The 52,512-nt window shown below is 36.7% G+C and overlaps 6 protein-coding genes and 1 non-coding gene across 11 annotated transcripts; 5 read left to right on the top strand and 2 right to left on the bottom strand.

The window, feature by feature from the left end:
- Window positions 1-1,454: 1,454 nt before the first annotated feature.
- Window positions 1,455-2,739, top strand: LOC137749413 (CASP-like protein 1C1). The gene is made up of 3 exons (XM_068489508.2): window positions 1,455-1,679; window positions 1,923-2,025; window positions 2,192-2,739. Exons 1-3 carry the CDS (start codon window positions 1,495-1,497, stop codon window positions 2,423-2,425), a joined length of 522 nt encoding a protein of 173 aa, XP_068345609.2. The 5' UTR covers window positions 1,455-1,494; the 3' UTR covers window positions 2,426-2,739.
- Window positions 2,740-4,037: 1,298 nt separating this feature from the next.
- On the top strand, window positions 4,038-7,195 carry LOC137707432 (uncharacterized). Of its 2 annotated transcripts, none has more exons than XM_068446299.2 (3): window positions 4,038-4,358; window positions 5,018-5,305; window positions 5,841-7,195. In XM_068446299.2, exons 1-3 carry the CDS (start codon window positions 4,206-4,208, stop codon window positions 6,963-6,965), a joined length of 1,566 nt encoding a protein of 521 aa, XP_068302400.2. In that variant the 5' UTR covers window positions 4,038-4,205; the 3' UTR covers window positions 6,966-7,195. The 2 variants fall into 2 exon arrangements, with proteins under 2 accessions (XP_068302400.2, XP_068302399.2); XM_068446298.2 differs by having other exon boundaries at window positions 4,067-4,358; window positions 5,015-5,305.
- A 5,309-nt stretch (window positions 7,196-12,504) lies between these two features.
- On the top strand, window positions 12,505-19,458 carry LOC137749521 (callose synthase 12). The gene is made up of 2 exons (XM_068489631.2): window positions 12,505-18,048; window positions 19,075-19,458. The coding sequence occupies exons 1-2, from the start codon at window positions 12,745-12,747 to the stop codon at window positions 19,078-19,080; spliced, it is 5,310 nt and encodes a 1,769-aa protein (XP_068345732.2). The 5' UTR covers window positions 12,505-12,744; the 3' UTR covers window positions 19,081-19,458.
- LOC137709611 (small nucleolar RNA J33) lies at window positions 15,692-15,771 on the top strand. The gene has a single exon (XR_011064899.1). It is a non-coding gene; the product is annotated as a small nucleolar RNA J33 (small nucleolar RNA).
- A 4,353-nt stretch (window positions 19,459-23,811) lies between the features above and the next one.
- Window positions 23,812-40,729, top strand: LOC137749403 (two pore calcium channel protein 1). Of its 3 annotated transcripts, XM_068489496.2 has the most exons (24): window positions 23,812-24,227; window positions 24,321-24,464; window positions 24,565-24,678; window positions 25,751-25,843; window positions 27,032-27,162; window positions 29,346-29,406; window positions 30,468-30,631; window positions 31,182-31,287; window positions 31,476-31,553; window positions 32,219-32,280; window positions 33,153-33,225; window positions 33,517-33,582; window positions 33,694-33,837; window positions 34,982-35,039; window positions 35,428-35,535; window positions 35,965-36,028; window positions 36,133-36,301; window positions 37,215-37,279; window positions 37,470-37,560; window positions 38,220-38,306; window positions 39,094-39,171; window positions 39,692-39,729; window positions 39,830-39,941; window positions 40,313-40,729. In XM_068489496.2, the coding sequence occupies exons 1-23, from the start codon at window positions 24,093-24,095 to the stop codon at window positions 39,918-39,920; spliced, it is 2,220 nt and encodes a 739-aa protein (XP_068345597.2). In that variant the 5' UTR covers window positions 23,812-24,092; the 3' UTR covers window positions 39,921-39,941; window positions 40,313-40,729. The 3 variants fall into 3 exon arrangements, with proteins under 3 accessions (XP_068345597.2, XP_088545999.1, XP_088546000.1); XM_088689873.1 differs by lacking the exon at window positions 38,220-38,306; XM_088689874.1 differs by lacking the exon at window positions 33,694-33,837 and having other exon boundaries at window positions 23,973-24,227.
- A 2,155-nt stretch (window positions 40,730-42,884) lies between these two features.
- On the bottom strand, window positions 42,885-44,211 carry LOC137707804 (NAC domain-containing protein 18-like). Its single transcript, XM_088688518.1, has 2 exons — window positions 43,753-44,211; window positions 42,885-43,022 (listed from the first exon to the last, which is right to left on the bottom strand). Exons 1-2 carry the CDS (start codon window positions 44,209-44,211, stop codon window positions 42,885-42,887), a joined length of 597 nt encoding a protein of 198 aa, XP_088544644.1.
- Window positions 44,212-44,729: 518 nt separating this feature from the next.
- On the bottom strand, window positions 44,730-48,759 carry LOC137707637 (putative ubiquitin-conjugating enzyme E2 38). Of its 2 annotated transcripts, none has more exons than XM_068446552.2 (6): window positions 48,338-48,759; window positions 46,795-47,343; window positions 46,518-46,578; window positions 46,161-46,300; window positions 45,770-46,081; window positions 44,730-45,288 (listed from the first exon to the last, which is right to left on the bottom strand). In XM_068446552.2, exons 1-6 carry the CDS (start codon window positions 48,401-48,403, stop codon window positions 45,055-45,057), a joined length of 1,362 nt encoding a protein of 453 aa, XP_068302653.1. In that variant the 5' UTR covers window positions 48,404-48,759; the 3' UTR covers window positions 44,730-45,054. The 2 variants fall into 2 exon arrangements, with proteins under 2 accessions (XP_068302653.1, XP_088545638.1); XM_088689512.1 differs by having other exon boundaries at window positions 46,795-48,066; window positions 48,338-48,602.
- Window positions 48,760-52,512: the final 3,753 nt, after the last annotated feature.

Below are 52,512 nucleotides of genomic sequence, written 5' to 3'. Positions count from 1 at the left end.
AGTGAAAATGAATACCACTAGACCATAATCCTAAGTGACAATTTATCTTGGACTTTTAAAAAACAAGAAACACGTAACATTTTTTATTAGGCAAAATTAGAAAGTGAGGATAAGAAGTACTCACTACTATGAGAAATATTATTAGACCATAATATTAAGTGGCAGCATTTGATCCTTTAATAAAGTATTAAAACTCCCAAACTTGTCATAAGTTGTTGTATTGGTTTCCAAGAATTCAACTCACGCCTGCTGCTTCCCTCACAAAAATGTAAAAAGTCATGCACGGTTGATAACCGAAAAAGCCTAAACGAAGCAAAGCAAGAGATTAATAGTTGAGACAGTTGAGTGAATCGTTTGTCGTAAATGAGAAAGTAAGCATGGAGTTGTTGCCTTGTTGGATTAATGTTTAAATGGATACACCTGTAAAGTTGATATTTTACTTTTAGCGTCATAATAAGTGTGGGAACATAAAATATTTTGATCAATGGGAACACGATACGTGTACAATTTATCAAATATGATTACTCTGTTCTTGATGAAATACACAGAATGTTAGTCAAACTCATGGGCTAACGGGACACATTCTCTACTAAGGCCCTAGAAGCCCGCAAACAACAAGCCCCTATGCCCAATTCATCGCAAACGGTCTGAATCAATCGCTATGCGACTTACGCAGATTACCGTAATATGTAATGGGCTTGCCTATCAGTCTCCCAGTATGCCAAGATCCTCCGAAGCATATTTCAAAAATCTAAGAGGAATATTCCTCCCTCGATTTGCAAACTAGGTAACACTTTGCTAACAGGTTCAACGAATCTGGATGTTTGGGTTAACTCCTCAGTTCTCTATAAATAGTCAAGGTCAGTCACTTTATTCTGATAATCAAGAACTCTCACAACACTCGTATTACTTCCTACAATCTTTTTGACTTAGGCATATCGGAGACCCTTTAGGCTAACACCACACCAGTGTTAGTCTAACTCTATTTGTCTCTTTTTTGTGTGTGTAGGTTTTCGTCAATCCAATCCGAGGTGGAAATTTGCTCTCAAAATAAGCATTTCGTTTTTTTTATTTAAATTTTCAAATTTTGTTACTAAAAATAGAGAGAATGTAGATGAAATGAAGAATGAACTAAGGAGAAATGCAAAATGAAAACAAACATTAGAAAAGGAAACCACGTTTAAAATTATTTTTAGTTTTCAGTTTGAATTTTTTCCACATTACCCACACAAACGAAAAAAATATTAGTCCAATACAACAAACACAAATGGGTCAAGTCTATTGAAGCACAAGGTAGATGAGCTTCTACTCGACTATGCTGGTGGTGACCGTTGAGCTCTTCAACTAACAAAAGACAAACAAGTATGAATACGTTTTACAAGTGCACCCAAACTACCCTCCTTTTACTTCCTGACACTCTAACCCTACGTAGCATTATTACCACACAAAGAAACCTGCATGCATCGGTCTCTTTGCATATTATAGGGCAAGCTTATGCACCCAAACTTCAGTGCAGAATCCATGGCAAAGATCACTAAGAGACTCTGCACCCTGGTTCTACGGCTGATGGCCGTCGGTGCTACCCTTTTGGCTGCAATTGTCATGGTTACAAGCCATCAGAGAACCAGCATCTTTGGAATATCTTTTGAAGTCAAGTATAACCACACTCCAGCCTTCCAGTAAGTTTTTCGTTTTCGTTTTTTTACGCCTTTTCTACGTACGCATGCTATATACGCCATATTCTGTAGAGATCGATAGTTTTTCTTGCTAGACAAAAAGCATCATGATCAATAGTTTGGATTGATAGTCTGGCAAGATGTACAACCATAGGTAGTAGCATACTTTCTATACATTTTCTTCACGTATGTATGTATATATGTACCTGTACTTGTTGCTATAAACGTACTCTTTTATCTTTGTAGGTACTTTGCGATTGCAAATGCAATTGCAACTGTATACGGGTTTCTGGTTATTTTTCTTCCTTCTAAGAGTCAGCTATGGAGATTAGTCGTGGCTTTGGATGTGGTACTCATATGAATTTATAACTTAAATCTCTCTAGCTACATTTTTTTTTTCTTATTTGAAGGGTTGCCCATGTTTCTAAGTTTTTTTTTTTTTTTTTTTTTTTCGTAATTCCAACCAATTTAATTTAACAATAAAAGCTGCAATTAATTGTTTGGATTACGAACAGGTAATCACTATACTACTGAGCTCAAGCATTTCAGCAGCTTTGGCTATTGGTACTCTGGGGAAGAATGGAAATTCATATGCGGGTTGGCTACCCATATGTGGGCAAGTCCCAAAATACTGTGACCAAGTAAAGGGGGCCCTAATCTCAAGCTTTGTTGGCCTCATCATATATGTCCTGCTGCTTCTGTATGCCATCCACAGTGTCCTCGATCCTCTCCTCTTGCAAAAAACTTAACTTCTCAATGAGTAAAAATGGTCTTGCTGGATAACATTACTTTGTTCTTTGGGTTATTTAATTACAGTATGCATCTTTAAGTTTGGGTGCAATAGAAACACCGTACCTTATTTAAAATATTCAATATCATACACAAATCATGTTTTATTTGCAATGTCATATTTCCGTTAAATAATATGTTAAATTGGCTGTTGAGCGATGACGTAATAATTGCGGACATTCCACATATTTGCTGACGTAACTTTAAATTTGTGTGGTTGTCCGCCAATATGTAATTAGTTAGTACCCTTTCTTTGTAAATCACATGCTTATAAATAGACACTCTAATAACAAAATTGGTTATGAAATAAAATATTTTGAGAGTGAGAAAGAGAGAGGGGCGGTTAGAGAGAGAGAGAAGAGGCTCAGTTATTTGTGAGATGGTGTTTTCTTCTTGGCCTTATACCTTTATTTATACTAATCATAGGTAGGGTTTTACTTGACCTTCAAATAATACAAGTCATAATAAAATAAAATCTCCTAAATCTTATTAGATTCTATACAATTACACTCATAAAGTAACTTTATTTGCACTCCTCAAGTGTGTACAACTTAAGAAGTAGTTGTATGAAGTCTTCATGCTAATATAAAAGCAATTGGGGAAGCTAACTCAAAATTATGTTTCCTACTTTTCGGCTAGGTCGTGCTGAGAGAAGGACTTTTTATCCTTCTTTATGGATTACATAGGCGTGCTACCACCAAATCACATATGGTCTTGATGGAATTTGTAAGTGATGTTGTGCTCCGTAAATCTAACTTCTAATCAAGCGATTGAATGACCAAGCAAGGAACCTATTCTAGCCTAAGTCCTTTCACTTCTTTAAGGTCAAGGATGGTTAGACCGGACTTGTATAGATTGTGATTTTAGGTTCATAGATGCAAAGAAATGTAAAAGTGCTAGCAATTAAAGTACAACCTAAAGAACGAAAGATCATTTTGTGTGTTGATAGTGCGAGCAATTAAAGGCAGTCGGCTGGTAATAAAAACCTATACTAAGAAATGTAAAGGATAGCAAAAATCTGAAGTTTTGTGTGTTGATCAAAAGATCATTTTCTTTTCCAATTCCGCCTATGTAAGTTTATCTTATGTTGTTGGTCACAAGCTCAGATAAAAGAAGAAAGGAAAGATGTCACGTAGTCGATACTTGGCACTACGTTTTCACATCAAATCCCTATAATATCGAATCCTAAACAAAACTGCACTAAAGTTATCTTATTACCCACAAATAACGCGTTGTGTGGTCCGACCATAATGAAGTGAGCAAAGATCGATGGATCACTATCAGCTTCCGAATGCCAGAGTAAGAGTACGGTAGAAACTTCATTTTCAACCACTCTGTCTTAAGCCCATACTGAAAAGTGGACTTTATATAAGCCCATATCTTACGCAACAGTTTGAGATTTGGATTTTCAAAAATTTAGGGGACCATATTGAAAAGTAGACTTTACATAAGCCCATATCTGCAAAATCAAAAAGCATGGTCGGTGCAGCTCATCCTTATCTTACCGCAAACTCCAACACTATCTTCCTCGTGTTTCTTATTTTTAATTAAATAAAACTAAATATCGATAAAATTAAATTATATTAAATTAAATTAGTGGAACCAAAACCAAAACCATACACCCAAGTCTCTGTTTCTTTTATTATTCTCTCAATCTCCCTATCTTCTTCTCCATCTCGAATTTTCTCTCTCTACAAAAACCCTAAGTTTCTCTCTCTACGCTTCCTGATCATTTCCAATATGGCGTCTGGATCATCGACTCGGGGCAACCCGGGCTCACAGGGATTCGATTTCGCGTCGGACGACATTCTCTGCTCCTACGAGGACTACGGCAACCAGGACTCCTCCAATGGCAACCACAGTGAACCTGTCATGGGGAATAATTCCGGGAAGGTACTTTTACTGCTCCCACCTTTGGATTCTTTCGTGACGCTTTGCTGATGAAGGCTGCTGGATCTAGGGATTAGCTGATGGAGCTGTAATTTCATGGGATTTTGAATTTTTGTTAATTTAGGGTTCCGGATCATAGGCGTAATTGGGGACAATTTTGGATTTTGGTTTATCTATTTTGCATGTTTTTATTTTAACTTTTAGTTTTTTTAACTTTACGAAATGGATGTGGGTTAGATTGGTAAGGCTGTGAATTAGAAGGAAAGGAGTTTAATTTATATTTTTAATTATATGATTTCCCTAGAACGAAAATGATTTGGGAATTTGTTAAATGATACAAGTTTGAATTTGCACCTCATGGAGAATTCTGGTTCTGGTTTTGCACAGAGAAGACGATTATGCTCTTCAGCTTAGAAAATAAATTTTGCACGTTGGGAAACCATTTGTCATTAACAAACTTACTGTTCAATTACACGATAAATTAAATTCGAAGTTCAGAAACCTTTCAAGTTATTTTTCTTTTGTTCCATTTTGATCTTTTGCACACCTTAAATCTTTAGCTATTACTTTGAACCCTAATACACGTTGGTTATCAAGTCTTAAAATGGGTTGGAACCTATTGAATTTGCTAACTAGTGGCTGTTGCATTCTATCTATAGCAGGATTTTCACAGAAGTAGACTGTCAAGACAACCGATGTTCTCTTCTCCTGCCTTTAGCCAGCCGGAAGAATCTCTTCACCAAGATGTAACTGCTACTGTTGAAAAGAGCATGAAAAAATATGCTGACAATCTCATGAGATTTCTTGAAGGAATTAGTTCACGGCTTTCGCAGCTGGAATTGTATTGCTACAATGTTGACAGGTCAATTGGTGAGATGCGATCTGATTTAGGTCGTGATCATGAAGAAGCAGAGTCAAAGCTCAAGTCTCTTGAGAAACATCTTCAAGAAGTGAGTTGCAACACTAAATTAAGCATTTCAGATTGTGCATATGTTCAATTTGTTTGGATTGGAATGTGATTTTATTGATCTTTCTGTTTGCCAATATTTAAAGGTTTTCAACTTTTCATTAACCCACTTTTTTTATGGATACGATGCTTTGGTGTTCTGCTACAGTGGTTCTACTATACGTTTCTTGGGCATCAAAAGGAGTTATAGTAAAGTATTTTGTTAGGTACACGAGGGTGATCCTGTGCCCCTGTGATTTGGGTGGAACCATCCTTTTCTTAGCTTTCGTAGGATTAAGAGTTTGGCAGTGTGAAATTTTGAATGTGAGATCTTCGAAGTCAATTTAGGAGGGCTAGTCATTTCTGTACCTAACGATTTTTGGATCTTTTACTTGCACACTGTTAAATTGTTGAGTAATTGGGCCCGGGCCGTTCTCATCTTCTTAAAATGTAGTTTATCTTTCCACCCAATGTTTGTTAGTTTGACTTTGTAGAGATGATTTTAGCAGTCATTGAACTTTTTCCGATGCCCACTTCAGGTCCATAGGTCTGTCCAGATCATAAGGGACAAGCAAGAACTTGCGGAGGCTCAGAAAGAACTAGCTAAGCTTCAGCTTGCACAGAAAGGATCTGCATCTTCAACCCATTCCCAATCCAATGAGGACAGAGCTTCACCGCCTACCTCTGATGCTCAGAAAGCTGACCACCCATCTGAAACACATAACCAGCAATTGGCTTTAGCCCTGCCACATCAAGTGGCGCCACAGCAGCAGCCTGTGGCACCTCCCACACAGCCCCCTCCGCAGAATGTGACTCCACAACAATCCTATTATTTACCAACCCAGTTACAAAACCCACAACCTCAGGCACAACATCCGCAGAATCAATATTTGCCTCCTGATTCTCAGTATCGAAACCCCCAAGTGCAAGAAATGCCAAGGGTGACACCACGGCCAACACAATCACAAGTGAATCAGACACAAGTCCAGTCGTTCCCTCCGTATTCGCAACAATTACCGCAGAGTCAGGTGCAATTTCCACAACAGTCCTCTATGCAACCCCAGATGAGGCCACCATCAACAAATGTCTACCCTTATCCACCTAGTCAACAAACAAACCCATCTCCTCCAGAGTCTGTACCAAACAGCATGCCGATGCCAGTGCCATATTCCAACATTCCTCAACCAGGACCGGGCCGTTCTGATCCCATGCCTTTTGGATATGGTGGAGCTGGTCGAACAATGCAGCAGCAGCCTCCGCCTCAGCAAATCAAGGGGGCTTTTGGTGCTCAACCAGGTGAGGGATATGGGACTGCTGGTCCTCACACTGCACTTCCTCCAGGGAGTACTTATATGGTCTACGACAGTGAAGGGGGTAGAACTCAATATTCTGCTCATTATGGATATCCTCCTACAAGCATCTCTCATCATACACCACAGCCAACAACAGCTCCAAATCTTATGGCTCGGAATCAACAATTCCCACCTAACCACCCTTACAATGAGTTGATTGAGAAATTGGTACCCATGGGGTTCAGGAGCGATCACGTTGCGAGCGTGATTCAGAGGATGGAGGAAAGTGGCCAACCCATTGATTTTAATGCAGTGATTGACAGGTTGAATGCACATCCATCTGGGGTCCCTCAGAGAGGATGGTCAGGGTAAAAGAATTACGTACCTATCTATCTTCCATTTCCAATTGGGTGACGGTCATGCGTGTGTTTTATTATTACGCATTGAATAAAGGCGTATATGATGCGTATGGTGTCCTCAGCCCTCATATATATGGTTTGAGAGATGCTATGATTTTTGTATATTTGTAAACCTCATTCCTAGACGAATGGCGCTTTTATGCCGTACTTGGATGTCAAGCAATAGAAAACACTTGTCGTAGATCTCTCCCTCTCCGTTTACCGTCGATACTTTAATGTTTCTCTTCTTTCAAATTCTCGTCTTTGTCTAGCAAGTTATGTTGGTGTTGGATGTGTGTGTTTGATTGGATTGCAATTGTAGCGATGAAGGCCCCGGTGCGGTGCATTTTGTTGATGTTTTCATGAGGCTCAACTTTGAGATTACGTTGTTATGATTTGTGACACTCGGTTCAAATCTAATGCACTGCTTTGTGGCCGGCAGCTTTCTGTTTCTGCGCTGAAATATGAGAGAGTATCTAATGGCTTTTTGACTTTTGATTGCTTGTGATCGAGTATGTTATGCCTTTATTGGCATGCTTGTTCTTTACTTTGTTGATTGCGAGCTTTGCTCCGACAATCGCTCCATGCAGTCTTCTCTGACTCCGACGGATCTCCTACCTTCCCGCCGCCATTTCTCCCTCTCTTGGTGCAACCAATGGTGTCGCTGGCCTGACGGGCCCCCGAGCTGGACTGGTGCGGTTGTCCGCCTTATTACCCGGATAAGATCGTGAGGAAGAGAGAGAAGTTGTAATCAAAGTGCGAGCCCAAGCAGACTTGTATCCAAATGAATAAAGGGAAGTTTAACGAAAAACTTCTAGTACTGTTCACTTTAACAAAAAATCATAATTTTACACTAAAAAGTCAACCTTGGTACTATTTATTTTACCCTTTATTTTGTCTTCATCGTTAAAACTCAAAGTTTTCAAGCTCTTTTCATTAGTTTTCCTAATAAAGGGCATTGGTGATAACATGAAATGCGTTATTTTTGTTTGGTTCATTGGAATGGATGAACGTGTTGTTTTGGGCTTGGTTTATTTTTGGTTGTCATTTTAATGAATTTGTGTTTGTTATGTTTTTCGGTTACATAGGGGTCTAAAGCCCAAGAAGAACGTCAGCTTGAGTGGCTTACACAAACAGCCGGAGTCCAACCCTGGAAATTTCTAAACCGGAGTCTGACCCCGGAAATATCATCTAGAAGTAAACCAACAATTGAAGGAGGATCATCCAACATAATGCAGTCTAGGTCCAAAGAAAAACTCAGCTTGCCAAATCATCAACCACCATATTCCTTTTCGTATGCATGTATGACTCAAAACACATTGATCAAATTGAGAAATCAAGTGATGACAACCATATAACAAGGAAGTCAAGGGATAAATCATGCACAATACATATGAAGAGTGACAAGTCAGATTCCACAAGTATCCCCCTAGCATCCTTATCCAACGTCATTTTCAAACCTACTCCCATATTAGTTGAAAATCCTCCAATCCAAGAGCCCTAATGATCTCTAAGTACTCCTTCATAACCGATAGCATAAAGCAGACCTCCGAAAATGTTTGGGCTTGTTATAGGCCCACATATACTTTTTTGGCAGTGTGTTTGTACAACGACGCGATCTTTGGGTGCCAGAAACATTCAATACTTGAAAAAGCTAAACCTCGTGTGCATGCCATCGTCGTGATTATATAGTGCGTCTCTAATCGTCTTTTATTGAATATGAGTCTCATATCGAGAAATTGAGAAAATAAAATACAATATATAAGTATATGATGCTACTTCTAATAACACCGAAGTTTGTTGTAATAAAATTCAAAACCTAACACTAGATGATTATATTGGAACAATATTGATGTGGTTAGAAATTTGTTGCCTTAACCATGCGTATCTGCAAGAGCTAAGTTGTAGCAAAACGACAATTAACATGGAAGATATCGTTGCTCTTTTTTTTTCTTTTTTCTTTTTTTTTTCTTTTTGTTTTTTTTATGGAAAACTCTTTTTCTTCTCTTTTGTTGTTTCTTTTTGTCCTTGGAAAGCTACGGGTAAGAAGTGCATGCAGAATTCTGAAAACGCCAAATTTTGAATTTCTCTCAATGTATGAGGTCACTCCAGAAGATTCTACAGGAAATATTCATTTTACTACTTTAGATATTGTCCACCTCTTTTCTTAATAAATTGGGATTAGTGGCCAAATAGATATTTATCATAAATATTAATAAGTGAAAGTGAGGTGTTGTTATAGATCTGTGATCCAGTGAACTAAGTTTTACAGTTTGTATTAGAGAAGTTTGTAGCAATGGTCTCTTAGATAAAAATTTATGATCATTAGTCTGTTAACTCATCAAAACATGCAGCTATAATCCTTTTTCTCAAGTCCTTCAGAGTTCCATCAAAATAAGACATGTTGGAAGGACCAGCAACAATTGAGTTAAAGTTGAGAAATCATTGCTCCAATTGAATTAAAGTTAAGGGAATATTTTTCCAATTAAGTTAAAGTTGAGGGACAGTGCTACAATTTTTCTCATTTGCTTTTTGATATTTGCCCTTAAATTTAGCTCACATGTTACAGACTTGACTCATTTTGAAGAAATTTATAACGAAGTTGATAAAAATGACCATAGCTCACATTTTGATGAGTTAAGAGACCAATGGTCAAACATTTTTAGTTAAGAAACCATTGTTCTAATTGTGTCAAAATTAAAAGACCGTTGCTACTTTCCTCTTTGTATTAAATTATTGAAAATTAAGATAATGGACCAAGGTTAGATTTCTTATGTCACATTAATTTGACAAAGTCTTGATTGGGTTGGTATTGCATGTGTCCATCCAAATGGCAATTAATCGAATTAGTCTTGGAGAAGTGGTTGAGCTTGCAATGTGGACCTATACCAAGTCTAAAACATGGTTGAATGAGTCTCGATCCAGAAGTTAATTTGGGGCAGTTTTATAGCATTTTAATTTTCAGTTCTTAATATTTTGTATTTTAAATACAAACTTGTTTGATAACTGTTTTAATGAAAACCAAAATCAATTTATATTTTAAAGGAAAACTCATAAATATAGCTTTCAAGTTTTGTTTTGTGTGTGTGTATTATAAACTCCTTATTTAAGTGTGATTGTGTAAATCCTAGATTTGATTTGATTTTAGTTATTCTTCCCTATCAAGATTTGTATTCCTTGGAGGAGAAGAATTTCTTCTCTTATTGCTATAAAGAAAGGCATTGCGTAGGGGGAATAACACATTATTTACATCACTCTACAAACACATCTCTCTCTATTCTCTCTATGTGTCGCCGGCCCCCTTCCTCTGTCAGTTAAATATAGGCCACAAAAATATATATCGCTTTTTATCCAAAATAGTCTAATGAAATTGACATAACTCCTTACTTTGGTTTATGAAATTTAAGATCAATAAAAGTAGTCAATGAGTTTGTCTATCGTCAATCATTTAAAAAAACTCTGTTAAATAAAGAAAAATGATAAAAATACCTTTTGTCAAATCATTTTTTTCCCATTGTTTATTAAATTGAAGGTTGTTTTTTTTTTTTTTTTTGTTATTTTGATCCTTATTTAAGAGAGATTTTTTTCCAGAATAACCAAAATAATTAACGGTGGACAAATTCAGTGACAACTTCTATGAATTTCAAATTTTAAGAACTAAATCACTAAAGTGAGGAACCAATCTCAAATACCATTTTAACTAAAATGCCTATGTATCAAAATTAAAAACTGGATTTATGAGTTTATGTGGGGACCTAGTCCTAACGGTTCCTTCTTTTTGTAAAATCTGCAACTTGAAATTGAGACTAATAATGATCAAGCTCACCCTAAAAGCAAAAGCATCAAACGAACTTTAGAATCTTAATATTCCTCAGAAAGCAAAAAGCAAAGGGATTTAAACAAATTTTGGAATCATAATGTTTCTTTGGTTGGCTTTGTTTTAGAGAAAGGCTTCAGACCAGAGAAAGATTGAGTAATTATTTTCCCCAAAACTGACACTATGTGTCCTATGTGTAACAATTACATTGAAAATGTATAACCTATTCCTTGATTATGATATTGCTAAAAATGGAGTCATGTTGTTCCTTCTATAATGACCTTTTTTTTCAAACGACATAAAACTTCATTAAATTTGGATAAAAACGTTTACATCAACAGCTAAAGTATTAAACAATCATTATGACTTAAAGTTAAAACAATCCTATCTATAAAGATCACCTTCTCTCGAAACAAAAAAAACCCGACCCATCACGAGAAACAAAAAGAACTTGTATTGATCTCAATTGCTTTTGTAACATAGCGTTAGGTAGCATTGCACCGTTAATCATGCACACAAAACGCTTTAGAATCTAATTCCAACTTAAACACACAATAAAAAAACTTTTCTTAAAAGCACCAAAAACCCAAAGGTGAAAAATATCCCGACTAACCCTTCCTTTGAAATTTCTTTTTCTTATAAAGTAAGACACGCTTTTGACCTTGAGAAAAAGATAATATAAAAACGAAATTAATGTTGGATTATGTAGATGTAGATCTGATGTAGACGTTGGCGCTGGCGTTGGCGTTGGGCCGCTCGCCTACCACAGCGACGACGCGCATTCTATATTCCAAAACGGCCGCGTTTCCTGCGAGTGGGAGGCTGCCTGAACAGAAGGAAAATAACATTTTCTTATCTGGGCACAGAGAAGGTTTCCATTCTTTCCCTTGACCAAAAAATATAAATAAATAAAAGTATAAAACCTTCTTGTCTAAGCATTCTCTTCTTGTACTAGATTCAAATCATCGGAAATTGAAAGCCCATAACGTCGAATTTCCTTGTGTGTTTCTCATTTCCTTGTGTGTTCCCATAACGTCGAATTTCATCAGAAATTGAAAGCCCATAATGGTCCATGAGATTGACATAACTCTTCATTTTAGTCCATGAGATTTGAGATAGAAGTGCCCCTAAATTTCTCCACCATCAATTATTTTGGTCATTCTAAAAATTCAATTAAATAAGAATCGAAATGACAAAAATACCCTTGATAATGAAGATTTTTCACGAAAGAACTAAAATGATTGATAGTGAACAAACTTAGGAACCACTTTTATCGATTCAAATCTCAGGGACCAAAAATGAGAAGTTATGTCAATCTAAGAAACCATTTTAGATAAAAGAAGCCTAAAGTAATTTGTATAATTTGAAATTTGCAAATTTCATGTTTTTGTGACTCTCATACAGTAGTTTTTTTTTGTTGAACAAAAAATATTATTTACACTAAAGGAGAGGGATTAAGTTTAACCTCATAATATGTTAACAATAATATGATTCGAATTCATTCTTTTCTAGCATTTTGTGAGAACTCTGTGTTAATGCTACCTGAAATCCGTTTGAATTTAGACCTAAAAATCCCTCACCCGGTCACACCAAACATAGCCCAAAAACGATTTACCGAATTCAAATAAAATTTCAAACGGGAAGATCCGGGAAATTTTGAAATAGACGTTAACTGCTCAAAGCAACGACTAGAAAAGGAAAAGGCAAGGAAACGACGTTAACGCGCCCCCGACCTTCCTTTTCGGCCCTTATCCCGCACACACTCTCTTACTCCGTGCCATCGTTTTGCACGTTACATCCATCTCCCCCAGCTGTCTCCCCCCCCCCCCTCTCTTCCCACATCAGAACCCAGAAAAAAGAAGCAAACCTAATACCTAATACCACCGCCGAACACACCCACCCACCGTGCTATCCCCTTCTTCCAATCCTCCATGCCATGAGTATCCGGCGGGGTACTCAATCCTCCTCCGACGACCCCGACTCGGAGCCCTACAACATCATCCCCGTCCACGACCTCCTCGCCGACCACCCCTCCCTCCGTTTCCCCGAGGTACGCGCCGCCGCCGCCTCTCTACGCGCCGTTGGCAACCTCCGCCGTCCCCCTTACGCTCAATGGCAGCCCCACATGGACCTCCTCGACTGGCTCGCCCTCTTCTTCGGCTTCCAGTACGACAACGTCCGCAACCAGCGCGAGCACATCGTCCTCCACCTCGCCAACGCTCAGATGCGCCTCAACCCTCCCCCGGACAACATCGACACACTGGACGGTGCCGTTTTGAGGAAGTTCCGGAAGAAGCTGCTCAAGAACTACACCAGCTGGTGCTCCTATTTGGGGAAGAAGTCCAATATCTGGATCTCCGACCGGAGGCGTGATGCTGCCGCCGACCAGCGCCGGGAGCTGCTGTACGTGTCACTGTACCTGCTGATCTGGGGCGAGGCGGCGAATCTGAGGTTTGTCCCTGAGTGCTTGTGCTTTATTTTTCATAACATGGCCATGGAATTGAACAAGATCTTGGAGGATTATATTGATGACCAGACGGGTCAGCCCGTGATGCCGTCGACTTTGGGGGAGAATGCGTTCTTGAATAGTGTTGTGAAACCCATTTACGAGACGATTCGAGCCGAGGTGGAGAGCAGCAGGAATGGGACTGCCCCTCATAGTGTGTGGAGGAACTATGATGATATCAATGAGTATTTCTGGAGTAAGAGGTGTTTTGACAAGCTCAGGTGGCCTGTTGATGTTGGGAGTAACTTTTTTGTTACTTCTAGTAGGAGTAGGCATGTGGGGAAGACTGGGTTTGTGGAGCAGAGGTCATTTTGGAACTTGTTTCGGAGCTTCGACAAGCTCTGGATCATGTTGTTTATGTTCCTCCAGGCGGCTATTATTGTTGCTTGGGAGGAGAGGGAGTTTCCGTGGCAGGCGTTGGAGGAGAGGGAAGTGCAGGTCAAGGTTTTGACTGTGTTTTTCACTTGGGCTGGTTTGAGGTTTTTGCAGTCGTTGCTTGATGTGGGAATGCAGTATAGTCTGGTTTCGAGGGAGACTTTGGGGCTCGGAGTGAGGATGGTGTTGAAGAGCATAGTTGCTGCCCTGTGGATTGTCATTTTTGGTGTGTTCTATGGGAGGATATGGACGCAGAGAAATCAGGATGGGAAGTGGTCCACCGAGGCAAATAATCGGGTGGTGAATTTTCTTACGGTTGCATTGGTTTTCATCCTACCAGAGCTTTTGGCTTTGGTCCTCTTTATTCTTCCTTGGGTTCGGAATTTTCTTGAGAACACAAACTGGAAGATATTTTACATGTTATCGTGGTGGTTTCAGAGCAGGACTTTTGTTGGCCGTGGCTTGAGAGAAGGACTTGTGGACAATATAAAGTACACTTTGTTCTGGATTTTCGTGCTTGCTACGAAATTTTCTTTCAGCTACTTCATGCAGATTAAACCCCTGATTCGCCCATCAAAAGAACTCATAAAACTTAAGAATGTGAACTACGAGTGGCATCAGTTTTTTGGCAACAGCAACAAATTTGCAGTTGGATTGCTCTGGCTTCCAGTCGTTTTGATATACCTCATGGATTTGCAGCTGTTCTATTCGATTTACTCCTCTCTTGTGGGGGCAGGAGTGGGCTTGTTTGCACATTTGGGCGAGATACGAAATATCGGGCAATTGAGGCTGAGATTCCAGTTCTTTGCAAGTGCAATTCAGTTTAATCTCATGCCAGAAGAGCAACTGTTAAATGCAAGGGGAACTCTGAAGAGTAAGTTTAATGATGCCATCCACCGGTTGAAACTGAGGTATGGGCTTGGACGGCCTTATAAGAAGCTCGAATCCAACCAGGTTGAGGCAACCAGGTTTGCTTTGATATGGAATGAGATCATTTTGATCTTCAGGGAAGAAGATATAATTTCTGACAGCGAGCTTGAGCTGTTAGAGCTGCCACAAAATTCTTGGAATATCAGGGTTATTCGGTGGCCTTGTTTTCTTCTTTGCAATGAACTGCTGCTGGCACTTAGTCAGGCCAAAGAGTTAATAGATGCTCCTGATAAGTGGCTCTGGTATAAGGTATGCAAGAATGAGTACAGGCGCTGCGCTGTTATAGAAGCTTATGCTTGCATCAAGCACTTGCTACTTGACATCATCAAACGCAACACAGAAGAACATTCCATTATGACAGTCTTGTTTCAGGAAATTGATCACTCTCTTGAGATTGAGAAGTTCACAAAAACATTTAAAACGACGGCGCTTCCAGAGCTGCATGCCAAGTTGATCAAACTTGTTGAGCTTTTTAAAAAACCCAAGCAAGACACAAACCAGGTGGTAAATACTCTGCAGGCCCTTTATGAGATTGCCATTCGAGATTTTTTCAAGGAAAAAAGAAGTACTGAGCAGCTGATGGAGGATGGTTTGGCCCCTCGTAATCCAGGTTCTGCTGCAGGGCTGCTTTTTGAAAATGCTGTTGAGTCGCCTGATCCTAACAATGTATTCTTCTATAGGCAGGTTAGGCGCTTGCACACAATACTCACCTCTCGGGACTCAATGCAGAATATCCCAGTTAACCTTGAGGCAAGACGCAGAATTGCCTTCTTCAGTAACTCCTTGTTTATGAACATGCCCCATGCACCTCAAGTTGAGAAAATGATGGCCTTCAGTGTGCTAACCCCGTACTACAGTGAAGAAGTATTGTACAACAAAGAACAACTCCGTACGGAGAATGAAGATGGGGTTTCTACCCTGTATTATTTACAGACAATTTATGTTGACGAGTGGAAAAATTTTATGGAGAGGATGCGCAGAGAAGGAATGGGGAGTGATGATGAAATATGGTCAACTAAGTTGAGAGAACTCAGGCTTTGGGCATCTTACAGAGGCCAAACACTTACTAGGACCGTAAGGGGAATGATGTACTACTATCGGGCTCTGAAGATGTTGGCTTTTCTGGATTCTGCATCTGAGATGGACATTCGGGAAGGATCACAAGAACCTAGTTCCGCTATGCAAGACATTGGCTTGGACAGATTGACTTCTGAGAGGTCACCTTCTTCCCGAAGTTTAACTAGAACAAGCAGTTGTGTGGACTCATTGTACAAAGGTCATGAATATGGAACTGCTTTGATGAAATTTACATATGTGGTTGCATGCCAGATATATGGAACACAAAAAGTGAAAAAAGATCCCCATGCTGATGAAATTTTGTATTTGATGAAAACCAACGAAGCACTTCGAGTTGCCTATCTTGATGAGGTTTCAACTGGCAGGAATGAGAAGGAGTACTATTCTGTTCTTGTGAAGTATGATCAGAAATTAGAGAAGGAGGTGGAAATCTACCGCATAAAGTTGCCTGGTCCAATGAAGCTCGGAGAGGGAAAACCAGAGAATCAAAATCATGCCATTATCTTCACTCGTGGTGACGCAGTTCAGACGATTGATATGAACCAAGACAATTATTTTGAGGAGGCACTCAAAATGCGGAATCTATTGGAAGAGTACAGGTGCTATTATGGCATCCGGAAGCCTACCATCTTGGGAGTCAGAGAGCATATTTTTACTGGTTCCGTCTCATCACTTGCCTGGTTTATGTCAGCTCAAGAAACAAGTTTTGTCACCTTGGGGCAACGGGTGTTGGCGAACCCCTTGAAAATTAGAATGCATTATGGTCATCCAGATGTGTTTGACAGATTTTGGTTCTTGACTCGAGGTGGCATCAGTAAAGCTTCCAGGGTCATTAACATCAGTGAAGACATTTTTGCTGGCTTTAATTGCACGTTGCGGGGTGGAAATGTCACACACCATGAATATATTCAAGTCGGCAAGGGAAGGGATGTTGGATTCAATCAAATTTCCATGTTTGAGGCCAAGGTTGCTAGTGGGAACGGGGAGCAAATTCTCAGCAGAGATGTCTATAGATTGGGTCACAGGCTGGATTTCTTGCGGATGCTATCATTCTTTTACACTACAGTGGGATTCTTTTTTAATACAATGGTGGTTGTTCTTACTGTGTATACATTTCTATGGGGCCGGCTTTATCTGGCTCTTAGTGGTCTTGAAGGTTCTATATTGGGAAATGATTCTACTAACAGAGCACTTGCTACAGTCTTGAATCAGCAGTTCATTATCCAACTTGGTCTGTTCACTGCCCTTCCAATGATAGTGGAGAATTCCCTTGAACATGGATTCCTTCATGCTATTTGGGATTTCTTGACGATGCAGCTCCAGCTTTCATCAGTTTTCTACACATTCTCAATGGGAACTCGTACCCACTTTTTTGGGCGAACTATTCTTCATGGTGGTGCAAAGTATCGTGCAACTGGACGTGGCTTTGTTGTGCAGCACAAGAGTTTTGCAGAGAATTATAGGCTCTATGCTCGTAGTCATTTTGTGAAAGCAATTGAACTAGGGTTGATACTTATTGTTTATGCATCGCATAGTCCTGTAGCTAAGGACACTTTTATTTACATAGGCATGACCATCACGAGTTGGTTCCTGGTTGTGTCATGGTTATTGGCCCCCTTCGTTTTCAATCCTTCTGGCTTTGATTGGTTGAAGACTGTAGATGACTTTGATGACTTCATGACCTGGATTTGGTATCGTGGCAGTGTCTTCGCAAAAGCTGAACAGAGCTGGGAAAGATGGTGGTATGAGGAGCAAGATCATCTAAGGACCACTGGCCTCTGGGGAAAGTTTCTAGAGATAATTTTAGACCTGCGCTTCTTCTTTTTCCAATATGGGATTGTATACCAGCTTGGTATTGCTGCTGGAAGTACCAGTATTGCTGTTTACTTGTTGTCTTGGATCTATGTGTTTGTGGCTTTTGGCATTTTTGTGGTGATAGCATATGCTCGGGACAGATATGCCTCAAAAGATCACATTTACTATCGGCTGGTGCAATTTCTTGTCATAAAACTTGGATTACTTGTTATGATTGCCCTGCTGGAATTCACCGAGTTCAAGTTCATAGATATTTTCACTAGTCTTCTGGCATTCGTTCCAACTGGATGGGGATTGGTGTTGATAGCACAAGTATTTCGGCCCTGTCTACAGCGCACTATACTCTGGGCAGCGGTTGTTTCTGTGGCTCGACTGTATGATATATTGTTTGGGGTGATTGTAATGACACCTGTGGCAGTATTATCATGGTTTCCTGGTTTTCAGTCTATGCAGACTAGGATATTGTTTAATGAAGCATTCAGCCGGGGCCTTCGTATATTCCAGATTGTTACGGGAAAAAGGTCCAAGTCAGATAAGGTAAATTTTTAATCATTGATCTTCTAGGGAAACTTGTGGAGTATTTTACCATGTCCTTTATTTTATTTATGCCAGCCAGTTCACTAAATTACTCTAAATGACTGTCCAAAACTGTGATTGTGTCATGCGCTATACATAATGCTGTGGAACAATAAACAATATCTACTGTTGTTTTATTTATTATGGCACAGGGCATAACAATGTAGTTACGTGAAATGTGTTCAGTTTACCTGATGAATCAAAATCCTATTTTTCTTAGCATGTCTTTATGTGTAGGTCACGTTCAACCGTCAATTTTTTTTTTTTATCGCATGCTTTCTGAGTAGCATGTACAGTCAGCAACTGTTTCCAACTTTTGGAATTTGCATATTTTCTTTTTAGTCTGTGCATCTGCTATCTCACTTTACCCACACATTTATTTCTGTTTTGTCATGGTGAATTGGTTTGCTTTTGAATAATTGGCAGAATTTGTGGTACTTGTCATTGAGCTAATGTGAAATTAGATTTTGTTCAAATGAATAAATAATTAATGTGCTAATTAAGTTGTCTAACGTGTTGTATGTGATTTGGAGCTGTTATCCATTGTTTACATATACTCATTTAGAGTTACGAAACAAGATTTAAGCCTCCGTATTTCTGTTTTATGGTCTCCATTTATCTCTTTTGACATCGATCTCCAGTGGAATTTCACCTAGTTGCATGGAGTTCTGATGCATTTGTAATGTCATAGAAGTTAGATCTACTCTATTTATTTGGGGGTGCATTTTTGCTCACCATCCTCAAGTGGTAGTAATGCTCACCAACCTATTTATCACCGTTGGGCGTTTGATGAGTTAAATTTAGAGATTTGTGTCTATCCACCACACAGATCTTGAAATTTTAACTCATCTAACGGTGATAAATAGGATGGTGAGCATCACTGTCACTTGAGGGTGGTGAGCCAATATATTCCCTTTATTTGCGATTGCTGAGTTTGTATGTTTTAGTTCCACGTTACTAACGGGATTGCATTTTATTTTTTTGCAGTTTTGATGTGAGCACGAGATGTAGAAAATCTCGACAAGTTGAGGAGTTGGATTATGGTTTAGACTTGTTGGGGGCTCTTATGTGTGTTTCAAGGAGGTATGATTTATTTAACGTTCACGGAGGAGCGGAGGATTCCCTTTGTTCTTTGATGCTGGCTTCATCTTCCCTGTTGTGTAATTAGTAAATTTTGTCATAGATACCATCAATCTCCGGTTAGGGGGTGCTTTTAGTGTTATTTGCAGTTACCCTCCCGCATCTCCGACGGTGCAACTTTTTGCGTTGTGTCTATATTGAGTATTGTTTTCTGTGGTAGCTTCTTCAGATTGTCACATCATTTTTTATTCTTTTGTGAGAAATGCAGCTCTTTTCTTCATTTTCTCTAAATGTTTGGTCTTGAATCTTGATGTACAGCGTGCTCGCTTATCGATGTTTTCTTTCAGCATCGAGACATGTTTAAGCGCGTGAAAACATCGAAAATAAATTGACTTTATATGTGCACAAATTCTCCAACATGGAGGTTTTCTCAAGGTTTAAAGAAGAGAAAATGTGCTTGGTAAGCTGGTTGCTGCATAAGCGAGGTACGTGAATCGGTTTGCGATTTTCTGTTACGGTGAGACTCTTAGCAGCCGACCTTTTGTTTTTGGTCGGCTGGTTCTGCTTGACTCTTACATGAAGAGAGTCTGTTCCAACGTATACTCGGCACATTTTGCGGAACCTTGTTTTGTACTCTTGAAAAATTAATTTTGTAGACATATCTGATTTGCAAATGAAGATAACGGCTCCAAGCGTGAACCCGTTGCGTTTTGAACAAAGGGATACCGGTTTCTGAGAATATAAATTGTTTTGAAATGTGACATGAACTTGTACTTATTTTTTTTAATTTGCCATCTAAACTAAAATTATAAGCAATTTGTCATACCAACTTTCCAAAAATATCAATTTGTCATCTCATCTTAACTTCGTTAAGTTTTCCATTTAAAATAAGTCATGTGTCTCTCGCATATGATTTGTGTTTAAAATTATTTATGTCATTTTAACACTCCATTTCGCCATTTAGTAATACGATCTGATGGTATTCTTATTCATTTGTAAGTGAGAGGTTTTAAGTTTGAATTTTATGGATGACGAATTCGATACCAAATTAGGTTGCCCATTGTGTGGCTTAACCGAACTCTTTTCTCCCCTGATGTAAAATATATCGTTGTACTTAAAAAAAAAAAAAAAAAAAAATACTCCACTTCCTTCTATTAAGTTGCGTTCGATCAAAACAATTATAGGGTGTTCAGTTTAGCATGTCATGAAATCAAAATTTATATGAGCTTTGTAATATAAGAAACGAGTTGAGGTTTGGTGTCGGAAATGGAATTGTCAACAATCCACATGAATACTTTCAAACATAAAAGTTAAGAGTTCTACTAAAGAAAATTAAAGTTGTAAAAAGATCTTAAACGTCATAAATAACCTATAACACATGTCATGTGCCTCGCACATGATATATTTTGAATGGAAAACTTAACAAAGTTAGAGTGAGATGACAAATTGATGATTTCAGAAAGTTTGTATGACATATTGCTTAAATTTTTAGTTTATATGACAAATTGAAAAAGAGTAAATTGTAGCAATGGTCCCTCAACTTTAATCAAATTGGAGCAATGGTCCCTCAATTAAAAATTCATTATCATTGGTCCCTCAACTTATCAAAATGTGTAGCTATAGTCTTTTTCATCAATTTCGTCAAAATTTTGTCAAAATAAGTTATGTTGGAATAACCATTTATATAATAAAGGTCTCTCAACTTATCAAAGTGTAATTATTGTCATTTTTGTCAACTATGTCAAATTTTTTGTCAAAACGAGTTATGTTGGAATGACCATTGCTACAATTGGGTTAAAGTTAAGGGATCATTTCTCTAGTTGAATTAAAGTTGATGAACTAATGGTAATAAATTTTTAGTTGAGGGACCATTGCTCCAATTGAGTTAAAGTTAAGGGACCATAGCTACAATAATGTATACAAGTTCATATGACATTTCAAAAATAGAAAACTTCATTTTAATCATTCGCAAAGATGACTTTTAGATTAAAAAACCATGAGTAGGATCAAAATCTAATTTTAGTCCTTGATACATTAATAATCTCATTTATTAATTTTATTTTTACTTTCGTTTCATTTATTGTAATATATTTTGTTGTAAACATTTAGATAAATTAACTTTTGTTATACAATATATTTCGATGTACTTTGTCTTTTTCATTTAGGTATATTAAATTTATTATAATATATATCGGTACATACATTTGGGTACACACATTTCTGTACGTACATTTCGATACAAACATTGAGGTACATTAATTCAATATAATACATTTCGGTGTATACATTTTGGTATACACATTTAGGTACATTAATTTAATATAATACATTTCGGTGCATATATTTCGGTACATACATTTCGGTACTAACATTTAAATACATTAGTTCAATATAATACATTTTGGTACTAATATTTAGGTACATTAATTGAGTATTTCAAGTTTGAAGAATGTTAAATAAAATTAATAAATTAAAAAAAATCTTTTTTGGTCAAAAAATAAATTAAAAATTGTATATTAATAAATTTAAATATTTAATGGGAGATATTAAATAAATTCTTTTTATATTAGCACTCCACAAAATATTGAATGCACATCACATTAAAATTTAATATTAAATGACTTATTTACTATGTAATGGCAATTTTGACCTTATTAGGTTAAAAAATAAAAAAAATAAAATATATATACACCCCAAATCACTTTTAATGTATTATTTATCTTCTTTAACTATCAAAACCTTCCGACCTTCCATTGTTGAACAAAACCCTAACCAATGAAACTACAAACATGTTGATTGAGAAAATTTATTTTTGACGAATAAAACACGAAATCAATGTTTCAGAAGCTTTACATAAGGTAAGACTTCATATTTTTTTTTATTGTTTTAGTGATTTTGAAGACATCAATAATTATTTAATCTTGTTTTGATGCGTATTTTCAAGCTTCTATGTTCGTATTCATCTTTTAGGGATCACAGAGATTACATGAAGAATTAAACACTAAAATTACCACTAAATATTAAAACCAAATGACATGTGTTTTAATGATGAGATTGAAAACAACCCACATATGCTTTAAAATTCCAAACGGCATATTTTGTCAAAATTTCAATCAGCATTTTTTGTCCAAATTAAAAGCTTTATAAGATTCGAGAAATGTGAGGTGTATAGAAAATATGAGGTGCATGTAAAAAATGTAAGGTGCATATTAAGAATGTGGTGTGAGGGTATTATGGGGAAATATGTGTGGTGTATTAAGATAATTTTTAATGAGTGATGTTATTCCCACCCTAATGTCTTATTTTCCCACCCATCTTTTAATGAATTTTTTTAATTACAAATTTATCCATTTGCAAAAAGACTGGTAATGACATTAATTATCTTGTTTTGTTTAATTTTTTTTTTTTGAAAAAGGTTGGGTGTGGGAGACGATTTGTCTATCTTAAACTCGAACTCATATTTTCATCTCCTTTCATTCAAAGAAGTAAAAAAATATCAATTGACTTAGAAGATGACTTTTTCATACAAGAGGTGGAAGATGATGCTTCTATGAAAGAGGTAGAAGATTATGTTTCCATTGAAAAGGTAGAAGAATACTTTATGTATGGGTCATTTGAATTTGTCCATCATATTTTTGAATTTATCGTTGCTGAATTGTTTTGAATTTAGATACCTCTGTCGTTTCCATTTGAATTTGCAGAACTTAGTGGTTTTCATTTATATATTATTTGTTTATATTTTTTAAGAGACAATTTTATAATTTTATGTGTTTGTATAAATTAAAGGTTATTTTGAGAATAATTGTAAGATTCCACATCGACCAACGGAGAGGGGATGATGTGCCTTACATGTACATGCTCCCCTCTCTATAGCAAGAAACCTTTTGGGAACTCACTGACTTCGGGTTCCATCGGAACTCTGAAGTTAAGCGAGATTGGGTCAGAGCAATCCCAATATATGTGACCCACTGGGAAGTTGCTTGTGAGTTTCTAGAAACAAAGCCGTGAGAGAATGATAAGCCCAAAACGGACAATATCGTGCTACAACGGAGTCGAGACTTGGATGTGACAATAATAGTGAGTGGGAAAATAACATTTTAATTTTTTAACTTTTTAAGGTGGGTGAGATTATAACGTGGGTGAGAAAATAAGACAATGAGTAGGTCTAGTAGCTCTCTTTTTAATTGAAAAAGCAAATGTACGGTGTATTAAGTATGTAAGGTTTATTCAACAATTTGTACAATGTTAATATAATAAGCCTTAAATAAAATGCACATTAATTATTTTAAATTAAGGATACATCAAGTGATTTTAATCAATATGTAATCTAACATCAAGTTTATTTTAATTTTAACAAATTTTTAATTGGTTCTTAATGAAGGTAACATGTTTAATAGGTTGATTATTTGTTTAGAATACTTAAAAGAAAGTCGAGATCAATTTGATAGGACACCAAATGATCGAGATTGGCCTTGCCGACATCGCGTAGTTTATCCTTAGAGTCCTCCACCAATCACTCTCTAACCCCACATGAAACCAAAATAAATTGAAAAAATAAAAAAATTCGACATCCAAATCCCAGATTTGGTTGCGGTCACGATCAGTATTCATTTATAAAACTCCATCCACGTTATGTTCCACGTCAACAATACTTTATGCATATCCCCCGCCGCATCAAATCCAACGGAACCAAACACCTCCGGATCCTTCTCTCGGGATCTGGGGCACCGAGCAATCTTGGCCGTCCAAATTGATCTTGCGGTTAGGAATAAACTTCTATTTTTATTTTATTTTCCAGCGGTAAACTTAAAACACCAGACGGACAAGAGTCAGTCACAGGCCGCAATTCCCAACTGCCGCAATAACTCCTCGAACCGCGCCGGACAACCCATTTTCCATTTCGGCTCGTCACATCGCCGGAGAAGATGGAGAAGCCTCTGCTCAGCGGTGAAGGCAGCGGCCTTCGGCGCCCTCGCTGTCCATTCCCCGGCTTCAAACACCGCTCCGATGCCATCACCTCCGGCACTCCTTATCAGAAAGCTGCTGCACTCGTCGATTTGGTCCCTCTCTCCTTCTCTCTCATTTCCCTAAATCCTCATTTTTCGTCTTACTCGTTGCGAAAACAGAGAAATAAATTGCAATATAATCTACAGGCGGAAGATGGCATTGGGTTACCAGAGCAGATACTGGATCAATCAAACTTTCAGAGCGCCGCTAAGTACTACTTCCTTTACTTCCGATTCAGCTTCCTTTGGGCCCTCCTCTATTTCGCCCTCATCGTACTCAACTTCCTCGAGGTTCGTCTCCGCAATTTTTTTTTTTATTTTTCAAAAATATAATCTTGACTATTTTTTGGTGTCCAATTTTACCATATGGTGCTTGGTGAAATCTGTGCAGAAACCTCTGTGGTGCTATAGGTACACCGACACTGTCTATACATGTAGTGACAGAGACTACTTCTATCTTGGCCAATTGCCGTACTTGAATTCTCTGGAGTCTCTTATTTATGAGGTATTTTTTGTTTTTTTTTTAGTCTCATTTCTGTTTCACACTCAACATTCTGTTCAAGTTCATCGTCTACGTCCGATGCAGTATCGATGTTTTCTTTTAACAATTTCAATTAGTTGCTCCTAGTGTACCATTGTTGTACTCTGCTAACTTCTGAGCTGATTGACTAAAATTTTGGATTGAAACTTTTTTTTTTTTTTTTTTTTGTCAAGTTTAGATTGAAACTTTGCTAATTTGAATACTTTGATTGAAGGATAAAATGTTAAGTTTCAGTATTAATTAAGAAATTTAATAACAAAAATGATTAAATCCTTCCTAATATCATGCAAGGACTAACACCTACCTAATAGGGAAAGATCAATTCCAAATAAAAGTTTAAACATATTTAAAAAATGGTTGCAATTTAAAAATGGGTGCAAATAATAAAAATAGAAATATATGATACAAAATTTAGAATAAATGTAAATATTATCAAATGTAATGTTTCTAACACTAAATGGATCTATTTGGAAATGGTTAAATAATTTTTAATTATAAAATTTAAATATGCTGACATGTAAATATTTAATGGCGTGATAAAAACCAAAGGACATTGATAAAAAATTAAAAAGGAATAAGGTTTCAATCAAGGAAATAAAATAATTAGGGATGAGAACCTAATTTCTCCTTAATTTATGGAAGGCGGAGTTCTCCAAAATTTTATGTAGCTCTGCAAAAACTTGCTCACCACTCACATTCATGCGGTGCTTATGCACGCATACACACACTTCTGCTTTTGTTAAGTATTCATAAATTAATCAGAATAAGTAAATTGATCACTATGCGTGGGTAATGTGTAAATTAAATAGATTATCCACGCATAGTACAAGTAAATTATTAATAGAGATGCTCGCATACATGCATAGTGGTATTGTGTTATTGTTGTTACAAGATGATGTTAGAAGATTTGTGGTGTTTGCTTGAGCTTATATGATACATTTTTGAGATTTCACTTTTTTTTGGCCAATTTCTGTTGTTAATGCATTAGACAGCTACTTTTCTTTTTAGAAGTTTAAATTTACCCTTTTCTGTGCAGGGAATAACACTCATTGTACTCATAGTGCACATTTTCTTTCCAATTTCGTATGAAGGGTTCCTCTATTGGAAAAATCCTCTTACCATATTTAAGGTAAGTGCTTTGTTTTGGCCTTATCATTGGCTGTAATATGAAAGGTTCTCTTCCTTACCCTTCATCCATAGTATTAATAAATCATATTTATCTTGGTCTTCTAGCACTCTTTTTGTGAATCAAAGTGCAGTAGATTTGTTGTTGCAGAGATCCAAATAATCTACATGACTTATTTTTTGTTTCTTGGGGGAGGGGGTGATCAAATCTGGCTATAGTTGGTGCTACCTTCAACCCTGCAGATGTAACTGTTATGCAGTCCTTATTATATTGGAATCAGCCATTTAAGCATCATTGTTTCTCCAGTATAATTTCAACCATTAAGCATTTCTGGCCTTAGGCTGTCTGGAAATTTTATTGCTTCTCCTGATGACTGCTTGACGCTTCATAGGGGTTCCAATATAATCCATACAGGAATTTACATGAAAATCAGAAGAGAGTATTTTTTTATGTTTTATCACGTACAGAATCTTCGACATGCCTTTCATATTTGATATTCAAAATCTGTACGGATGGAAATCAGTTATCTTCTAACTAAAGGAAAACTAAGCAAATAACCTTCCACCAGAAAATCCTTGAGGAGTTGAGTTGGGCTTTAGTTCCTTTCTGGTGCTGCAGTAGTACAACAGAAGACGAACTGCTAAAAATGATAGCAGTTCATCCTTTCTAGATGAGTTTAAAATCAGAGTAATTCCTCTTGATTATGTTGTTCTTGAAGTTGGAGGATATATATAGCCATACAAACAATATAGATCGAGTATGGAACCAAATACAATACGTCAAATATGACTGCTATGAATCAGGTAGTCGATAGCCGGCACTTCCTTTTTCACGTCGAATCCCTATGATGACTGCTATGAATCTACTGTCAACAGTTTGCATTTACTCTTTAGAATCAACTATATTAATTACATGAGATTTCTTGTCTGATCTTTAGTCAACATTTCTGCTTCAATTAATATCAGCCAAAGGGATGTGTAGACTATAATATTTCTGTGCATTTGGACTTACGTAACTATTGATATCTTGAGCATTATAAACAGCTTAGGAAAAAAAAGCATTTTTTGTAGAAAATGATTAAAATCAATGTTGAAATTAATATTTGATTTGTCCACCGACTATGAATGCTGAATGCTGTTCTTGTTTTCTTTCTAGTAATGATTTTTTTTTTTTTTTTTTGGATCTTTTTAGGTCACATGCCTACTGATTTTGGTTGCTGATATGCTGGTTTATGCTCTCTATGTGTCTTCGGTGGCCTTTGATTCCCTTCCTTTCAGGATTGCACCATACATCAGAGTTATCTTTTTCATATTGAATTTCAGGTATTGTGTGTAAAATCTAATTCACGCGACACTTGACCGCTTAGACTTTCTTTTGCGACGTTTACCACTTGAACTAAACTTTTGTTACAAGACGCCACCTATCTTGAAGACCATTAGGTTTTCTATTAATAGATTGTCATGTGTGAATCATGTGACAAATTGCCACCTTAACTTTTTTTTTGTGATGGTTTTCCACATGAACTTCTTATTGTGGCATTTGAAACTTTTCTTTTGCTTCCAAACTACCTTTTCAATCTTATTCAAGCTTTTGGGGGGAAAAATTTATAAACTCATTTTTGTTGTGAAATATGGTGTGGATGCCACACATAAGATTGCATGAAGAAGCAAAGCAACATACAGCCAAAGTGGACTTTGGTGACAGCAATTAAAAGATTTATCTCGGGTAAGTCTTAGACCATCTCCAACCCTTGGGTTAAAATCTAAAATATTTAACCTAGAAACAATTTTTCTCCTCCAACCCTTGTGGGTTAAATTTTTAGCCCGAGATTACTTAAGAATGAATTTAGGATAATTTTTTTCTTAAAGTAACTTTTTTTTTTAAACAAAAATTATGTAGAGTATCCTAATTTAATTTTTTGAACATTTTAACCTAAAAATATTTAGATTCCGCTAAGTATTGAAAAATCATTAAACCAACACCATGAAACTCATGGAGCACTATGAAAGAATATGAAACACATAAATTAATTAATTTTTAATTACTTTAGCCGTTGGATTTAAATTTGGACCGTTAAATTTTTTTTTTTTTTTTTTTTTTTACCATTGGATTTGATCATATTAGATCTTAGCTGTTGGTTTCAATGAATTTATAAATATAAAACTAAAAAAAATACACATATATGGTGGGCCAACCCCACCAACCCAGGGGGAATCCTAGGCTAAATTTGCCCCAGAAATGAGTTTTGGGTTTTAACTCTTATATGCCCCAAGGGTTAGAGCAACTTAGGGTAAGTTTGGAACCTAAAATTTGAGTTTTACTCCAAGGGTGGGAGTAAGTCTTAGGGGATGAAATAGTAAAATGGTTGAGGACTTTCACTCATGCCATTTATATAGGGAAGCCTTACACTGGTAGGAAATAAATTGCGTGAGTGAAATTCCTCATCCATTTTACTATTTTCATCTCCCTAAGACTTATCCTACCTAAAGCCCTTAATTGGTGCCACCAATGTCCACTTAGGCAGCATGTTGCTTTGCTTCTTTATGCATTTCTGTGTGTGGCATTCACACCATATTTCACAACAATTTTAGTTATTTTCTTAGTTTTGATAAAAAATATCTTGAGGGTTTGAAATTAAATGGGCTTTCAAAATTATTTTTTGATGGCCCATAAGAAGCTATTCCAAATGCCCGATATTACTTGACCAAAACTAAAGTAAAATAAAAAGAATTAGAATATGATTGCTTGAATAGAGTTGGGGGATAATTTGGTAAGGTTTCAGGTGACACTATGTACAAAATAAAAAAAAAAATCAGGGTGCAGTATTGCACAAAACATTAGTTCAAGTGGCAATCAGTCACAAAATGGTGGTGACGTGCACGTGACATTTTGTTTTTAAACGGAGATCCTCAGTCTTGATGGTGGGCGCTATTTTGTCACAAAAGCTTGTTTGAGGTGGTCAAGTGTCTTAGGGGTTAAAAGTTCATGTGGCATGCTAACATTTTCCTTTTTTTTTTTTTTTTAAGATATTCGTATGAAGTTGCATAACTAAAGATTTTAAGGGCCACATAAGATGCAAATGACATTTATATTTGTATGTTATTATGTTCTTTTGCTTAAACTTTATATATATGATCCTCATATGGACTCTTGTCCTTCACAAAAAGAGTCAAAACACAGTTGCTGAGGAGTGCTGCTTGTACATAATCATATGCATATTCTGATCTTGTTTATGTGGGGAATCTACATTTTCCATTTCCTACCCTTCCACCAAACAATAAAGAAGCGGAGACACAAACTTTCTGGTTTTTAATTAAGGTTTGCAGGAACAAATTCCTACGTAGTGACATTTGGTTCTGTTAGACCATTGATGATGCCATATGGATATAATAATTTGTGGAAGCAAACCTCGTTATGTATTATTATCTTTTGATGCATGTACTATGTTATTCTTTTTCCCATAATAACTTGAGCTTGCTTGGTTCCATTTTACCTTTACTAATAGGGAATTGCGGTCATGCATGCTCATCCTGGCTGGAATGCTTGGAACGTACTTGAACATCTTGGTTTGTTAACTATCTATTTTTGAGCTCTTATTTGTATCAGTAGGGTATTTTATCCTTTTGTTAGTTAGTGATTGTCTTACCTGATAGCTTTATTTATTCTATTTTGCCCCTCTTAAATCTTATTGTGGTTGATAATGGGAGGAGAGTCGCATTTTGGGAACCAATATTTTTTCCCACCTTGTATTGAGATTCTTACAAGTCATGTCTCCTTGGGCTTGTGTCTAGTTGAACAAAGATCATGGTCAGCTCATCCTTCTCCTTTCAGTTGTTAACAGATCAACTGGATCCCTCCTTTGAGCCATTCAAGATAATTTGGATGGCTGGTGTGGCAGCTTAGGTGTTAATTCTCTTGGCTGGTTGATTTTGGAAAACTCTAAATATCTCTGACATCATGTTCTAGAGAAGAAGATCGTTTGCGTGATTATCACCACTTTGGGGTGCGGTGTAAACTGGATGAGGAGAATGCAGACCATATTTCTGCACTGCGTGTTCATTAGTCAGATTCGTCTAGGATTGCTGGAGGTGTTCAGTTTGATCTGGCGTTTCCCTAGTTTTTCATGGGTGAAGGCCCTGAAGGGGTTTAGGGTTTAGGAATGGAATGGGACAAGAATATCTTTTTAAGACAAAGAGGAGGGTTTCGAGGTCAAATTGGGATAAATTGAACTTTTTGTTCCTTTGTGGGATTTGTCCGTACATTTTAAGGGCCGTTCCCGTCGTGAAATCCTTCTTGATTGGGAGGAGTGTTGTTAGTGTGTTTTATGAAAGCTGTGCTTCAAATGTTTATTTTTTTTGCTTCTAGTTTTTTATTTGTTGAAAGATTTTGTTCGTATATTCTAGTTTTTGTTGGTTAATGCTAGACTTTTGTTCATCTTTTTTTTATTTTTTTTATTTTTTTTAATTCAATTATTTTTCTCCCTTATCAAAAAAGGAAAGTCTTACGTTTTTTCTTTTACAGTTTGTAAGGCTTCTGTGATGGCACACTTCCACTTTGTTCTGTTTCATTGAATAAAATTATTTAAAATTCCTAGTCTGGTTTTCACCATTAATTTTTTCCATTGCAGGCTCTAGGGCTTTTATTTCTTCTGTTTTCCAGTTGGTTGGCCTATGTCATGTTTGAAGATACCAAGCAGGGAGCAGTATTTACTTCGTATGGTATTACATTGTATCAGATGTTTGTTTTATTCACCACATCCAACAATCCAGATGTCTGGATACCTGCCTACAAGTAAGTTTGACCATGAAAATTGACTAGAGAGCTCTTTTTGTTTTTTGCTTTTTGTTTTTATTTACTCTTGTTTTATAATTTCATCCAGAAAGTCAGGTTCCTATTTTTCTACCGTAAACTGAATTATTTAATTATTTTAAAGACTTTTCATGTTTTCCCCATAATTTGGGGATCCCATTAGGATTTTAATTTGAGTTGATTTGGCTGGTATGTCTATCTTTGGGGATAGAGAGAAATATACTGGCAAGAAATATTCAAAGAATCCTTGTGTAGGGGAACAAATGAGCAGAACAATAAAGGAGTATATTAAAATAGTATGTCGAGAAAGGAATGCACCAAAGATATGCTGAACGAATGTTAGAATTTTTTATTTTTTTTGGTTATTCGCATGGAATTTTCACATTAAGATGTCTACGAGCATTGGAATTTCCTTTGCTTTTGTTTTAACTTGTGGACATTGTTATTCTTCTTAAAGTTGGCATTAGAACAATTCTTCACATGTGGCCGTTGGTTTTACTATTTAATGAAATTCTATTTTCTTGTTATTTAGGGCTTCACGTTGGTATTCCTTGTTTTTTGTTCTCTACGTGCTGCTGGGAGTTTACTTTGTCACTAACTTGATTCTTGCTGTTGTGTACGATAGCTTCAAAAATCAGGTGTAGTTCTTGTATATACTATCTGCTTTTAACGATCACATGGATGACTGTTGTATTTAATTTTATCTGGTATCCACTAGTTTAACTGCTCCTAGAGTTTACTACACTTAACAGTTTTGTTGTGATTATATTTTGTAATTTTCAGGAAGAATATGAATATACGTGCTTATATGCAATTTGTTCTGTAGCTTGTAAAGCAAGTTTCTGAGATGGACCAGACGAGGAAAGCTATACTAAAGAAAGCCTTCAATTTATTAGACAAGGATGTAAGTAATTGTTTCCCCTTATTGATAAGGTCTTACAGAAACTAAGGAGATATGAGTAAGTTGCACGTTTATTCTACTGTTTCTCATCCCTATGCTTAATGACTGCTCAGCTATTGATCTTTCAACAGTGTAGAAAATGTTCCTTTGACTTTTCTTTGAGTTGATGAATCTTGTTTCTATTCTCTTCTTCCCCCCTATGAGTTTTAGATCTGTTGAGCTTTAGGTGTTTCTCCTGTGTACTTGTAGGGCTTTTGCATGTGGGTTATGGAATTTATTTATGAGCCAGAATGATAAAAAATTCACATTAATGGTGGAATATGAACAGGATTGAAAGACGATCCCTGTTCAGAATGCTGATGAAAACTTAATAATTGGTGATGATCCTTATTCTTTGGGTTATCTTTCCTTGAACTCTACCAATTGCCATCCTTGTTATTGATTTTCTCTCTTTCACCCATCAGAAAACAGTGTTTATTTCATTTATGACAACTTAGTTGACTTTTTACGTTGAATTGAAGGTAAAATATAATCATCATAAATACAGTACACTTACATGGAAGCTTTTTCTGTATTCGAGTGTGGTTTTTATGTTTGACGTAACTTCTACTTTTAATGTGTTCCATGTTATAAGTGGTCTAAGTGTTCCATCAATTTGTGCTTGACAGAATGTAGGGTATCTCAATAAGGATGAGTGTATTCAACTATTTGAGGAACTAAATAAATACAGGTATCCATGGTCCAACCTCATCTATATTCTGTCAATGTTCCATGTTTTATCTTAAGGTCATTTTAGTCAAATGTGAAAGAGGATACTTTAAGCAGAACAGATCCATTGAGAAGTAGTTGATTGAGAATATTACTTTGACGCGTCATTCAGTGTCTAGGATTGGCTTGGATTGGATAACTCCTATATTCTATGAATGTTGAATGAAGAAATGGATGTCAACTTGCATAGTTTGTCCAAGTAGAAAGTAGAATATCCATTAGTCATGAAAAAAAATTTGCCCATGGACTCCCACCATTTTCTGGGGATTCGAAGGGACAAGTTTCTTTGATGACAATCCATCTTCTAACTTCAACTTAGACAAACTATGGAAGTTAACATCCATTTATTCATTCAACATTCATTGAACCTAGGGAGTTATCCAATTCAAGCTAACCCTAGACACCAAACGAGGCCTGAAGTTTATTTCTGGCCTGGAAATAGCTTGTTGAGTTTTTAACATGCATTTGCACTTTCTAAATTTCTTTTAAGTTATCTGCTCTCCATATTTTGAGCTGCTCTTACAAAATCCTTGTCGGATCAGTTTTAGTTGTGGGCTCACCCAGGTCCGTTACACAACAATGTTAAAACAGTTTGCAATAGTTTGGTCCCGTGCCTGTTTTGTATTTGCTTCAGATACCAACTAGTTACTTATTACACTGTGTCAGTGATACATTGTCTTGCAAATGTTTCCATGAGTGAACCGTATTGTGTGTGCGTGTGTTTAATATTTTGTTATATTGATCTTGCAAAGTGCGGAGCCTTGTTAGCTTGGGGTCGCCCTTTTTATTGATCTTGCTGATGTTGACCTATGCCTTTGTTTAAATTGTTTATAGGACTTTGCCAAAAATGACAAGAGAGGAATTTGAGCTGATATTTGATGAGCTGGATGACAGTGGAGACTTCAAGGTAGATTAAATTGCTTGCAGGCATTTATTTAGACTATTTTCAGTATCTTTTATGCAGTATAAATTTGAAATTTTCATATGATTGGTTTAAAATAGCTTTGATGGCCTCTTTCTGATATGTTATTATTATTTTACATTATACTGCCCTTCTTTGATACAAGCTCATGTTAGCATCATGTATGTCTTGCTAGTTTTGCAACTCCATTTTTTGCGAAGTTTCATGTGGTTATTATCATTTGTGGACTCTACGTCCCTGATTTATTTGTTGGATGTTTATTTGTTTCACTGGTAGATCAACTTAGAAGAATTCTTTGATCTTTGCAATGCCATTGCCCTAAAATTCCCGAAGGAGGATACTGTAAGTTGAATTTATTCGGATCCAAAGCATGAGAAAATTGCTTGTTATTATTTTATATGATGGTGAACTGCTCTTATACTGCACTTTTGATGCTTTAAATTTTGGGTGCAGCCCTCTCTGCTTGAAAAGTTCCCTTCATTCTACCATTCATTGTTCTCCGAAAAGTTGAAGGCCTTCATACGGAGTCCCATATTTGGATACATAATATCCTTCATACTCATACTCAACCTGGCTACCGTTATTGTAGAAACAACGGTATGGCTTGAAATTCAACATAACTTGCACTAGTGCTTTACAGAAATCATAGTTTGTTTACACACACTTGCATGTGTACTATAATAAATTTAACTTGAAATTTTAAATTGTCAAGTTATAATAGACTAGGTTATAATTGTATCAACGCAACACAGTCATCTACCTTTCGTGCTAACGCGACATGATTACTGTTTGCGCCCATTTGTGTTGTATTCAAGTTGTGGTTAACCCAATACACACACTGTTTACGGGTTTAAGGGACACGATCATACTTAATACTAATCTGCTAACTTCTTGTTCTGGAGTTGTTATTGCGTCATATAAAAACTGGCCACCCCTTCGGAGCCACTCTTCTTTAGGGGGCACAAGGCCTCCTATCAAGGGGTTCAAGGCTTCCATCTGAAGGGACATTGTCATGGCCCAAGTTTAATATCTTATGCTCATATGTTGAGTCCCACATCCGTTTTGTACCTGGAAACATAAGATGGAAGGAGCTCATGGCAATACTCTTGGTCGACATTTGGGTGCCCCATCTCAGGGGATGGTGGAACCCCCATCTCCCCCAATCTAAATGTGGTTGGAGAACCTTTTTTAAATGTTCAACTTTTTTATTTGTTCCTTCAGTTTTACTTTTCAGTTTTTTCTTTTACATAATTTTGTAGTATACCACGTCCTTATCAAATTTCACTTTAGATTATCGGTTCTGATAATGATTGGAGTATCATTAATCTTCTACACACTATATATGAATGACTTGACTATTTTTTATTTACATCAACTTTGCTTTGACATACATGGGAAATATAATGAATGGTTCTGGTATGAAGCTTGAGAGAAACATTGATGCTTGTGCAGTTGCTCTCTGGTATTGAAAAAGATATTTGAGAACCAAAATTACATGCCTACATTTGTTCCTTATGCGTTGATAATATATGCTTGTCAATACAAGAAAACTCTCTTAATTACATTTGTGTGTGATCTGCAACATGCGTCATTATCTAAAAAGGTTTAAATGGAATGTTACGCCATATTCTTGTTAACCATGATTTGAATCATTTGAACATTTGATGCCTCATTATTAATTGCTCTGATTACATATAAGTCAATTACCATGATGCATGCTAATTTGAATTTGGGCGTTCAGCTTGATATAGAAAACAGTACTGCTCAAGAGGTATGGCAAGTGGCGGAGTTTGTTTTTGGTAAGGGCTTGCTACAACAATAATTCTTCTGGTACTGTCTTTATTGGAATAGGAGTTGAACAATGATCCACATAGTTGCCACACAAAATTTACTTCTGGTTTGGAAGATATTTATAGCCAGCTAAATTGTAGGATGTTCTAGAACTTGTGGCTGGAGGTCATTTGCATCCAAAGTTTAGCAAATTCATGTTTTTCAACCAATAAAGTACTTCAATTTCCAGTTTCTGTGGCAAATCTACAGAATGTGTAAATTGTCTTGTAATTTTTGATGATCATGTGCATTTTCTTTTGGTTCTTCGCTCGGCCAATGGGTGAAGTCAGTTATTCAGAGCTATTTTTGGGGACCTCAGCTTTAACTTGTTCAAATGGTTTGCTTTGTGCCCCACAGGGTGGGTATATGTACTGGAAATGGCTCTGAAAGTCTATTCTTTTGGATTTGAGAACTATTGGAGGGATGGCCAAAATCGCTTTGATTTTGTGGTGACATGGATAATAGGTAACCAGTACGGGACAGCCACATCCCTGTTTCTTCTGATTTAATATTAAACTTCTGTCCTTATCATCAAAATGTTTTCGAAGAAATTGTTCTATAATGTTTTATAATGATATTTGTTATTAAAAATAATTCCAATCATATAAAGCTCTTCTAAGTTCTAAGTATTGGTCAATATACAATTCGACTCTGTTTCCCATGCAAATTATTTTGCATATGCCTCACTGTTGTCATGATTAATGTGATTCACTTAATTGTAGGATTGATTAGTTGATGACCAATAGATCACTTACCTATTAGTGCGATTCACTTGAGGCTATGTTTGGTATGCGATATCTAGTTGTAATTGAATTTGGATTTTATACGTGTCTTTCTTAGCATTATTAGATTGTATTGTATTTCAGCGACAAATGGTTATTATTACTTTTGCAGTTATTGGGGAAACTATAACTTTTGTGGCTCCTGAAGGACTAACTTTTCTTTCAAATGGAGAATGGTAGGGGATGAAATTCTTATACTCCGTGCTATTAGCTTTCTTATATTTCCTCAATGTACCGGTCCTAATGTTTTTCAATGAATTTCTCGTTTTCTTGTTATCAGGATTCGCTACCTTCTCATTGCAAGAATGTTAAGATTGATTAGGCTCCTGATGCATATCCAGCGCTACCGGGCATTTGTTGCTACCTTCTTAGCCCTCATACCGAGTTTGATGCCATACCTTGGAACCATATTCTGTGTCTTGTGTATCTATTGTATACTTGGTGTACAGGTAATACAGTGTTCTCTAAACTTGCGTTTGAAACTTTGTTGATGAAAAGACTTTTGTTAAAATAAAAAGGTGAACAAAAACAGAAAACAAGGTGTCCTCTGGCCAAACTCTAAGATTTTAAAGTAGACACCAAAAGTCAACGAATGAAATCACTGACTACCACAACATTAATCTAAGGCACTCCAGATTTCCAGTTACACCGTTGTTCTTTTGGTTGTACAAAAACTAAAAAGTATAACTGTATAAGTATATTTTCTTTTTAATTGTATAATATGTGTACCATGAACAAATATGCTTCATATATCACAATTCCAAATAGGCGCTAATGGTGTCTTGTATTGTGATGAAGCGTCCAGAACAAATATAACAAAAATTAAACTAAAACCGAAGGGAGAATACAAATTGCCAATCCCAAAAGAGCAAAGAACAAATCTGGAAAAAAGAAGAGAAACCTGTGTGCTTATTAGTTAATACTCTTGACTCGGCCAAATCCTTGGTGTGTTTGGACGAGGGACTATTAAATTCCATGGAAGTTAGGCTAACTTTTTTAGGTATGCACTACAAAAATTAGATGGAGGGACTTGAAAATGTCTAGATGCAATACATTTGAGAGAACTTTTAATAGACACCTTTCAAGCTGTCTTTTTGAAAGTCCTTTGTTTAATATCATAGTGCACTTTCTATACTTTAGTCCTAGCTTTGTATTTGTTGAGTAGTTCACTTTAGCCCATGCTTATTCGAGGGACACCTTTCTGAGGCAGACAGTGGTTAATGAATGCATTAGAAATTATATGGCATGACATCTTCCAAACCCATTGATGATATACTTACATTTCTGAAATTATATTAACTTTCAATCTGTTAGCTAATGTTATATCTGTTTCTAAGAACTTCTTTCCTTTTTAATTTGTAGATATTCGGTGGAATGGTGAATGATGGAAATACCTCTTTGGAAGGATCTGAGCTTTATGAGAATGAGTATCCTTTGTCATTGATGGAACTGTTGACATAAAACCTGAGATATTTAATAGAATATCGAACAGGATGGCTTTTATCTTCTTTAGCAGCCCTTAAGTAGAATATTGATAAAAGATGGCATAGATACTGTAGAACTCTGGGGAAAATTGCTTGTTAAATGTCGATTCATTGAATTTCTTGACAAAATCAGTTACTTACTTTTCAACTTCAATGACTACCCCAATGGGATGGTAACACTTTTCAATTTGCTAGTCATGGGAAACTGGCAAGTGTGGATGGAGGTACGTAAAATTGTCTCAGCTTTCTCTTTTCTTTTTAGTAATATTGCATATGATAAAATATGTATCACAAAGAGAGACCAATGGGACCTATCAAACATATCAAAGAGATAATTTTGGATCGTGTAATATTCATCTTGACAAGAAATTATCTACATGATAAAATATGTATCACAATGGATATAGCTCAGTTAGGTAGATCAACTCGTTTACATGTTTGGCAGTGTTTTTCAGACTTTCTAGTTTTAGGAATGCATAAAGTAATAGCCTACGAAAAAGTACATTGTTAGTCAGTTATAAATTTGACATGTATCGGTTATACGCCCGAACCGATGAATACCTCATTCCCTTATGATACACCAGATCCTGTTCGGTTATTGCTCATTCATCAGTTATACACTTCTCAAGGTTTTTGACTTTCATATAATTTTAGTATACATTTGTTATTATACATTCCTGCTCTGTAAGGAATCAATAGGAGCGCTTTTCAAGCAATAATATTAATAACCATTTTCAAAGTACATATTGTTGATGAAGTTTTTTGTTGAACCATATGGTTTAGGAGCATCTTAAAAATTAAATCAATTTTGTATCATATTTTAACCAAATTATAGATGATATAATTACTATTATGACCCTAATCATATGTTTTACCATTTCAGAGTTATCAGGAATTAACAGGAACTTGGTGGAGCATTATATATTTTGTCAGCTTTTATCTTATAACCATCTTACTGCTATTGAATTTGGTGAGCTACCAAAATGGCACTTCATTGTTTCATCTGTTTTTTGTTTCATGTGTTGTAGACGCACAATACTCTGTTACACGCACCCACTTATTTGAAGAGCACAACAATCATAGTCAGTTATTTTCTATGATGATTAGGGAAACAGGTTGCTATCACCTGACTCAACCCGAAATTTAACTGAGCAGGGTTTTTAGACCAGCTAATTTCCATGCACTTGGCAAAGTAGAGGACTGTAAATTGAAGCCCACATAAGGCCCTCATAAAAAATTAAAAAAAAAATTGTTTGTGATAAACTCAAACCATGGATATAGTCCTATACAATATAAACCCAATCAGTAAGCAAAGGGAAATATCAAGTTCTTTTTCAGTATGTTTCTTTTCGGGATTATAACTAAAGGATTTGAAAGTAAGGTGCATATCCGACAACATTATGTTTTAGGGGTACTAGTTTTTCCAGCTACATTCATTTTCATTACATAAGAACTTTGTATATGTATAATAATGTTAAAAGTGTTAAGTTTTTTATTTAATTATGAATAGATTCATAAATGTTCTAATTTAGTCAAGAAATATGTGATCTTTTGAGTTTCTACGAATCAATGATGTGATCTTGGCGTTTGTACGAAACTTTAATTGGATGATTGAATGAAGTGGTCTGAGACACTGTGCATTGTGCTTAGCATGGGTCTTTTGTGTATCGTCATGCATCTCTCAGTTTCCCTAAAGAAATTACAGAATTTAAACTAGGAAGTTTGAGTTTTCGTGTTTTGTTTCCATGTAATTTCAGGTCGTGGCTTTTGTCCTGGAGGCTTTCTTTGCTGAAATGGATCTTGAGTTATCAGAAGAAAGTGAAGAAAATGGGAAGGTCAGTACTTTAAAAATGTTGTGGGGGTTGGGGTTGTTATTATTCATATGATTCTGGTTTCCCTTAATTCCTGCCGTTGGGACTCCTTGTGTAAACTTCTATCGAATTTACATTTTCAAATAAAAACCAATTAATACCACCACTATGTTGCTTAAAATGTAGATGTTTCCCAATATTGTTCATGCATGAAATGGATGATTTGAAAGCTGGTTACTTTGTTTTGATCCAAATTTTTTTTTATGCTCTCTATAAAGTACCAGCAAAAGTAGTTTTTTACATAATTTGGTTTTTGTACGGAGTTTTTCGCTAATGTATTCTGAGCATCAAAATACTTTTATCTCATGCCAACCCTGAATTTTTAGGATGAAAAAATGGTTTAGAAACTTAAAGTTTACCTTTCTCCATCGATATCCTTTTGCTTTTTTTGTCCTATTATCATGGGTCATATATAATTGGCATGAAACCACTAACGATTCAGTGCTACTGAATGATTAAGTTGTATCCTGTTTTATTTATTTAGGAAGAGGAAGGAGTAAAAGATCGACGTCGACCCTTGGGGTATGTATTTCAAGAAATTTGTGGATGCGTCAAGTTGGTACCTAAGCCTATTTTTAAAGTGTTATAGATAGTCGAAACTCATATCTTGAGTTTTGTGCAGCTCCAAAACTCGGAGCCAGAGAATTGATGTTCTTCTTCACCATATGCTGAGTTCGGAGCTAACTGAGACACAACCCTCCAATGGAGCATAGAGCTTCCTTCTTTCCATCAAGGTAAAGTTTTTTTTTTGTTGGCTTTTTCGTGTTACCATCAAATTTGTTCCTTCATAAAACAAATGAGAAGTTATGACAAAGGTTATTGAAGAGGAAAACACATTTTCACTCTCTTCATACACCTCACCAATACCTAGACCCTATAGGCACACGTTTTCTTCACCCTATAACACTCAAGTAAACCCTAACCCACCTTATACTCACAAGCTCACTCATTGGTGTAATGGGTGCTAGTAAACCCTAAGCCTCCCTGTAACTCGAAATTCACACATAGTGCTAGGAAGTTTTTCATGAATGGATGCTCAAGTTGTTAACAAGTTCAATGGCGGAAATTGGTAATAATCTATTTACATTTATGTGCTTCTTGGCAGATTGTCTTTGTGGAGCTAGAAAACGGTGTTGGAAATATCATCGAAGCGAGCTGCCTTTGTCTTACGATCCTCCAACTGGACTAAATTCAAATCATTTTGGAAGTGAGACATTGCTGGATTGGAATACACAGTTGTTGCTCATGCACTATGTTTTGGCCGTTGAGGTTCGATCAATCAGTGATTTTACCACGCATCTGTTTCTGGTAAATAATTTAGTTTCTTTCATTACAATTTTTGCTTCTGGATATGCTTGCCTTTCATCAAATTTGTATTGTTAATTGATTGTACAAATGTAACCACGAAAAGGTAATCGAGCCTATCAATGGCATCGCCTGTACATTCATATATTTTTAAGACTTGTAAATTGTAATGAGTGAATCAGCCAACGATCCTTGGCGTCTTAACATTTTTATCTTTTACTCGCGGCGCATGCATGTTGTTTAAGGTTTTCTGTAGGACCTTTTGTTCTTAATCGATTTTTTTTTTTTTTTTTTGAGTGAAAAATGTACAAGCTCGCAGTTGATTTCACAGTTTGTGTTTATTATTCGCCGTCGTTTTGCTATCTGGTGACTGTTCTGCCGGATGTCAATGCCAAGGCTTTACCTTGCATGCCACTGGATGATTGGTATTTTCCAGTTTCTATAAATTTACTATTAGTATAGTGAGGGGAGAGAGTTTGAACCTATTACAATAATTTAAGGGAGAGGATGTTTCGAACTCAGAATGTGCATGGATGAAAATCTGTCACTATCCACTAGGATGTTGGATTGTTGGTATCTAATAGACCTTTAAGAAAATAAAAATTGGAAATAAAATAACAGAAAAAGGATAATCCTATGGTCAATATAGGCATTACCAACTTTATATGCTATAGAGCAAAAGTATCCAATTTGATAAAATTTGAAAGTTAATTTTGTTGGAATTGGTAAAACTCTTTCGATCAAATCAAAAGTAGAGTGTATTACATCAGTTGGATGAGCAACATTGTAGATTTTAGGGGGTCATTTGATAATCATATTGTTTTGTTTTTATTCACTTACTGAAATTTAAAAAAAAAATTAAAATTTTGTTTGGTAACTAGTTTCAGTTAAAAAAAAAAAAAAAAACTGATGTCTTGAGATTTCAAAATTTGGCCATGAGTTTTTATTTATTGGTTTTCATTTTTCAAATTTCTAAAAAGTGAATTAAAAACCAAAATCTGAAAATGAAATGGTTATCAAATGACTTCTTGTACAAAATATACACTTGTTGCTCAATAAATCGTAAATCTACTTTCAAATACATTATAAAGATTTCCTTAATGCCCATGAAAAATATTTCGAGAAAATAAAAATTCTGCATTTTATAAATAAAAAAAAAAGAAAAAAAAAGTGGATTAAGACTCATGGTTTTTAGTCAATTTTACAAATTCGTACATAAATCACCGTTCAATCTATTTATTTTCACCTTCGCCTCACTATGAAGTTTTGAAAATTAAGGTGAGACTTCTGTTGAGATTCTTGAGTATCGAACTCCATTTAACAATGTTTTGAGACTCACTACTATGTTTTTCACTTATTGTTTTTTTTTTTTTTTTTTTTTTTTTTTTTTTTGCAGCTCAATATACATTTTTTGCTTAATAAACTATAAAAGTGCATCGAAATTCCTTAAAAAGTTTAACTTAATGCTTAGGAAAAATATTTGGCAAAAATAAGAAATTTGCATTTTTGTCAAAAAAACAAAGGTGTTAGGCAGGCTTGACGCATACAAAACTAGGCGAACTCAGCTCACATAGAACAAGGCGAACCATGACATGCAAAACAAGGTGGGCTCCGCTCATGATGCTCAAAAAACGAGTTGGGTTCCACGCACAGAAAAATATATTTTGAAGAATGAATATGATAGTTTGTTGTAGTGGTGATAGAAATGAAACTACTCGGGACACATGGAATCCCATGTGAATTAGCAAGGACCACCTTGTAAGGCTATATACTCTTGGGTGACAGATAGTGAAGTAGTATTGTGAGGGAAGGGTGAAAAGAACCCCCATTAGGGAATAGGGAGTGAAATAGAACATGAAACAGTAAGCTCCCAAGCAGTGGGAGGAGCCTAGGGCTTTGATCGCGTGCCTATTGAAGAATGAGCCAGCAACTCATAGGCAGTGGCTTGGTTGCTTTGTCACCTTAGAATTTGTCAGTAAAATGGTATTTTCTAGTAGTAGTGACAAAAAAGTAAATAATAGTTCAATTGTAATGATCTCAGTTTGGTAAAAAAATTTAGAAAATGATTAGGCGAGATTAGTTTTTTGTCAATAGTCGTATGCGAGGCACCATTGCAGTATTTTGAGGATTTTGTCTTGGGCGAGATTAGGTCCGTCACCAACCTTCTCCCGAAGAAGAAAGGACCATTGCACCCAGAAACCCCCCGCCCGTCTCCTCTCTACTAGTTTTTATTAATAATACGAAGAAAAAGTAAAACAGGCGAGGGAATTAGGCCAATACCCACTGAAAAACAATTAACGAAAGTGATATGTAATTCTTCAGCTTCAGTCACTTGAAATTCTTTTTCCATAATTCTGTTGCTCATGAGTGTTCTAGTCTTGATCTAAAAGCTTTAAGATTTCACTGCCAACATCCACCTCATCATCATCATCATTCTGCTCCTCATGGTATGGTTCACTGACAATACTGGACTGCATCTCCTGGTTGACATTCCCTCTGATCAGTCTTGGCTGGCCCCATGGTTATAACTTTTGTTTATTCATTACACGACAAAGAATAGTTTGCCTGCAAACATGAAACGCACGTACAAGGCAAGGGAGCTGCTTTTTAACTTTAATCAACATATAATAAATCATTTGAATCAATCCCCCATAATTAATCCCTTCCTTTACCACACAAAGAATGTTTGAAATAGTTCTTAATCAACTGGTTATGGAGAAAATTCAATTAAAAGTTAATCACTATTCAACCGAGAAACTTTAAATTTTGAAAGATAACTCAATTTGTCAAGATGATAGATATGAAAAATTCAGATTGTAAATTATTTTTTGACTTTGAATGTAGGGATATTTAGATTCATAATCTATATGTATTAATTCAGACAAAGAACAACATCGTGTTCTTCAAAAAAAAAAAAAAAGAACAACATCGTTAGTAAACGGTGATTCCGATTCATGAAAACCCTAATCAAACAAGAAAAAGTTACGTAAAGTATTCATAAGTAGTATTAAAAATAAATAAACCCTGTTTAAACAGAAACTGACGAAAGATGGAACCAAATTTATGAAAGATATCTGCAGCAAACCAAACCACTCAATGACGAACATGCATGAACAAACAAGTTTGGGAAATTAATAAAGAACAAACAAAGACAATCTCCAAAAATTATACTGGAAGAAGAAGAATTAAAACGATTATTCAAGACTGAAAATTAATTAAGCATGTATTAGTATTACTTACTTTGTTATTCTTGTTCAGAAAGCTATCATCAAGTCGAAACTCATACATGACCCAATCTCCTTTTGCCTTAGACGTCGAACCCTCTTTCGGAACATAGGAAAACATTCGATTAAACCCGATACGAGTCTCAGTCGATTCACGAGGATCAAGTTTAGCCTTGACAGGCTTATCGTTCTGGCTTTTCCACATAACGCATCCTCCAGATGAGGTCCTCTCTACCCGTGAAGCCTTCTCCGTCTTCTTCTTTAACACGGTGAAAAAGTAGAGATATCCTTCACTAGTTTGATCGAACAACTGCGTCCATGTTTCTTCATTTCGATAAAGATCGCATTCAATTGTGGCGTTGCAAGAAAGCGGTAGACCATGCACCTTGTTGTTAAGAAAGTGAAGCAAAAGCTCTTTGTCGGATGGTTCGAAGTGGCATCCGACTGGTAATCCCAGGCTGCTAGCAGTCTCCATGATAATGAAGCTTATGTTGAAGATTCAATCGTCTCGAGGCTCGAAAGAACAGTGCGGATGTGCAGGTTGTAATGAAAACATGACGGGGCAAAATAAATGGAAAGTAGCTGCTAGGTTTTGTTTCAGAAACCTTGGAAGTCAAGGAAAGATACTAATTAGTGCAAATGCACTGGGTTTTGGATGATATATGTACTAGAGAATGCCGGTTGCTTACCGCGCGTAATGTAATTAACAAAAGCAAAAAAACATGAGACGGTATTTTAAGGGGTTAAATCACAGCCGTTCATCGCTAGAATTTTTTTTCATGGGCTTGGATCCTAGACCATCATTTTTTCGGTTCGGGTAAATTCATGTCCTGATTTGTCAGTTAGGGTAATTGTCTGAATGACGAGTTTCAATTTTATAATATATTTTTACCGTACACTTCATTGAATTGAAGTTGTTATTTACGTTACGAGAGATACACGCATGATTGTGTACAACAGGAATAAAAAAGTATAACTCATCACGCAACGACGTGGGAAATTGACATAAATTGTTTTGGCTATAAGCATCTAAACAAGGTCACAATTAGATCAACGTAGCAATAAGCCAAGTCGCAGTTCAACATGAATTTCATCATCCACCACGCCATCCTACTATACGTACATGTACTACCCAGAATCCCGAACGATAAAACAGACTGAAAAATGAACTAACCAATTCCAAAATACCAGTATTGGAAAGCAGATGGAAACGAAAAATACCATACGCAGGTCCAATGATTTTGTTTCACCTCGCTAATTTATCTTAAATCTTATTACCTTCCCAATCACATCAAGTCAGCTGCTAGTCAAATGTGATTCAGGCTTCAACTCGAAACTTGTCACAGTCGGTTGATCCATTTCTGGTGAAATGTGTAACGAGTGTATTCATCATCTTACCTACAGTTGCCCGGAATTGTAAGGAGCCACTTTTTTCTGCATTCTGGGATGTGATATCAGACCCTACCAAAATGCCCTCAGTATATGCTTTACATGCTGCCAGAATATTGTGTGCACGATCGCGAAAATGGCCCAAGACAAAATCCTCAAAATACTGCAAGAAAACTCACTTGGTTAGGTGATGGACCTACAAACATAAGATACAAAACAGAAAGTGCCTCTCAAAACAAAAGATAGCATACAAACTGACTTCCCTATTCGCTTTTTTCATCTAAGCTGCTAAGATTCATTCTGGAACTTGTGGGGTTGGGTAACATCATAGTAACTTGGGGGGTTAGGTAACAGCATAGTTTTCTAACAGCAACAGCAAGCAGAGAAAACCATCCTTACACAACTAAATTCTACAATAATACTCGACTCAGAACCGGTGTTTATACAGCAAGGCTACTTGTTTCAACCCCACAAAGCACAAATGTGAGAAAGAAAATTCCCTACTGTTCTGGTAGCAAGTCAAAGTTCAACCGAGACAATCTACTTCATTCTAGTAAATCAACCCTCCATCAAGAAACAACGGAAAATGTTAATACAAATAGAAGATCAGTGTACTGTAAAGGAGATGGTTGCTGAAATCATACCTTAGGCGGCCTCCTTAGTGTATACATCATTGTCTTTAGAGATAGAATAAAGGTATCCTCATTGTACTTTTGGGAATGCCTTCGCCCTTCTGCTCCAACATACGTTCTCTCATGACCAGGCTCATTGAAGAAGGGCTCTGCATTCAAAATAAGAGCTTGTATAGACACTAAAACTTGTAGCATTGTTGATTGCCCTGGGACCCAATTTTCATTTTGTTTGCCACTCCAAGTGCCTAAGAGACTGAGGCAAACTTTCCCACACTCGTACAAATTTGGATTCAATCGAAGACCACCTGAATAGTAGTATACCATCTGACAAAAGAAAATCAAAATTATCTACAATAGACAAAATATAAAATAAAACACCAATGCAATAGCACCAAATACACACCGGTGGTGATTTAGGATAGTCAGTGGGGAAGAGACAATCAAAGACAAAAAGACCATCATGGTAGGGAGTGCCCGGAGGTCCTATAATTACTGCCCTCAGAAGTTCCATTCTAGCTTCATAAACCCTGACAAATATAGTGTCTGCGCAAGAAAAATTGAAATGAGAAAAGATGTGAGCCAACCTACTAAACTAATGCCATGACATGACCAGAAAGGAAAGGAACTTATTCTGAAAAATAGGTGAAGTTTCTAATGGGGAAAACAACGGTAGCACTACAGAGAACCTAAAAACACAAGAATATTCCAACACTGGTATAATCAAGCATGGTGAATCGCTATACACAGTGGTAGAACTCACCCGGTAAGTCCTCCAAAATCTTCCACTCGTCCTGAATTTGCTTAGCCCAAGCCTTGGGTGGCTATCAAGAAACAAACACAGATTAGTCCACATTCACAAAAACAGACATACACACTTCCACAATTTGCACATGCAGAGTTTATGTGTGCACTCAAGCCTGTGTCACACAGCCAGACCAGGGAACATCTATAAAGACTAGAGAGATGTGGACACGCACATGCTCACACATAAATGTTCGGGAGGGGACAGGTGTGAAGCACAAGTTCAACTAACTCACCTGCCCATCTGAATATCCCACGCGGCTAAAGTGGTGATCCGAGAAATCTTCCACCATATCAAATTGCTTAAACTGTTGAGACGTTTGCATGATACTGTCGTCATTGCTGTCTGCCGGTTCCTTAGTAGAACTTGCCTCAGAAGGAACAGTTGAACTTGCTTCACAATGAACAGTTGAACTACATGGTGGTAGATCTGAAATAGCTAGCGTCTTAGTGGATGGTTTCTCACTCGGTGAAGGATCATTCAACCAGGGAAGAGTTGCTTCTACACCGGGAGGCAAGTCCACATTATCAAACTGAGATTGCAAATCATCACCAACATCATACAGAAAACCATCGTTGTCATCGAAATCATAGTCATTATCATCGTCGTCGTCGTTGTCGTCTTCATCGTCCATGCTCATATCATCATCATTAGATGAAAAACAATTGGAAGTTTTGACAACATTTGAATTGGTTGATCCTGATGTTGAACTCTTTAGGAGATCAACGTCATCTTCTGATCCAACTACACTAGGTGAGTTCCCAGCATCACTGTCCAAAGTACCCTACAGAAAGTAGTACAAATTTACAATCATGCAATGGTACATAAGACATAAGAAAAGGGAACTAATAATCATCTACTGTAAAATTACTACAGATAATACAGCTTAACTTATTCTTCCATCTCATTCTTCAAAACTTCACTGTTTCCATTACCAACCAAGTCAATTTCAATGCCATCATAAAAAATTCTTAATTGATCTTTGTTGAAAAACAAGCTCCCTAGGAGAGAAATAATTACTTCGAGTAAGCTGAAATTGTTCGATAACTACTGCAACTAAAATATTAACATACATACATATAAGAATTTATTTTTCTTTGCAACTTCCGTTGCATATGTAAACTTGGTGATCTTAAAATAGAAAACAATGCAGTATATTGCAATAATATGAGTGGCCAGGGTAACGATAAAAGGTCAAACCAACACCAGTACTTTTAATTAACAGCAAGTACGCAACAACATACTGAAAGTTTACAACTTTGCAGATGGTAATTGTGACAATAACAATAACAGTGATCACAACAAGTTCGATGCACATTTCCGCATGGAACTAAACGGGTGGTGACGAACACAAGTGGATTTATTTACATTGCGAAAGCTCTTGAAAGTTCAATGCCAACAAAAAAGAAGACACTTTAACCGAAGCAATCAGCTTTTGCAGAGACTAAGCTTTTTACTGAGTGATCAAAACACTTGGTAAAGAAAACCACTAGTGCAGAAGAGTAAACTGTAAAAAAACATATCAAATAGTTAATAACCAAGAAGTAAAGCACCAGATTACCCAGAAAACTTACAAAAAAATTGCAGGGCCTCCAAGTAAATTCAAGAATTAAACCCACAATTGCAAGGCAATCAATCAAACCAGCGAGTCAAAAAATTCATCACAAACGACCCAAAATCGCAAAACCCCATCACAAAATTTAACAGCAACCCAGGAAAATAAAACCCAAAAGTCGAATTGGTTAAATTAAATCAAATTAAATTACAAAAAAAAGTACCTCTTTCTGCTTGAGTTTGTTGGAGACGGAGGGTTTGAGGGCTTCTCCGGAAGCGGAAGAGGCCATGTCAGAAATCCACAACTGATGACGACGACAACGATCCCTCGAAAAATAGATGGGACCAAACAACTTTAAACGACGGAGACAGAGAGAAAGACAATCGAATCTTTCCTAGGAAAATCAAAAAACACGGCCAGAAATCGAAGTCATCGAAAAAACTTGATCAAAACCTTTCAAAGCAAGTTGTGAATTCTGAAATTCCGTCTTGAATTGTATGCGGAGAGAGAGAGAGAGAGAGAGAGAGAGAGAGAGAGAGAGATTTAGAGAGAGATGGATTGGAGACTGTTGGAGAAAAGGAGGAGAGTTGGAGAGAGAGAGAGGGAGTAGCAAAGTGGAGTGGGACGTCCAATAAGAAGAGGAGAGAGAAAGTGTGAGCGTTTCGCGCCTTGTTAGGTACGTTCCGCTATCGTACGTGGAAACAAAGGTACGGGCAAGGGGAATCCAATGTGTGCTGGATGACCATGTACTGAAACGTGGCAACCTTTTAGTGGTGGACCGAGTTATTTTCTCTGAAGGCGCCATTGAGAGTGAGTTCTATGAAGGTTATGGTGAAACACATTGTGTGTGAATACTCGTTCGGCTAATTTTCACTGCTAAAACACATTAACCAAAATTTGATGGAAAGAATAATTGGATTGGAAAGAGAGAGTTATTAATACCTTCCACCTTTCTACGAATTTGGATTCTCTGTGTACCTCATCGTTCGGAATGTAATGATTAAGAAATCTCATCGTTCAATAGGGAGGACATAACAAGACCTCTGTTTATGTGAAGTAGACTAATGGAATGAGTTAATGGAGTGATTATCGAATTCAATGAGATATGAAGAAGATCTATGTCCCATGGTTTATTTGATTAACTACATTCTTAATACTACAATCTAGTGGTACTCGTCTTTATTTGTAAGTGTGAGATCTTAACCTCACAATGAACATAAATTTTTGACTTGAAATTCCACCAACCATGACTTGGCATTGTACACATTACATCACTAATCCTCCGCTTAAAGAATTAAAAATAATACATAATGGGTTATGGGCCCCACTAATCTCGTCTTCCTTTTTACCTCCTTCGAGAACAACAATTTAGGGAGTGTAGTCAAACTATGATTCCATAGGATTTTAATAGACTTTAAAATCAAGGTGTAGGCAATTAAGATTTTAAATGAGGATTTTATAAGACTTTGAAATCATGGTGTAGTAAAAATAGGATTTTAAAGAATTTTAAAAATACTTCCAAATTCAAGAGTAGTCAATTAAGATTTTTAAAATGTCCACACATGTTAGGTGTAGTGAGAATGACACGCACCAACCCTGATATCCTCCAAACACCAGGGGTAGGCACGTGCTGGCCGACACCTGAAGGTGACGAAGCCATACTAACATGCATGAGGAGAATGAAGAAATATGAATATAAATAAAAGTTATAAGTTTAGCTACAATGAACATGCAATTGTGGAACATGTTCATAACATACAACTAATTCGAGACACTAGAAAGGAAATAATATAAAATTGAACAAAGGGATGGGTCCTACACCGAGAGGACTCGAAGATGCCAATGCGGGAGTGCCCTGACACCGGGATTGTACGCCTCGATTCTAAGTCCTGAGAGGGCGCAAAACAAAACATGAGTGGATCAAGTTGATATATAAGTAATACTAAAATAGTTATTCATTAACGTACTAACCACCAAAATTTATGAATGCTCAATAGTATAATATGTAATAGGTTTTCCAAAACCCCAACATGTCATAAAACCTTCGTAAAACATATATCATACATAGTGTGCTAAATAATAGTATCAGTATCGCCTGAAGGCATATAGAATTCTTCATTTAGAACACTTCATTCGCCCGTAGGCTCCAACAACACCCACCCGAAGACATATATAAAAGTATCATTTGTCCGTGGGCATAGAGTGACCACTAGATAAGCACAAAAATCATTGAACATAATCTTTCCAAAATATAAGTATATATATCTCAACGGAGCTTAGTAGCTCAAACATCACATCTTAAATCATGTTCATAGTATATAGTCATCAATCATATACACTACGAAGAACGTAAAGTCGATAAAGCATCATAATTCATAAAGCGTGAAACCAATTTATTCATAAACGTTTCATAAAATGTAACCATTAAATCATGTTTCTCATGTATGCATTTCTAAAAGTAAAATCATGCATTTTAGAAGAGATCCACTCACAGATACTTCATCTTCGAAGAGCCATGCAAACTAGCGAAGACGGAAATGCCACAATAAATGCACCTAAACACATAAAGGGTTCAATTAATAAAACTATATCATAACGATTGACTTTCGGGAAACAAACGTCATAAATGGATTTAGGACGTCCAAAAACATAAGGGAGACCTACGCCACCGCACACGCCCTTATGCATCGCAACGGGGTGGCGGCCCCGATGGCCATGAGTCACTGCACGCGCCACCACGATCCATTTTGGATCACCGAAAAAGTCGCTGACACCACCATGGACGATCGCAAAGCACAATACCTCTGGTAGAGGCACATGTGCTCCATGCGCCAGCCAAGGCATACGCTTATGCGCGGACCCATGTGCAGCCTGGGATTTGGGTTGGTTCCATATGGGTTAGGCCAAGGGCTTTTGTGACGACCTGTCCTTAATTTTCTATGTAATTTCTTCCCGACTATGTAAATTGTCTATTATGCCCTTGTAGGCAAATGACGTGGACGTGTTTATATCGCTTTTATTTTATTCCTCGCTATCGTTTTTAAATTGTAAACGTTGTTGCGAGAGTACGAGAATTTTTATTTCGGATAGATTTTCGATTATCTTTTCTGTACAAAATCTAAACCCAATCCCTGGTTTTCTTTAAAGCCAACCCGTGCACTCCGCATTATTTCACTCCCTCACCAATCAACTCCCTCAAATCTCTTACCAATCCTATCCATTCCCTTATCATCGCACCTAATCAGAAAAGCAAAAGAAAAAGCTTTCTTTCTCTTCCTTCTCTTTCTCCCTCCCGAAGCTCTCTTTCTTTGTATCTGCCTTGAATGAGCACCAAAGCTCGTAGATCTAGCTTAAAAACCTCAACATTACGTTCATCTCATCTTCACGAACTCAACCATACCAACCAACCTTAGTTTGACCGAGTTTTGGACGTCAAACTCGGAAGGTCCAAACTCAGTGAGTTTGAGTTCATCAAATTTCAGGCCGAGTTAAGGAGTTTTGGAGGTTGAGGAAGTTTTCCCACAACTTTTTGAGACCTTTAGGACAATTTTGAAGAAGCTTCAATGTCGAAACAACCGAGTTTCGAGGAGTTCACTTTTGGCCCAACTTTTGAGGTGATTTCCGATCACCTCCGTCCACTTTTTGGATCCAAAAAGGTATAACGCTTTTTCCAAAAACTGGCGAGATTCGAGTTGTAGACGGCGGCAGAGGACGACGGTGAACGACGGAGCTCGTCGGAGAAAGGGAATATTCTGTCAAAGTTGACGGAATATTCTAACGACATCAAGTAACGCTGTTAATTTATGTTAAGGTTTTAACAGAATATTCCTAACGACGTCATTCACACTGACAGCACGTGCCTGCACGTAGGGGCACGTCTGGCCGTGCCTTGGTCGGCGCGTGAGGGCGCGTGCGGGGTCCAAAAATTTATCTGAAAATTTGTGTAGGTTCGTGATGTCGAGTAGATCAATTTCATGTATTTAAACCCTAGGTTTGAGCAAACTATTGGGGTTTTATTTAAGTTGTCGTATATGTGTTTTAATTAATTCTATTATAGTTATTTCACATATAAGGGAAACGTATCCCGGGGACTTACAGGGCTAGGCTAAGCTCGGGGGCTACGACCCTTGTTGTTGTCTTCCTTCCTAGTGCTAAAATAGGTTTAGTATAATGGCACAAGTAAGGGTGTCGAATCCACAGGGACTAATTGGACCTATATAATCACTTGTTTTGCAAGAACTCTTTACTAGAGAAATAAAACTAATCAATGTAGGCAGATTTGTTGTTGTAACTTGAAAGCATAAGGAAATGAAGTAGACACAAATAAATGAATCAACAATTAATAAAATTAGATAGCACAAATGGAGATGAAGCTAGGGATTCGGTTTCACCATTGCT

The sequence above is a fragment of the Pyrus communis genome, chromosome 17 (genome assembly GCF_041283825.1).
Source record: "Pyrus communis isolate YQ-2024b chromosome 17, ASM4128382v1, whole genome shotgun sequence".
Taxonomy (NCBI): Eukaryota; Viridiplantae; Streptophyta; class Magnoliopsida; order Rosales; family Rosaceae; genus Pyrus; species Pyrus communis.
Note: the sequence above shows the minus strand (reverse complement) of the source record. Positions and strands in the feature narration are given on the sequence as shown.

Excerpts from the sequence above, each read along its gene's own strand:
- LOC137749521 (XM_068489631.2), top strand. The coding sequence starts at position 12,745 with ATGAGTATCCGGCGGGGTACTCAATCCTCCTCCGACGACCCCGACTCG.
- LOC137749403 (XM_068489496.2), top strand. The coding sequence starts at position 24,093 with ATGGAGAAGCCTCTGCTCAGCGGTGAAGGCAGCGGCCTTCGGCGCCCT. Across the intron at positions 31,554-32,218 it reads TCAATTTATTAGACAAGGAT|AATGTAGGGTATCTCAATAA; the intron begins GTAAGTAATTGT and ends TGTGCTTGACAG. Across the intron at positions 39,730-39,829 it reads GATCGACGTCGACCCTTGGG|CTCCAAAACTCGGAGCCAGA; the intron begins GTATGTATTTCA and ends AGTTTTGTGCAG.
- LOC137707432 (XM_068446298.2), top strand. The coding sequence starts at position 4,206 with ATGGCGTCTGGATCATCGACTCGGGGCAACCCGGGCTCACAGGGATTC. Across the intron at positions 4,359-5,014 it reads TGGGGAATAATTCCGGGAAG|CAGGATTTTCACAGAAGTAG; the intron begins GTACTTTTACTG and ends TTCTATCTATAG. Across the intron at positions 5,306-5,840 it reads TTGAGAAACATCTTCAAGAA|GTCCATAGGTCTGTCCAGAT; the intron begins GTGAGTTGCAAC and ends TGCCCACTTCAG.
- LOC137707804 (XM_088688518.1), bottom strand. The coding sequence starts at position 44,211 with ATGGAGACTGCTAGCAGCCTGGGATTACCAGTCGGATGCCACTTCGAA. Across the intron at positions 43,023-43,752 it reads TTCTGAACAAGAATAACAAA|CCAAGACTGATCAGAGGGAA; the intron begins GTAAGTAATACT and ends CCATGGGGCCAG.
- LOC137749413 (XM_068489508.2), top strand. The coding sequence starts at position 1,495 with ATGCACCCAAACTTCAGTGCAGAATCCATGGCAAAGATCACTAAGAGA. Across the intron at positions 1,680-1,922 it reads AACCACACTCCAGCCTTCCA|GTACTTTGCGATTGCAAATG; the intron begins GTAAGTTTTTCG and ends TTATCTTTGTAG. Across the intron at positions 2,026-2,191 it reads TAGTCGTGGCTTTGGATGTG|GTAATCACTATACTACTGAG; the intron begins GTACTCATATGA and ends GATTACGAACAG.
- LOC137707637 (XM_068446552.2), bottom strand. The coding sequence starts at position 48,403 with ATGGCCTCTTCCGCTTCCGGAGAAGCCCTCAAACCCTCCGTCTCCAAC. Across the intron at positions 46,301-46,517 it reads GATTTTGGAGGACTTACCGG|ACACTATATTTGTCAGGGTT; the intron begins GTGAGTTCTACC and ends TTTCTTGCGCAG. Across the intron at positions 46,082-46,160 it reads ACTATCCTAAATCACCACCG|ATGGTATACTACTATTCAGG; the intron begins GTGTGTATTTGG and ends TTCTTTTGTCAG.